Source organism: Gracilinanus agilis, chromosome 1, assembly GCF_016433145.1.
Source record: "Gracilinanus agilis isolate LMUSP501 chromosome 1, AgileGrace, whole genome shotgun sequence".
NCBI lineage: Eukaryota > Metazoa > Chordata > Mammalia > Didelphimorphia > Didelphidae > Gracilinanus > Gracilinanus agilis.
Window position 1 is genome coordinate 93672517 of NC_058130.1, and position 72089 is coordinate 93744605.

Genomic DNA, 72089 nt, shown 5'->3' on the forward strand with positions numbered 1-72089 from the left:
GTTTCTTAGCTACCTTACCTACACAATAATGCTGATAAATTATTATTTATAACAAATGTGCATACCTCATCTTTAAAATACTATCAGAAATGCTTAGTAAGTTGTTTTTAATACTTTCTTCACTGCAACTTTTTGTTGGTTTGCTGGTCTAGCTATGCAGTCTGTAAATTTTAAGATACTAGTTTTTTTAATTTCCCTTTTAAAATTGTTTGTTAAATATCGAGACAAAAGAATCCTTCTCTTCCACCTTTGGAGAACTATAGTGCAGAAAAGGAAGCTGTAATACATTGGAGCTTTCTATTTGGAGTCAGAGGGCCAAGGTTCAGATAATTAATACATGTATGGCCTTGAGCAGCCACTCTTCCTTTCTGGGCCTTAGTTATCTGTAAAGTGAAGTTAGTGGGATGGGTAATCTCTAAAGTCAGTTCCAGTGATAAATTTTGACTTATTAAAGTGAAGGGCCTGAGCTAGATGATTTCAAAGTTCATTTCCTGATTTAAATCTGATAATCTTTAAAATGAAGTGGCTGAATTTCTGTCACTTACAGCTTTAAATCTTAGTATCTTTTAATATGAAAGTGCAGTTGGTCTTCTTTAGGATATTCTTAATTCGATCTTCTACTAATGATAACCATCTCTTATACTGTAAAGTTCTACATTTTCGCCGGTAAATGCTAGAAGGGGAATTCATGTAGCCAAGGCAACAGAGAGTAACACTAAAAATAACTTATATAGCACTTCAACAAAGAGTAGGATGCTTTTTCTTACATGAAACAAAAATATGAAAGAATGAATGTTAGTTTTATGGAGATCACCAAATGTGACACACGTGTTCCTTCTTAGATGGGCCCTTGTCATTAGAAAATTAAATTGTTATGGAACATTAGTAGACATCTTAAACTCAATACATCCCTAACTGAACATATCTTTTTCCCAAACCCTCCCCTCTTCCTACCTTCCCTATTACTATAGAGTACAACTCCATCCTCCTAGTCCCTCAGGTTCATAACCTGGGAGTTATCCTGGATTTCTCACTATCTCTCAGGCCTTATAGCTAACTTGTTTCACCTTTGCAACATCTCTCTTCTCTCCTCTGACACTGCCACCACTCTGGTGCAGACCCTTATCACCTCACACTTGGACTATTGCAATAGTCTGATGGTGGGTCTGTCTAGCCTCAAGTTTCTCCTCACTCCAATTCATGTTTTATTTAAATAATGAAGATGCGATCATGTCACTGTCATCCTCAATGAACTCTGATAGCTCCCCATTTCTTCTAGGATGAAATACAAGATATTCTGTTTTACATTCAAAGCCCTTCTTAACCTAGCTCCATCTTACCTTTACAGTCTTCTTACACCTTGATCTCTAACAGATACTCCTCAATTCTGTGATACTGACCTCCTGGCAGTTCCATGACCAAGATATTCCCTTCAGGCATTTTCTCCAGCTGTTCTCCATGTCTGGAAAACATTTTTCTTCTCTACTCTGACTTCTGACCTTTCTAGTTTCTTTTAAGTCCCAACCAGAATGCCTTCCTCAGCCTCTCTTAATTCCAGAGTTTTCCCTCTGGTAATTATTTCCTACTTTTCTTTTTTATTGCTTGCTTTATACATTTTGCATATTGTCTTCTATTAGAGCATACAATCCATGAGAGTAGGGATGGTATTTTGTCTTTTTGTATCTCAGGTGCTTAGCAAACAGCCTGCAGCTTAGTACTTAATTCATGCTTAAATATTGACTGATTTTAGAGGGCATCTAGACTAAAACCCTCATCCCCCTACATTTTCAAGCCAACATTTATTAAGTACCTAAGGTGTACTGAAGGAAGCAGCTGGGTAGCTCAATGGATAGCACATTGGGCCTACAAATCTTCTCTCATTCATTGACTAGCCCCGTAACCCTGGGCAAGTCACTAAACCCGTTTGCCCTAATCCACTGGAGAAAGATTTCCAGTAATCTTTGCCAAGAAAAGCTGGTGGACAATATGGTCTGTGGGGTCATGCAGAGTCAGACAGATCTGAACGACTGAACAACACTGTGCATGGAGCACTGGGAGATAAGATATAATCCCTATATAACTGGATGACACCAACAGAATCCGAACACACGTTAAAAGCAGTGAACAGATAGAAACCAAAACTTTCTGAAGTCCTGGAGGAAGATTGGTATTGATTGGGAGGGGGCAGCATTGGTAGATGGGAAAGAAGGGACCAGACAGAATGAATAAAAAACACTTATTAAGCAGTTACGATTTTGTGGCTGTGGGGGTGGGGTGGGGTGATGATGACACTTTATCACACCAGGAGCTCTCTCCCCTTCCTCTACTCCCATGGTCTCGCTTCTACGGTCTCGTTTCGCTATCCCTGCCCCAGAAGCGGAAGTGTTCTACTGCGCAGACTTCGCCTCAGACTCAGTACCACGGAGAAAAGCCGTGGAAGGAAGGAGGTGGGGTCCGAGGTCCAGAGGTGGGAGGGGCAAAAGGGAAGCGAAGATATACGCTTGCGCAGAACGCTCTACTTTTATCACCGACCCCCTCCTTTGGTTCTCAAGATCTTTAGGGCCAGCTCCAGCGCAGGCCTTCTCCCCGCCCTCTCCCCTCCCCCCGATTCTCGTTCTTCCGTTATTCCCCCTTCCTAGCCGTCCGGCTCTCGCGGCCTTTGGCAGCGATCTCGCGTTATTTGGCGACGCCGAAAGGCAAGGGGAGGGGAAGGGGGGGTAGAAGGCGTTGAAGGGGTGGGGGCTGCTGAGGAGGGAGGCTGGGCCCAGCTGGGTGGGAGGGGTGGGGAAAGCGTCGGTTAATGGTGTCGGGCTGCAGCAGTAGTGACCTCTCTTTCTTTCCGGCCACTTGAGGAGCTGCCAGGTGAGGATCACCTTATCTTGACCCGGGTTCCTTCCCAGGCTGCGCGGGTCTGTGGGCACGCTAGGCGCCGGTCGGGGTCGCCGGCAGAGCGCGGAGACATCCCCCTCCGGCCTCGCGCGCGCGCGCGTTCCCGGGAGCTCCGCCCTTCTCCCCGCCCTCCCCCTCCCCTGCCGGTGCCTGGGCCCCGCCGTCTCTGACCAGCCTCCTCTCCTCCCTTGTCCCAGGGCCAGCTGTCGCTGTCGCCGCTTCTGTCGCGATGGGGGCGCAGGACCGGCCGCAGTGCCACTTCGACATCGAGATCAACCGTGAGCCGGGTGAGCGATCAGGGAAGGAGGGTGGGTAGACTCACAGGGTTCGGACCTGCCGCCGCGCACACACCCCCTTCCTTCTTTCCTTCCTTCCTCCCTCCCTTCTTCTCTCTCTCCCTCCCCTCTTTTTGCTCCTCCTGGAGAAGAGACGCTGCCCGATCCTCTCTTTGTTCCCTGCTTCTCGGCCTCGGGAGTCGAGATGGCTTCTGGTGCCCTCCGTCTGTTGTTAGACCTTTGATCGAAGCCTCAGTTTCCCTAGCTGCGAATTGTGGGCGTTTGGCTCCAATTTCCATATCTGCTAAAGATGCTTACAAAGTCTTTTCCCCACCGATGAAGGGAGTATATTTAGTATTATTCCCTTTGACAGCTGAGCCTATGTAATCCTGAGAGTTAAAATGACTTACACAGGGTCATACAGCAGGAAGTAGCGGACCTGGAGTTCCCACCTAGCCCGGGAGGTTAAGTCAGCTTATCTCCAGCCCGAGGCTCCGAACCTGGCCAGGGTCACACATCTAGGAAGTGTCAGATTTCAGATTTGAATTCTGGTAGTCTGATTCCAAGTCTGTGCTGGTTCCTTGGGGCAAGCCTAAGTTCCCTACAACTTTACTATTTAATGAATGATTCTGTCAAGTTGTTTATTTGAAGTTTAACATTTTCTTCGGTTAATAGACTGGGCTTAATGAAGTCTTCCTCAAAATTGCAACCCCAACCACTGGAAAAAGGAATCTAATAGGAACATTTTCTTTAGAGTTGGAAAAGGACCTAAAAGGTTGCTTAGTTTAAATCCCTGTCCTGCAAATGAGTCGACAGATCTAGTGACTTTAAAGGACCAAAGTCACAAAGTAAGTAGCAGAGCTAGGTTTTGAACTAAGCACCCCTGACTCTAAAATCACTGTTCTTCTCCACATAGCAGACTGCTATTTAACTTTAGTTCACTTGATTGGGAGCTGATATTCCTAATATAGGTCAATTTAGTCCAGCAAGTGCACAAGATATTAGATGCTGAAGAAACTCATAGTCCAGGAATTTTATAAGCTTGAGGGTAGGGACTGGCTCCCTTTTGTATTTCTATGTCTTGCTTGATAGGTGTTTAGTAAATGATAGTGATTGATTACCCTGATGAAAAGCTCTGTTTAGGCAGGCTACTGACTGAAATAATGCTATAAATAAATGAGGTCCATGCTTTTGCCTAACACATTATATAATTAAATCCTACTATTGATGCTCCTTTGGTTGACTGTTTATAACCTAGTTCTATAGGAACTAGAATCATAGAATCACAGGATGTTACAGAATGAAAAGATTATCTCATATCTTTAAAATGAGAAGGGGAAGTGATTCCCCAAGGTTACACAGTTACTGAGTGACAGAGTTGGAACTCACTTAGGTCTTGTTCTTTTAGGTTCAGTGCTCTTTCACTGTGCCCTTGGCAAATAACCTCCTGCCTGTCTGGCAGCTGTTGATCTAGCTCATCACTTTATTCCTTGGGGTGACTGGGGTTAGGGAGTGTTACCCCTCTCCCTTTCCAGTAGTTAGCTCATTCCTCAGACTCTTTATTTCCCTTCAACTTAGCTCCATATAGCTAACTGACCCTCTTCCCAGTGCCAGTGAATTATTATTTTCACATTTCCACCACCCTGATTTTATGTTGAACCAAACGCATTTCTGATGTTTCCTTGTTCAAACACTCATTCTGGACTTCAGACTGCATATTCTAAAAGAATCTATATAATTTGGGGGGCTCACCTCCAAATCTGTGAAAATTAATCTACCAAATTTTATATATAAAGCTAGAGCCAATTAGTAACAAATTTCTGCATGATAATCACAGTAATTTAACCATATGATATTATAAAACAATCTATTACCATAATATGACACTTATATATAGGTATATAAAATATTTAAAATGATTCATGCTACCAAATAACTAGGGTTGCCAAAAACAAAATACCTGAGTGTGTAAATGTTATTAGAACATAATCCTTTCCAAGCTGTAACAGAATTCTATGCTATATAGAAAAAAATCATTAGTTGGCTCTAGTAAGTAACTTCTTCCAAAAGCTTTTCAAAGTATTTTTTAATTACTTTGCTGCATTATGTAAGGTTTATTTTATCTTTCTTTAGCATGAGTTGAAAGTTGGCAGAATCTGACCTTTTATTATGTCAAGTAGAGCATTTTAAGGAAACTGTAAGCCCCAATCCCTGAAAATGCAAGTAAAATTTTCTGCAGTTTTCTCTTATGTAAAATAGAGATAATAATCACATCCAGTAATAGCAGGGGTTTGTTGTGAAGATCAAATGAGATCATTTTTAAAAGTGTTTTGCAAGCTTTAGTGTGCTATTATTATTGTTATTATTATTACCTTATTTATGGTACAGATCTAATCACGACTACAAATAATCGTGACAACAAAAGTCTTGCATAGGTATGCCCTGCTTAATGCTATTCTGACCTATCTCTTTTTGCAATTCAACAAAATGTTAATAAATATTTATTAAATTATTACTATGTTCCAAGTAATGTTCCTTGAACTTAATGATTCTAACTAAATCTTGTCTGTTGTGACTTTCTATTACAGGGTCACTTTGTTGAAGTGATTGGTTGATAATATAGTTTCTATCAATTTCCATATACCTTACCAGTAATATGAAGGTAACCCCAAGTTTTTGAAGGTTATGCCAGTAGAGCACAAACTTTAGTTAGCACGGCCTATCAAGTTGGAAAGACTTTGATTAACACTCTGTATTCTAGCTTTATTCTCAAAGGCTCATCACTGGGGGCTTAGCCTTCAGGTAATGAATTATTTCAGACATAGCAGAAAGGACTGTCCATAAGATGCAAAGGGACTGATTTTCTTTGTTGATGGGGAAAACTGTGCTAATGAAATCAAGGTCCCTTGAAATACTTATTCTAAAACAACTTTATCACATTAAAAGAAATAGGATTCATATGCTTGGTGAGTTGTTTTTTATTATAAACGACATCCTAAGTAAAAGTTGGTTGTACAAACAAACCAACATTCCATGAAATATTATTGCTTTCATTAGACACCTATTAAAATCCAGACTTTAATGAGAATATTGTCAGTCTTCCCCAATTAACAAAAAAATCACATTCTCCAAAGTATGAACTTAGTACTGTTTTGTTTAACTTGTCACTTAAAGTTCTAATCATCAGGCCAGTAATTGTGCATTGAAATTTAAAGTAAAACCTTTTGGAGAAAAAATGCATAATTTTAATAAAATTGTCTTTGGGTCACTCAAAAATATGCATATTAATATTGTATATTTAAAATATGTTATTGGCATTTATTTGATTTCCACATAGCTTTTCAGAAAGATATCTGTTGAATAAAGTGAACTTTATCTGGAACAAGTGCCTAGTTCCTAATAGAATTTTACCAGTGCTTATTCAAGTAATATATTCTACTTTATGTGTGTTTAGGATTTACTTTATCTAAGAACAACAGAATCTCATTGGTAGGAGATTGTTGATAGATAGTAGTGACTCTTGGCCCAGATTAGCAAGAGAATAAGAGGTTATGATAAAAATGAGGTCTTTGCACTTTAAAAAATGCTATATCCCTTTATTATCAATGAGTCTTCCAATGTAAGTTATCAATTCAATGCATCTTTCAGTTTTAATCAGTTTATAAGCACTTATTACCAGGAAGCTAAGTGGCTTAGTGGATTGAGAGTAGGCCTACAGATGTCAGATCTAGCCTTAGACATTTCTTAGCTGTGTGGCCCTGGGCAAGTCACTTAACCATCTTGCCTAGTCTTTACTGCATTTCTGTCTTGGTACCAATGCATAGTATTTGTTCTAAGACAGAAAATTTTAAAAAAATGTTATTTATTAAGCACTTCCCTACTAGCACTGTGTAAGGTAAATAAGTACTAGGGAAAAATACAACAAAAGCAAGATTGTCATTGCCATCAAGGAATATAGTCTACTAGGAAAATAATTGTGTTCACAGATAAGAAAATATGGAATATATATGAAATAAATATACAGTTATATATAATATAAGTAATACTTTTGACAGTAAAAGCAATAAAATGATTAAAAGAACATAGAGAGCTGGCCTTGTTATCAGGGTTCAAATCCTTCTTTGGTCACCTTCTTGACTGACCCTGGGCAAATCCCTGAGATAGAATTGCTTAGAAGGTGCTAATGGTCTTGAGTTCAAATCCTATCTCTGCCACTTACCATAGTTACCTTAGACAAGTCACTTAACCTTCCTATGCTTCAATTTCCTTAACTGTAAAATGAGGAGGTGGGACTAGACATATGTTGGTAAAGGAAGATACTACTTCTAGGAATACTAATACCAGTGGAATTATAGGTCCAGTTAAAACAAAAAGGCCATAGTAGACGTAGAAGAACAAGGAATATTGGAGTGTTATATAGGAGCTAAATCTACTTCTTCTCCCTCCTTTACTGCTACCTCCTTCTCTATCAGTTGGCAGGTCTTGTTAAGATTCTGTCCCTATGACATTTCTTTACTGCTATGCTCTTCTCAATAGCTCTCATCATGGTTCAGGATATCAGCCCTTGCTTGGACCATTACAACAGGCCCTTAATTTACCTTTATGCTCTCTTTTACATTTCATCCTTCACAGGTGCCAAAATAACCTAAGAGTTAGGTCTGACTGTCACTTGCCATGACACCCTCAGGGGTTCACTGTTGATTCTAAAATAAAATTAAAACTTATCTCTGGTATTTAAAGCTCCTCCTCACTTTCTGGTTCCTACCTACCTTTGCCATCCTTATTTCACATTATTCACTTTCATACACTTTTGAATTCTAGTTAAACTAGACAATTGCTCTCCACATTCAACATGACTCAATTTGTCTAGAATGTACCATCTCCTCTCAGAAAGCTTATCGTGGAGCTCTTCTTGCTCAGCTGCCACCTCCTTACTTTCACTGCTCTTTCTCTTCCTCCCCTAGAATTTGTATTTTGTAGGATATAAGCTTACTGAGGACAGAGACGGTTTTGTTTTTTCCCCTTTGTATTCTCAGTGCCTTGCACATAGTAGGTGCTTAAATAAATGTTTGTTGTGTTGGTTATGAAAGTCCTGAGGATTGAGAACTTTTCTTGGGTACTTAGAATTCACTAGGACTGTTTCTTACAGGTTTTTTATGCCTTTTGTTTTTATATCACGTTTATTTCTGAAAATAGTCTACCTCCTCCCATACCTCCTTTGTAACAGGTTAAAAAAAAAAGACAAAAACCCCACAATTTGGTAAAATTAGCCAACACTTCCACTGAATGAGGTGGTTGTACTTGGTAGCCTCTGATATTCCTTCCATCTCTATATCAGTGATCTGACATTATATGCAATAATATTCCACTCTCTTAGTCCCGAAGTCTTGGTCATTTTAATTTGTAGTTTCTTTTTGTGGATTTTAAAGAAGCTAATTGGTGGGGAGGGGGGTTGACTGTCAGCTTAGTTGTTGTACATTGATTTTCAGTGTAAAATCATCACTTTTCCTTGTAAGTTTTGATTTATGAAAAGTGATTACAGACTTCATTACTAGGGCTTGGAAAATACCACTGCTGTTTTATCTTTATCAAATTTTTGGCAAACTGCCTTTCCTTTGGTCTGAAATCCGTTCCTCCAAATCTATTTATGTTAATAAAGGAACCTGTGGGGATAACTGTTGAGTAGGAGCTTTTTTCTTCTTACATTGCTCCCACAGGATGTTGCCTTACAATAACATCACCTGTGATCTTTTTCTTTCTCTCTTAGTAAAAATTTGTAGGGTACTTAGAAAGAAAAGGTCTGAAAGTATTAGGAAAATGTAGTTAAGATACCATGGACCGAAGATTTCCTGGCAACTAATTTTCTCCAGTTTTGAATTTTAAATAAAGCAGGAAGGGATTCTTTTCTGCTTTGTTTTTCTGAGAGTATTCTTGGTTTTGGAATTTCCTTTTCTATCCCTACTCTCACAAAATTGGAATGATTAGCTCCTATTCTCCCCTAGTGACCCTACTACAGCACTTTACTACCTTTGTTAGTTATATTCAGTCATCACATTCATTATATTGGGAGTTACTGGAGTGCAGAGACCAAATCTTATTTGTTTTTATAACCCTATGGTTATTGTTCAGTTGTGTCTGACTCTTCTTGACCACTTTTGGGATTTTCTTGGCAAGATACAGGAGTAGTTTGCCTTTTTTTTCTTCCAACTCATTTTCAACATGAGGAAACCAAGGCAAACATTAAGTGATTTGCCCAGGGTCACACACCTAGTAAGTGTCTGAGACCGCATTTGAATTTAGGTCTTTCTGCCTTCAGGTTGGGCATCCTACAGTAGTAGATATTCAATAAATATATTTTGGATGATTCAGACCTGAATTATGCAAATAAAATTGGAGTGGGAGCTTTGCCTATCTGGTGTTCTGTTAATATAGAATTAGTAAATCATGTGCCCAGTAAACTTGAAGCACATTTAAGAAATTACTCATAAATATATTAAAAATATTCTAATGCATAGAACTGAATTAAGTACAGGCTCTGGGGATTTTTATGTCTAGATTTGACAATACTTCTTTTTTAAAGGAATTTATAATCTGAAAGTAAGACAACAGACAGAAGCAAATTAATGTATACATGATCACTTCAATTCGAAAAAGGGTATCCACTTGATTGGTACCACACTTGGTGGTCTTCAGGTCCTCTGCTGCCTCATCCCAGATTTAAGAAGGATTAGACAGGTCCTACAAAGTCAGTTACAGATTCTACTTTTTTCTGAGAGCCATCCTAGCTACGGGTCAAGAACCTTTGGCAATAGAAGATTGATTGCCAGGTAAGAAAAATGTTTTGGCCACAGCAACAGTTATTTTAAAAAATTTTTTTATTTAATTTATTAATTTATAACATTTCTCCATGGTTATAGGATTCATGTTCTATTTCTCCCCTCCTCCCACCCCCTCCCATAGCCCACACACAATTCCACATGTGTCATTGATCAAGACCAATTTCTATATTATTGATATTTGCATTAGGGAGTTCACTTTGAGTCGATATCCCTAATTATATCCCCATCCACCTGTGTGATCAGGCAGTTATTTTTCTTTTGTGTTTCTACTTCCACAGTTCTTCCTCTGATTGTGAATAGCATTCTTTCTCATAATTCCCTCAGAGTTGTCCTGGATCATTGCATTGTTCTCAGCAACAGTATTAAGACATGTGATGAGTGTGGTAGGAGAGCCTACCCACATAGCACAGACCTAGAGCATCTTGTCTCCATTATACCTTTCCCATTATCACATTCTGTCTTATGCTATGTCGTAATCTTTTTAGAGTATAAAGTCCTTAAGGGAAGAGACTCATTTTCATCTTTGTATCCCTAGTTCTGAGTATATCGGTATATTTAAATGCTGACTTTAACTAAATTTGTTGAATGGAATGGAAATTTGAGATACTAAAGTATGCAGAGAGGTAAAAAGCAATACAGTATATAGAATATTTGCTTTTGAATTTAAGAAACATTTCTGTGAAAGCACATGTGTAAAGCAAATCCATAGGAAATTAGATTTTTTTTTTTGTTCTCTCTTTGAAATTCTAGTCAATAAAAGACTTACCATTAAAGCTCCTGAAACCATGGAGGCAGGGGAGGGAAGGGAACAGAGGGTACATACTAAGTGCTTTAGAAACCTAATCTCATTTGATCCTTACACCAACCCTATTTGGCAAGTGCAATAATTATTATGTTCATTTTACAGTTGAGAAAGCTCAGGCAAAGAGGTTAAGTGACTTGCCCAGGGTCACACAACTAGTTCGTGCCCATGGTCAAATTTTGAACTCAAATCTTGACCCTAGGCCAAGTGTCATATCCAGGCACACTCTATATGCTGTTATTTATAAATAAAATTATCTAATCATAAATATTAGTTATAAGTCTTCTCATGCATGCTCATATCACTAGTAAATGTTACTAATGTGCCACTGAAAAGAAATTTTCATCTCTAGTCTTAATCTTATCATTTTATAGTTGAGTAAGTTGAGACCCAGATAAGTAAAACCAGCTCATTCCTCTCTTACCTGTGACCCTGGTGTGAAGTTTCTGCCATGTCCTGCCTGTAGCTTTCATATGCATATGTACAGATTGGGCTTAGGTATGTTCAGGCACTCCTTAATATCTCCATTTTAAGACTGTATTTAGTTTTTAATTTTTAATTAATAAGCATTTTCTCCTATCTCCCTCTCACTACTTAAAAAAAGAAAGAAAAATCCAACCCTTATAAGAAATATGCGTCATTAAGTAAAACAAATTCTCTCATTGGCCATGTAAAAGTATATGTTAATACAAATTATTTTGAAAGAATTGGGAACTTTGATCAATACAGAGATCAGTCATAATTCCAGAGCACTCATGATGAAACATGTTGCCTATATCCTGGAAATGGAGAGAACTCAGAACACAGATTGAGACATTTTTTGGTCACAGTGCACTAATTTGTTGTGTTTGTCTATATGTGTTTCTAGCAACAATTTTGTTTTTCTTGCATTCTCAATGTGGGAGAAGAGAGGTATGAAGGAGAAAAGGCCTATCTTTATTTGAAAATAAAATAACATTTAATTTTTTAAAAATGTATGTCATCATTCTATATCTTGAATCCATCACCACTATTAAAAGGATTTTTCATCAAAAGTCTTCTGGAATCATGATCACTTTGCTTCATTTCATACTAGTCCTCTCATATCCCTTTCATCATTTTTCATGTCACAGTAATGTCCCATTACATTCCTATACCTATAATATAATGCCTTGTTGGTGAACCTGTGGCATGTGTGCTAAGCATGCCAGAGGGGGCTCCTCCTCTTTTCACAGCGCCTGAGGACATTTCTCACATGACCCTCCCCTCTGCCCAGCAGCCCAATGAGATTGCTTCCTTTCTCCCCTGTGGGGGTGGTGGGGTAAGGGAGGTTTGGGGGTGCTTCGGTTCATGTGGAGTGAGGGTTACAGTTTGGGTACTTGGAAATATGTTTGACTATTACCCAATTGATGCCCTCCCCCTTTAGTTTCTAATTATTTGCCTTTATAAAAAGAACTTCTATGAATATTTTTATGCATATGGATCCTTTTTAAAAAAATCTCTTTGGGGTATACGCCTAGTAGTGGTACAGTTGGGCAAAATGACACTCACAATTTAATAACTTTTAGGACTTACTTCTAAATTGCTTTCCAGAATGGCTAGACCAATTCATAGCACTACCAGTCTTGCATTAACATAGCTGTTTTCCAGCAGCCCATCCAGCATTTGTCATTTTCCTTTTGTCGATGTGGAATCTAGAGACCCCAAACTTGTGGCCTAGTGAGATCTGATGAACCCCAAGTTTTAGGAATAGCTTGTAAGATTGGAGACCCCCAAAGCTTGTGCTAGTTCCCTGTTCCCTGTTCCCATGTGATTCTTTTGCCTTAGAAGCTTCTCCCATTGTACCACATCCTTCTTTCAGGGATCACACTCAGGACCTTCGGCTTACAAGACTGACTTGCTGCCTACTTCGCCAAAGAGTCACTTAGCTTTTACCTTAGGGTCCATTATTCAGTCTGAAACTGCTAGCCTGAGATTCCCTTCAGGGTGGATTCTCTTGGGAACAGGGAAATGAGACCCTTATGGGAGAAACTTGCTATGCTTCTCCCCCTCCCCCCCATTTTCCTGGTTCCTTTCTAATCTTATCAATATTCAGCCTCCTCTTGTAAAAATGATTTTTTCAATTGAGTATTTCCTCCCTCTTATTCCCTTTCATTCCAATTGAAAAAAAATGAGAGAGAAGCAAAACCCTTTAAAAAATATGCATAGAGGAGTTAAAAAAAAAAAAAGGGGGAGTTGATCACTTTCCAACTCCTTTATTAAGACGAGAGTGATAAAAGCAGTGTGCTCAGCACCAGTTCTCTGACTTTGATTTAGTCTGCTTCTGCCCTCTCTTCCTCTTTCTCTTGCCCATAGATGGGCCTGTCACAGGTTCTTTCCTTTTAAACCTATATTAAACTTTGTTTAGTTCTGGGTTCTGTAGTCCATGGTTTGTTTTGTATAAGACAGTTCCCTTCCTTAATCTCCTTGTTCCTCCTTCCCTCTTTCCTGTTTCCCAGTTGAGTGAAATATATTTCTGTATATATTCTTTACCGCTTTGATCAGTTCAGCTGATATAGTCTTAAACTTTTTTTTTTTTTAACCCATATCTTCTGTCTTAGAATCAATAATAGTATATTGGTTTCAAGGCAAAAGAGTGGTGAGGGCTAGTCAGTGGAGATTAAGTGACTTGCCCAGAGTCACTCAGGTAGGAAATGTCTGGGATCAAATTTGAAGCCAGGACCTTTCATCTCTAGGCTGACACATAGCTTTTAATGAAAGCTTGTTTTCTTCCTTATATTTCATCAAATTATGTAAGATAAATTGCCTATCCTTTTTCTCCCTTTCTTTCCTCTTCCAGTATATTTCTTTTCCACTCTTTTTCTTTTCCGATTATTAAAACATTTTAAAAAACGTTTCAGGCCTTTTTATCATTATTATTATACCTAACATTTACATAATGCTTTTTTCCAGGCTCTGTGTTAAACATTTTGCATTTATTATCTCATTTGATCATCACAACAACCATGGGAGGTAGGTTCTGTCATCCCCATTTTACATATGAGGAGACTGAGGCAAACAGAAGTTAAAGTCTTGCCCAGAGTCACACAGCTAGTAAATGTTAATATTTGAACTCAGGTCTTCCTTACTCCAGGCTAGATATTCTGTTTACTGGGCCACTTAGGTGCCTCTCCAGAGCTTTGTTTTATTAGACTCCCTCTATGACTCTTGATGAAGGCTCTGAGGGAATAAATACATGGTTCTCTCTTTGTTTTAGAATGTAAGTCGTGGCCATTATATTGATCAGAGCTCTGAAATCTTTCAGTGTCGTTTTTCCATTACTTTGTTATGATCATATAAATTGTTCTAGTTCTGATTACTTTGTGTGCTACAATTTGTGTTCCTACAATTTTTCCAAGTTTTCCAGAATTCTTTAATATTCATAATTTCTAATGATGACATTCATTCATGTACCAAAGTTTATTTAGCTGTTGCTCAACTGATGGATGCCCACTTCATTTCCAGTTCTTTTCAATTACTGAAAGTGCTGCCTTAAAATATTTTTGTATGTATGGAGCCTTTTCTTTTTATCTTTGACCTCCTCGGGGTATGGGGTATTGGTAGGTCAGAAGACATCAAACTTGGTTCTGACTGAAGTGCTCTTTGTACTATACCATAATGATAAGAATGTCCATTGGCTGTAGTTTAGTCTCTTTATCTAGAAAACTTTAGCACTGTTATGAAGAGCATATGATTTATTTTGAAACTAAAAAATTCATATTTTAAGTAAGGTTTTGTTTCTTCTATTTAAGTATAAGTATTGATAGTGCAGTGACTTTGGGAGGTAGGGACAGGGAGGAAGCCTCTGTGATCTTGAGCAAATCATTCAACTTCTCTGCACCTCAGTTTTTTTTTCTGTAAATTAAAGGCATTGGATTTGATGGCTTTTGAGGTCTCTTTCAATTCTGAATCTATTATCTTATTTCTATAATGTTATGGTTATGGTAGTATAATTTTTTATATTTTTATTTAAAAATTTAACATACAGAATAATTTTATGCATGAATTAAATAATTTTAATTTTTATTACTTTGATTTTTAAAATCAAACCAGTTTTCCTTTTTTATACCTTATTTTTAGCCTCCTTTATCAGCTTAAACATACAAAGCTAGAATTGGAGAAATAGTTTGAATTGATATTGTATAGAATTCAGAATTTAGCTTTTGCAGTGTTTCTTTAGTTTTTGCATATTGTTTGTTATTTTTTTCATAATTTCTCCATCTACTTCATTGGGGTATATTTTCCTCTTTGATATTTAAGTTAAAAAGGTTATCTTCACCTTTTAGATTGTAGCATCATACTCTTTAGAGAGAAAACCTTTATTGTTTCTTCATTAACAGTTAAGAAATTAAAGATAGTTTTGCCCTTCAACCTTGGTAAAATTAAGGATTCCAATAGTATAATAGCCACTAGTTTCTGCTTTAAGAAAATGAGGTTGTTTAGGTAGTGTTTTTTACATGCTTTAATATACATGCCCTTTTATATCAAGTCAATTAACAGTTTACTAAGCACCTACTATGTGTTTGGTACTGTGCTAAGTGTTATGGATATTAAACAGAAGCTAACTACAGTCTCTTCCCCTCAGAAGAGCTCACAATCTAAGGGAGACAAGATGCAAATGAATATATTTACAGGATACTTAGGAAATAAAAGAGGAAAAGCACTAGGATTTAGAGGGATTAGGGAAGGCTTCCTATAGAAGGTAGGACTTTAGTTGGGATTTATGGGAATCTATGGAGGAGGGAGAAGGGTCCAGGCATGGGGGACAACCAAAGGAAATGCTGGGAACCAAGTGATGTCTTGTTCCTGGAATAGCCTGGAGGCCAGCGGCCCTGGATCAAAGAGTTGTTGGGGGTGGGGGGGAGGAGAAAGGTGTAAGAAGACTGGAAAGGTAGAAGGGGGCTGGGTTTTGAAGAGTTTTGAATGCCAAAAAAAGCATTTTGTATTTCAACCTGGAGGCAATAGGGGGACCACTGGAGTTCATTGTGTAGGGCGGTGGTAAGATTGGACCTGCACTTTACAAAAATTACATTAGTGTTTGAATGGAAGATAGATTAGAGTGGGTAGAGACTTGAGGCAGGCAGATGTACCAGTAGTCCATTGCAGTAATCTAGGCATAAGATAAGGGCCTGTACTAGAGTGGTGGTGGTCTTAAAGAAGAGAAGGGGGCATGTTTTGAAAGATTGTTAAAAAGGTGAAATTGGCAGATGTTGGCAACAGCTTAAAAGTGGGGTGGAGGTAGTTAGAGATAGTGAAGAATCAGAATGACTCCTAGGTTGAGAGCTTGAGATTGAGGAGGCGAGGTTTAGGGAGAAAGATGAGTTCTTTTTAGGACATAATTGAGTTTCACATGTCTATTGGACATCCATTTGAGATGTCTGAAAGGCAGTTGGAGATGTGAGATTTGGAGGTCAGCAGAGAGATTGGGACAGAGAAGTAATTTTGAGAATCATCAGCAGTTAGCTATAACCAGTTATGTTTTTAAAAGTAAGAATAAGTAATAGTGGCAAATGAAAGCAAAAATTGATCTTGAAAAAGATATTTATCACTGATAAACTTTTTTTCAGACTCATTACCACTAGATGGCTCCCTTTGATTTCTAATAAATAATTTGTGAAGGACAGTAAAATAAGATAGTTTGAAATTTTCAAAAATCAGATGTTCTAGGTTTTACAAAAAATTATCACATATACATCAAAAGAAGTCTCAAAAATGGCCAGAGGTAGGCAGTCAGGATAGTGGAAATCCTTGAAATTATGCCGTTATAATCATATGATCAGTTAAAGAGATTGGAGATGTTTAGCCTGGAAAAGAGAATACTCTTCTTGAACCAGGTGTGATAACTTTTCAAATACCTAAAAGGCTATGGAGTAGATTCCTTCAGCTTGGCCCCAAAGGACAAAATTTTAAGTGGCTAGAAATTGTGAAAAGGCAGATTAGATTTGATGTAAAGAAAAACTTCCCAACTACTAAGCTATCCCCAAAGTATAATGGGCTACTTTAGGAAGTACAGTAGTGGGCTCTCCTTTCACTGGAAACCTTAAAAGCAAAGGCTTGATGACCATTTTATCAAGTATGTAGTATGTAGTAGTTTTTGATCAGATATGGATTAACTAGATATCCTTACCAGTCCTTGCCAGTTCATAAGGTTACATGACTGAGTTTTATTCTAAGTACACGTTTTTGGCCGCAAATTCCAGGAATGAGGATATGCTTCACTCTTCACTAGCTTTCAAATGGATAATTGTGCAAATTGTCAAAAATACTATATTGACAGATAGATGGCGCCGGGGATAGAAAACTAGCCTGGAGTCAGGAAGACCTGAGTTCAAATGAGGTTTCCCAAGCTTGCTAAATGTGTGACCTTGGGTATGTCACTTACCCTTTCTTTTCTCCAGTTTCTGCATCTTTAAAATGAGAATGATAATAATAGCACCTACCTCCAGGGCTTTTGAGGATCAAATGAGATAACAACTGTAAAGCACTTATTAGCACTGTGCCTGGAAAGTAGTGCTACATAAATGTTAATTATTGTTTTTATTCCCTATCTGCTTTCTTGGTGGTCTCATTAGCTCCATGAGTTCCATTATTATTTTTAAACAGATAAATCCCAAATCTCAGTCCATTGAAGATCTCTCTTCTGAACTCTAGTCCCACTTGGCCAAACTACTTTTTGGATAGTTCTAACTGGACATCTCAGATTCAGCATGGACAAAACAATTCTTTATTCACCCTTTTGCTGTTGAAGGTACCTACTTTCATCCATTTTCCTAAGATTATTTTCTCTTGAGTCATTCTTGACTCTTGACTATTCTCTTTCACCCCACTTTTTCAGTTATCAAATCTTCATTCTGTTGATTTATTGTTCTTAAGAACATCTCACATCCATCCCCTGCTCTCTCCACTCTTGTGGCCACCACTTTAATTAGTCCCTTAATACTTCTTAACTGACCTATTTCAGTAGCTTCCTGACTGACTTCTTTCTTTTCTTTCTTAATCCAGTCTCCATATAGCTGCCAAAATGATACTCCTAAAGCATGAATCTGATCATGTTGCTCCCTGACTCCCAATTTCCTCTAGTATAAAATGTGAGCTCTTCTTTTTCACATTTAAAACCCTTTATAAAGTAGTATAGCCTAGCTTTCTTTCCAGGTATATTACCCCTTCCTTTTCTCTTCCTGCATGCCACATACCAGCCAAACTGACTTTCTTGTTCATCCTCCTACATAGTATTCCATCACATCTTTGTGCCTTTTCATAGGCTGCCCCCCTTTTCCTCTTCCCAAACCTTGAATGTACTTCTTTCTCCCTAGACAGCTTAGTGGTTCCTGGATAGAGTGGATAGGCCTGGAGTCAGGAGGACCCGAGTTCAAATTTGACCTTAGACACTTACTAGCTGACTTTGGGTAAGTCTCCTCAACTATAAAAAAGATATCATAATTTCACCATCTCAGGGTTGTTATGGAGGTCAAAATGAGGTTATATATATATATTTACTAGAAGCATTTACTAGTGACCTCCTTTGAATATAACACTGTCCTGTCCTGATCTCTCTTATCATTTCCTCCTTCAAAGCTCAGCTCAAGTACCACAGTTTACATGAGACATTTCCTGATTTCTTCCCAACTCTAGTGTCCTCCTCCATATTTTGTATCTATTTACAATTTCCATGGTATTTTTTGCCCCTGTGATAGAATGTCAGCTGCTTGAGGGCAGGGAATGTTTCATTGTGGTCTTTGTATCCTCAGTGCCTAGCTTGGGCTTATAGTAGATGCTTAAATGCTTATTGATTGATTATGGTACTGTATGGAGTCCAGAGAGGAAGATTTCATGTATTAATGCATTAATTCCTAAAACAGTATGTAATACCCTCTGTGGGCATTAGTGGGTTGGATCCTCCATATGGTGACAGCTTTCAGGTTCCAGGTATAACCATGTGGGTCAGCACTAATAATAGCATTTATATAGCACTTTAGGATTTTACAAAGTGCTTTGCAAATATCTCATTTGATCCTTACAACCGCCATATGAGGTAGGTACAATTGTTATTCTCATTTTACAGATAAGGAAACTTGAGGCAAACAGAAATAAGTGACTTGGCTAGTGTCTGCATGGCTAGTGTTAGCAACTAGATTTGAACTCAGGTTTTTTTTACTCCAAGCTTAAGAATAGTAGCTTTAAAACATTCTCCCTAAACCTGGGGCTTATACACCCACAAATACGTGTGGCATCTATGGGGAGAGTTGACTCAGAAGGAGTATTCTGGAATATTTAGATTACCCAAGCTCCTCCTGACTTTTTTTGCTTCCTTTACTGGGCTCTCTTTTTGTGATTTTATATTTGATTATCCCTCTAGTGTGAGGGTGTGCCAGGGTAGGATATGTGATGGGATACTGTCAGGCAGGCCAAGGAATATAACCTGCTTCTAGACCCATTTCTACAAAGTTAAAGAATTGAAACATAAAATTAGATCTAGCTCTCTTTCTTCACAAAGCTCTCATTTTCTATATTTTGTCACAGCAGATGTGGTTGAGATCCATTTAATATAATTCCTTTTTTGGTTTGTTTTTAATGTTCAGCTGTGTTGGGGAAGTTGAAAGAAATAGTTAAAATGAAATTTTTGAGTTATTTGTGGATTTTAGTTATCTATTTGAACCTTCCCTTCTATTGCAACAAGTATCATTGGATATATTCAAAGTATCTTAAATTTATTTGACAATAATTTATTTTTCCATGTGTTTTCTTTTTAGTTGGTCGCATTATGTTTCAGCTCTTCTCGGACATATGTCCAAAGACATGCAAAAATTTCCTTTGCTTATGCTCAGGTAAGTGAAGTATTAAATATTTTCTCTGGAAAAGTTATCTTCTTACAATAAAACTGGGAGACCATTATTTTGGGAATAAAAAAATAAAGCTATAAGACTGCTACCCTCTTAGATGATAAAAAAAAATTTCCTTTATACATAAAGCAATTTAAAAAAATATGCTCCAAAAATAGAATTCACTTACTGTAGTTTAAGTAAACCATTTCTAGTCTCTGACTAAATTCAGCTTTCCAAATGTCATAAAATCTAGAATTATTCATCTAGTTATTGCTCTTCATTATCATGACCTGCCTGCCTCTTTTTCACTCTTTATGTGTGTATATGCATATGGTAAAATATATATTGCATGTAGACAAAAAAACTAATAAATATTTTTCTGTTTCTCTCTCAACTTCTATAAACCACAAGCTAATATTACTAATTTCTATAAAAATCTTGAATTAGTCATGTTGCTAATACAGGTCCCCAGTCACATTTTTCCTATATTATAATGGAATTCAGATTGTTTTTTCTCTGATTTCCTCTTTCTAGTCTGTCCTGCATAACATTGCCAAAATAATCTTCCTAAAATATTCTTTTGGTCATATCTTTGTCCTGTTTGAGAATCTACAGTACAGTGGCTCATCACCTTTTTGAGTATAAACTCCTATCTAGTTTTCAGTACTTTTAGGATTTGCTTTCCAATTTATACATCTATCCTTATTTCCATACTTTTCTCTTGATTCCTTTGTATTAACCAGAAAGGTACATTCATTCACTATTTCTTGAGTATATTATACATGTACTCCTTCCTATCTTTGTGCATTCTATAACCTCTTTTCATCTTCAGTAATAATAATAAAAATAACTCCTATTTCTCCAGCCATGAAGATTTATAAGGGAAGAAATGCAGATATCACACCTTACAGATGAAGAAACTGAGGTTTAGAAATATTAGATAACTCGCTTCTAATTAAGCTAAGAAGTGACACAGCTAGAAATCAACCTGTCTAATGATGCAAAACATAGTGATGTACCTGTCTTGTAAAAACCAACTCATATCTCAGTATTCTATCTTAATCCACCTTTTATCATGTCCTTCTTTGAATCTCTGTATTTGTTATCTTTTCTTTAAATACAGATTAATATTTAAATATACTTAATTCTTTAGTTTTTTTCCTGTGTACTTTTATCTCTCTAAAAAGAATGTTAGCTTACTGAGGGCTAGGGCTGGACTTTTGCTTGGATCTCCCCACTGTGCTCTCAATCTAGTCCTGGGAATGTAGAGCCCTCCGCAGTAAATAATTGATCCCTTAAAATTACATATACATGTATATGTATGTTTGTGTTTGTATATATTTGTAGCAATAACCTTTTTTTCAGGTGAAAAAGGCCTTGGGAAAACAACTGGAAAGAAGTTATGTTACAAAGGGTCTACATTCCATCGTGTGGTTAAAAACTTTATGATTCAGGGTGGGGACTTCAGTGAAGGTAAAGCTGAAAATTATGCTTGTCACACTCCATCTGTTTAGATTCTAGAATATTTCATCGTTTATTTTCCTTACCCAGATTTTTAGACTAATGCTAGACATATAGTACTCAATAAATGCTCATTGAATGCCTTTTTTAATTTTTAGACATTGATGTGTAAAAAAAGAAAATCCTAACTTGTTTTCATGAAATTGATTTATAGTTAATATAATTATTTCATAGTGTCATCTACTTAGAGATGGAAGAGACCTCAAATTTCATCTAGACCATTGGTTCCCAACTTTTTTGTTCCACAAATCCTTTAATACAATACTCATAATATTCATAAGCAATTATTTACTTCGTGAGGTGCCAGTGAAGCATTTGTAGCACAAACTCCTTGAATAACCAGTGTCATGAACTTCCAAGGGTTTTGTGAAGCCATTGTTTAGTCTAGCCCCCTCATTTTACAGAGGAGAACACTAAGTCTTGAAGAGAGTAAGTGACTTGCTCAGGGCCACATAGGTAGAGAAGAGCAGGATTGGGATTCAAATTTAGGTCTTTTTACTTCAAATGCAATGATTTTTTAACTCTGAAGGTACTGTCTTAAGTTCTTATGCTTTCTGCTATTTTAATGGGTTGACTACTTTTTGAAATGTTGGACAGCTTTTCTTGAAATATAATATTTGTTATGACAGGATTATTTTGAGATTAGGATTAATTAAAAGAATCTTGCTTTGTGGAGTTAAGTTGAAAAGATTTTGGAGCAGAATGGTTTTCATAATGTTATAGACGTTTTTGGAAATGCCTTCCATCAATAAAGGAACTATAAGACTGACTCCTTGAAAAGAATTGCATAGATTAAATTTAACAACAATTTTCAGGATTACTTAATATAATCCATATTTTACAGGTAATGGAAAAGGAGGAGAGTCAATTTATGGTGGCTATTTTAAAGGTAAGACCTAATATTTTATGGTTTTTGTTTTAATTCTGGGATAAAGCAAGTTTGATTCCTAGACTTTAAATGAGAAGTTTAATAGTTCATCTTTTGCATGAAACTAACTTTGCATGAAAATACTTTTATCTGCATGAATTTTGGGGTAAACTTACTGTAATATTTAACTTTTAATTGACAAGATTAATTAAGGCTAACTTTATTGGTTAAACATGACTTTCAGCATGGAGGTTAGGCAACTTTATTCATGAAAACTCCTATCTTCCTGCCTAAAACTGTCAACATATTCTTTTGTTTATAGAGAATGTGGTCTTTTGCAAAATGAAAAGGTAAGAGAACGAAGCTCAGTAACACAAATTCAAACTTTTTTCCTTTGCACCCTTCCTAATAAATTTATGGACAGCCTGGGGCAGTTGATGGCTGGATTTCTAGATTGCTTGAAGGTGTGGAGAATTCTGTATATATGATTTCATACCTACATTTGTCTGGATTTCTTTTCTTTTCATGGTTGTCAATTACATGTAAGAAAAAAAAAAGCCTAGTGACTTTTTTCAATACATGCAACAAATTTGTTTTAAAATGTGCTATTCCTTTCATTTCCAAAGGTTTGTATGTTTTATTTTGTGTTACTAAAAATATGTGATGAATTGTATAGCTATTTAGTGTTAGTATAAAGCTGTTAAAAATGTAACTTTACATTTTGCCTTTTTCCAAAAATGCCTTAGAAAAGAAATTTGCAAGAATTAGTAGTGGGGGTCTAGTTTCAGGTCTCAAAACTATGAGAGTTACAGTGTTATTATAATAGCCTTGTATATTTCTTTTGAAAAATTGGATTATTACTCTTTTCAGAAGCCTGTTCATAAGGTAATTATTTTTAAAGTACTCTATGTTTCTGTTGAATGAATTTTTATGACCAAATGTTTATTTTGAAGAAGGATGCTTGTATGAATGTTTTAAGGAGGCATGAAGAAATGTGCAGAATAGTTGTCTTTAATTAGAATACCTATACAAGTGCTTCTTACCAGATTCTTTCTCAGTGCCCTTTAAGATTGCAGTAGGTGATTTATTTATATGGTTCCATTTGGCTATGACAGTAAATTTCTCTCCATGGCAAATGCTTTTGTCTCTTAAAGTTGATCCTATTTCTGTTTAAGTATATCTTTTCACTTTTGTCATCTTGGTTTTATTGGCAACTTTTGTAGACCTGTTGAGTAGAGGGAACCCCTATTTTCACCCATAATTTAGATGTGTCCCTGCCACTTAATTTATTTCATCTTTCACAATATTAATTTGAATTCATTTATGTAGTGTAATACATATCTAGGAGTTCAGTAAATAAATGTGTAAATATGTATATTCAACTATAACCCATTTAGGTATGTTAAGCAAGAGTATTTGGCACTGTTAAGAAAAAAAAGAATTTTGCAATAGAATAGCTTCATAGCCTTTGTTTATTGGCTTTCCTTAACAGTTGATAGGTATATCTTCCTGTGAGCAGGTTCTAAGTAAAAAAGATTTCTTTAAAGTGTTAAATATATGTCTTTTTTTTCCCCTCAAGGCTTTAATTAATACATTTTGGGGACCTATTTTTTGTTGTTTGAACTTTTGCTATTTCATTAGACTTAATTTTCTTTTTTTAAGTATTCAGTCGAGTATCTATACTGACAAGAAGAAGAATTTCATCCTTAACTTTCCATATATTACTATGAAAATTACACTTTAAAGTTGACTTATAACTAGAGACTGACTAACCTGTTCTTTCTTCAAACAGATGAAAACTTTGTTCTCAAACATGACAGAGCGTTCCTTTTGTCAATGGCAAATCGAGGGAAACATACCAATGGTTCCCAGTTTTTCATGTGAGTAGGCATATTTCAGAGCCGAGCTTTTCTAAAACAGAGAAGCGCTGTTCATGAGAAAGATGGTATTGCTAAACCAATTTTGTTAGAATTTTATCAGTTTAGTTTTTATGAAATCTTTTACCTGCCTACCCATTTTGAATGTTACAGTAATTGTAATGTCTAGCTGGAATGGTCTCAGCATTCAGCATTTATCCTGGATTTGAAGAATGGAGCTTATAAAGATATAATTTGAAGCTTATTGTTTCTTCAAAACATTTTAAAGTCATTTTACAAAAGAAATTGGCTTTGACTTTTAGGTACTCTAATGTCTAAGTAAATTGCGGGGCTCAGTTTACAGCCACCAAATTAAAATACACACAAAATGTATACCAGATTATTTATTGCCCAGTGTTTTGAAATTGCTCATGGAAGAGGACCAAATGTGCCACGAGGCAAAGCATGCAGTAAGTTTGAGTAAATTGTTGTGTATTTTTGTTTTGAAATGTGATTTTTTTTTGTTTTATTGAAGCTCTTTGAGTCGGTCTCAGAGGTGCCATTATTTTCTATTTCTTGCATAAATATAACTGATTGCTTAAAAAGCACTTAAAAATATTCAAACAGGGTGTTACATTTGCATAATTATTTGAATTGATCCAGTACAGCTGGTATTTCCTTTTTAACACTTGCCCCAGTTTATAACCATCTACCCTCACTGTAGTATTCAGGAAACTTCATATCACTGGAACAAAAACCAAACCTAACAAAAGCTTTTACACACAAAAAAGAACTCATTCCTGCAGCATTCATTTTAGTTGTTTGGTTGTCTACAACATTTCCTATTCCATTTCTACTTTTAAAAAAGTTCCCAAACTTTTTTTGGTCACTTTTATAGTGTGAATGTAAAAGGAAGTTATATAACCTGAAGTTTGGTGCTTTACATTGGCAGTAAACCTCACTATTGGGAAATACATAGACTAGAGAAATGTATTCCCAGTGGTTTAGACAAAAAAGTTTTCTTTGCCATCTTTTTTGAATGGATGAGAATGAATGGCGCTTCCCTGTCACAAAAGATTAAATTACTCATTAAAAATTTTACATTTTATCTTTGCCTGAAAAAAAGACTTCCTGCATAATTTTTTAAAAGTTCAGATAAGAGACATTTTTAGGTGTATACCTAAATAATGTAAAAAATGGAAAGCTAATAAAACACAAAATGGAAGTAATTTTAGTTTTGTATCAATAGTTGGAAGGTCAATTTAGAAAGATACTCTAAAAAATCCTGGCTTGTATATTATGTATTTTGGGAATACATCAAATAGTTTCTTTTGACTCTATTTGAGGGTCCAAAGTAAATTAATTGAAAATAATTTAGACGAAAAACTAATCCTAGTTATTTGGAATCAATTTATTTTAATAACTGCTTTTGATTGAGGTTAAGATTTCCATTTTTAAGCTTATCTGAACTCTGAACATGATAAACTAATTATTCATCGGTCAAGAAACTACCATCTGAGGGCTCTAAAGTTTCTTTTAGATTTCCCTTTTCACAGATTAGTAAATTTCAAACTTTAAAAACAGCAAGCCACTTATCTTTATACTTTGATGAGGTTGTTTTTAAAAACTCAAAAAATTTAAATTTATTAATTCCAACATAAAATTAATGATATAGCAAGAGACTCTTTTTAAAAAATTCTACTTGTTGATTATAATATATCTAATGTTTATGTCCTTTTGAAGAACATTTAGGTAGAAAAGTAACTGAAATGAAAAATATTCCATTTTTTCACCCAGCTTAATTTCCTTTGAGATGTTGGATATGGACAACAAATAAAAATCAGGTGTATGTGTATAAATCTATAGATTCAGGAAGATATATTCATATATATTGCCCAATAGTTTATAATCCTCATATCTTGACAAATTAGGATTAAGAAGAAATTTTAAAGTTCAGAGACAACCTGACTTTTATTTGATCTTACTTAATAACAAACCAATAACATTCCAAAGCTACTGATATATAGGCATATGTAGAATTGTGTTCATATATGTGTGTATGTGTAATATATGCATATGTAGAGAGATATAGAAATCTATATTCACATACTTAGTAGATAACTCAAGGTATGTGTTTGTGTACACTAAAGTGTGTGTGTATGTATGTGTATGTGTTTAATGATTAACCACACAGGTGGCACTTAAATGACCTAAATCAAAAGTTTAAATTTTGAGGATAAAAAAAGTAGCTATTCTATTTTGGGTTTATTATTTTTGTTCTGAAAAGATGACTAGAGTCAAAGGGAGTCATAAAAGTCATTGAGCCAGATTGCATAACAATTTTCTCCACCATATTCTTAAACTGGTATGTCTGTCTGCTATTTTCATATGAACTGAAACCATTCTCTTTGGTTGAAAAGATACAATAAAAGCAATGTTCACAATTCCTAAATTGAAATATTTTCCCTTAATGCTGGAAAATGTTTCACCAATGAAAAATCTGAATGGGTAGATACAAATGGAAAATAGTGCCTATAAAAGGAGAGTGTATATTGAACATTTTGAATCTGTGATTAGTCTGTTGAACCCTAAACTCTATCAAAAAGTTGGTAGTTTTCAGGTTTTTTAAAAAGAATAATATCCTCTTTTTAGGAAGGATAGATATGCTATAGTTAATAAATTTGGAATTATTTCATCCAGCTCTGCCCTAGTCTTTGTTAGTGATAACTCTTCCCAGAGATTCTGGAAGTTGAGAGAAAAAAGAGCTGCTAACCACTTTTTTGACCAAAACGAATAAGATGAAATTGAATTGGGGACAAAAGAAAAGTCAGACAAATAGGTTCAAATAGGGGAGCCTAGCTAACTAGAAGTTCTTTTGAAAAATGATTTAGGAGTTTTGGTGTCAGCAAGTCAACTAGCATTTATTTAAATGTTTACTATGTGCCAGGAACTGTGCTAAGCACTAATAATGCAAATACAAGTAGAATGTCCCTGCCATTAAAGAGATTACATTATAGTGGGGGAAGACATATAAGGAAGCTGAAAAGTATAGGATAGGGTGGAGATAAAGGTATCTATCAGAGGTGTATGAATGAGAAAGACCAGAAGAGTTAGGAATGATGATATGGTTGGGCTGAGTTGAATGTCCTGCTTAAAAATGGGGAGTGTGAGAGAGACAAGCCAATCAGTAAGGGCTACAGAGAGTTTGCAGAATGAAGAAGTTTTAGGGAATTATAGAGGAATGTGTGCTGTGGACTCATATTACTCAGTAATGTGATATGCCAGGCAGAAAAGCTTATTTAAATTAGGCCACATTTTGAGAGATACAGTGTCCAGGACTAGGGAGGTATGATAGTCTTAACTGGGAAATGCCCTGGTTAAATCACATTTGGAGTCTTTTATATAATATATTCAATTCGGCTACTGTGTCTTAGTCAGGATGCTAGATTGTTAAAATGGAGAGCGTCCACTAGAAGATCACCAGGATGGAGCAGGGCTTCAAGATTATGCTTACATTAGGATTGGTTGAAGGCACTGGGGACATCATAGGAGACATTTTTAGTTGTATTCACACCTGTAATGGGAAAGAGCGATTAATCTTGCTTTGCTTAGCCCCAGACGCAGAATTAGGAGCCATGAGTAGAAGTTTCAGATGGGCAAATTCTAGTTGAGCATAAAGAAAAACTTCCTAAATAGCCAAAAGCAAATTGGTGGCCTGGGAGTTGTGGTTCCTCCTTAGTAGAAAGACATCTTTCAAAAAGACTTGAGTACTTGTGAGATGTTTTATAAGAGGGATGAAGGTAATTCTAGATGACTGTGACCTTGGAGCTCCAGCCCTGAGATTCCATGATCTATTTTGTAAGGCTTCCAATGGGACCTTAAGATGATTTTGCAAGGGTAGTGTCTTATTGTGTATGGTAGCCCTTTTACATTGGGGTCCTCTCAGGGAGCTTGGAAGTGTGTAAAGAGTAATGTGACATTATAAACAGGTATATAAACAGGTGTAGAAGCTGAAAATCTCCAGGTAGATTCTTTTATACATTTTCATTATTTTCTTCCCTCTTTTCTCAATATACATTAAATCTTAGTGAGAAATTCATGGAATATTATACCCCCTGAAATTAGGCTCCTTAAAATAACTGTAGTTATTTTCTGAAATTTTTGTTCCTATTTGTGAAAATTTTGTTGCTGAGAAACCTATAGCAAGACACTGATAAAATATTATTGCCTGAGGAAATAGTGATTCTTAGCAAAGCATTACAGTTAAGGAGTTTTTATATAAATGGTGTTTTTAATGTATTAATGGTTAGAATCCTAATTATAACTTGGGAAATTGGTATATTTCAAGGCATCTGCTGCAATTCAGTGACTTACTAGGTTGGATGAAAGAGTTAACTACTTTTTTTGCCTTTTTTCTTTTTTTTTAGTGAATGATCTAAATGAAACCATAATAAATAGTAATCATAGAATCTTAGAATTGTTATTGCTAGAAGTGACATTAGAGGTTATCTAGTGGATCCCTTTATTTTATAGAGGAAAAAAGATATAAGGACCTAAAAATAGCTGGAGAAAAACAGGTCATTTATGGGAAATTTTACTCTGGAAAATATTGATAGGCAAGAGTCCAAATGTTCCATATGTAACAAACTGGACTTTTATTATCTATTTACTGTACCAGTGAACCTATTTTAATTAGTTGGAAGACCTTAAGGGAGCAAAGGAAAATGGAAGAGATGCTAGGGAGAAATACTTGTTACTTATTTAAAAAAATTTTTTTTCAAGACCCTTCATTTTGGCTTCCAGATATTCATTATCTTTTTTGTAAAATGGTCTATTCATCTGAAGCTGAGAGAAGGAGGTTTGTTTATGATGATATCTTAAATGAAAGACAGTGGGGTAGAACAGCTAGGTGGCTCAATGAATTGAGAATCAGACTTAGAAATAGGAGGTCCTGGGTTCAAATATGGCTTCAACACTTCCTAGCTGTGTGAACCTGGGTAAGTCACTTAACCTCCATTGCCTAGCCCTTGCCACATTACTGATTCTAAGACAGAAGGTAAGGGTTTTTAAAAATCATACTAATAAAAAAGTAAAAGATAGACAGTAGTATTGTGTATATAATTTTGTACAAGTTAATTGTGTTCTAAGTTCTTCAACTCATGGGAGTCTGTGCAGTCTAGGGAGAAAACCAGGAGATGTTCTCTCGTTTTCTCTATGTCTCTCCTCTCTCTGTCTTTCTCTCTAGTCCTTGGGGTTAGTTCTCCCCTAATCCTCACCAGGGATTATGCCTAGGTCACTTGACTTTTCTGGCTGATTTCTGGAACCTCTGTCCCTGCTTTCCTCACCGGGTCAGTACAAAGATCAATGAGGTCAAAATTCTTCTGTTGACTTTGAAGACTTGAAGTTCTTAGGAGGAAAAGTTCTTCCCTGAGGAACTGTTAGACATTGTGGCCTTTGACAGAAAATGACACACCTTGATAACAGTAATGCAAACACTATTGTATAGATAAGTATGCAGGACCATTTTTAACATTAACTTCAGTTTTTTTGATTTCCATAGATTTGATAATACTTTTCTTTTGCAATATTATTGCAGAGGGACTTTGGACTCTATAAATGAAGATCATTAGTAATTGCTTCCTTAAATAACTTATAAAAGTATTTTTTAGAGTAGTACCTATTTGTATTGCAAATTTCCTCCTGAGACCTTAATATATTGCAATTTAAAAAAAAAAAGGAATGGCAGAAAGCAGTTACTTGGATAGGATTTTTGAAAAGTTTGTTATAGGACAGTAACATAAGAAAATATGAGGGAAAGCATTGCTTTTTCAGGGCAAATGGAAACATTTGAATCTGAGAGGGAAGTTTGATGTATCTTTAAAAACTCAGTAATATGATTATTAAAAAAATTGAAAACACTAAAATAGAGGTTCTAGAATGTGTTTTAGATAATTTTAAAATTGAATTTTGCTTGTTCATTTTTCCTGGCTGAGTAGTTATTGTTAAGTAGACTGATAAAAAGGGCTCACTCTGGGTTTGGATGAGCAAATGGAAAGATGAGGCAGCAATGTTTTGTTGTAGGTCTTCACCAGCCTCTAACAATATTTTTAATATCAAAACAGTTAAGAATTGGCTTTTTTTCTAATTCCTGAATTTGTGAAAAGATAAGAGTAACCTTTTAAAATAGCAACTGAAGTTCTAGCATTTATTTCTAACAAATACATTCTAATGCCACTTATTAGGATTGGCATTTATTTCCATAAACCAAAATTATGAACCATTTATTTGTTAGTTGTAATATCAATTGGCCACTGACCTTCAGTCTTAATGTTGCTTAAGAGTTTCTGTAGCCTTATGTTAGCCAAGTGCTTTTTCAGTGGCTCATTGGAAAAACTTTGTTCCCTAATGATAGTTTGATATGCATTATTTTAAAACTAGAAACAAAGTTAGAGAAAGCTTTTCTACTTTTGAGGCTTTTAAAAAAAATTAACTACCCAGTTACATTCGGTAATTCTTAAGAGTGATTTTAAGTGATCTTTTGCACAAGCATTATTGTTTTAAAACTATTTGGGACCTCTGACATTAGCTTACTGTGGCTTTAGAGGGGATATGGAACAATGGAAAATATAGCACTTTTAAAGGTAAGTTTAGACTGGCTTAAAGTATTTCTTTAATTGTGTTACTCTATTACTTTCTGAGAAACCTAGAATCAGAAAATCTTGTGTTCCTGATGAGTATAGATTTTTCATTGTTCAGACTTTTTTTGCCATTTCTATATAAAAACATGTCCATTTATTTTGAGAGTTCTAATGTGCTTTGTTGGCAGGCACTAATTTATGTATAAATGCCTTTGTAAGTAAATTAGAAACAGTTTATTAAATGGTTCAAGATCAGTGTTTGCCAAGTCCCCTGCCAGAGTTTTTCCACTGCTTTAATTTTTGAAGTAAATTCTTTTAAAATAAGACAGTTTGTTTGTTCACACGAACATGCAAAAATAGCTCTGTTTAGCTTTTCAATACTATGAAATTGGTCAGCTGGTTGGTACATTAAGTGTAGCTTGTTTTTCTACTGGCCAAAAGCAGTGCTGTGTGTTATATGCTTTTCAAGTGATTTGAAAATTACTTCCACCTTTGCTGGACTACTTAACTTTCATGCTGATAGGAGCCAGAAATAGGACCAGAAAATTAAATTGAGGTGCCAGAAGTTCCCCACCACTCTAGAATGTTTTTCATCTCTCCCACTCTTTTTATCCAGTGAGAGTAGATGGTCTTGAGCTCCAGATGGGGCTTTGATCAATTTATTTTCTGGATTAAACAACTGCACAGTCCTGCCTGTTTGTGGTGACATTCATTTTTTCATTGATTTCTGGTCATGGGCCAGTGTGATGTGGGACTTCAAAATTGCTGAGCTTTATAAGCATTGAACACTGCTTATTCAACAGATGAAGTGCATTAGTAAAAATTCCTTTTCAATCTGAATATTTCTTTAGAACAATCTAACCCAAATTTTCCATTGAAATTTTGGCTTTAGACTGCTAGAATGGTAGTAAACTGCTCTCTGGCTTTTGGATTTTACTTATTTATTTTTTTAGCATTGTATTGACAATATTGTACCCTTATAAAGAAAGATACCAATTGTCTCAGCCAATTTCTGGGATTTGGGAAAAGAAGTGTTTACAGAGTTTCATAAATAGGGTTTGTTGATACTGTTATCTTTGCAGTATTAAAGGCTCTGAGCAGACTCCCACTTCAATATAGTGCTTCAGAAAAACTTAATCTAGCTTTTACAGATAGCCTGTGTGTGAAAGAAAATTTAGAGCCCTCCATTTTAAAAGCTTTCTTGCTTTGCATAAACTTGAAAATAATTAATTTCAAATTTGTATTGATATTAAAACATAGATTCAGTCTTGTCTTAAAATGTATTACAATTTATTTCTTGCCATTTTTGTGTAAAATTTACAGAAACAGTGTTACACCGTGCGCTCCAAAGGTAATGTCTCATTACTCTAAGGCTCTCTCCTTTCTTTCTCTGTCTTTGCCTTTATCTTTTGATCATATTGTTATGTGCATTGAATCCTGTGTTAGTATGTTGAGTCTTTTTAATAATAAAAAAATCCTCTTGCTTGATCAGAAAATGAACTTTGGCCACAATACATGTCAGATAATCACTAGCTGGTTAATCCAATAAAATGAAATGTTGAATTTCAGTGGCTTATTTCCACTAAGCTCCTATGAATGAAAAAAATGACTATAATGAGTTTATTAAATCGCTTTAGTGCATAAATATATTTTACATAAAACCAATAACCCATGTTTAATGAACCTGAGAAATTGGGAATAATATGTATGGAGGTGTTTTGATCTTTGGTAAATGCTTTTTAAAAAATAATTGTTTTTCTGTATATGTGTTTGTGTGCATTTAGAATAGATATGAGTTCCATAATCAATTTGGACTTCCTAAAATTGTCAATTTTTTAAGCTTTGATTTTTGAAACATGAGTGTGGTTAGTTGATAAAAGTTCTTTGCCCATTTTAGTTTTGAACATACCTGATTTTTTTGTTTTAGTTGATTTGGCTTGTCTCCTCAGCCATTTATCCAGATTTTGTGCTAAAGCCCAAAGAGGAAATGTAGGAAATGTTGACTGGGCATTAAAAATATGTTTTACATTAGTTTTCTTGACTGTTGCTAGTTAGACTGAAGGTAAATTTCAGTATTCTTGTTAAATAATTTAACCCCCTTAAATACAAATTTGCATTTCTATGTTCTGAAGTATTAATGCAATTGAAATTTATCTGTGTCTACGCTTTGAAGGACAACTGAAGGAAGTTCTTTGAAAGATAGTTGATTTTGCTTTCTGAATAATGTTTTCCTCACCCTAACACTAGCTTACATTTCTATAGCACTTTAAGGTTTATCCTGTGAGGTAGGTAGTGCAGGTACCTCGTTGCTTTCCCCTTCTATCTCAATTAAATTACAGTTAAAACTTGAATGTGTCACAGCCATTCCATTTTCTAGTTGGAGCATAAGAATTTGATCACTAGAGTACTGGTGTGAGTTAGAAAGCTGTTATTTCAGCATTTCCTCCAAAAACTTTGCCGTGAACTTGTTTGCCATTATGTTTAAGAGTTGAGTGATATATAAAAGAATCAAGTTTACCTTACTTTAGAATACTCTCTAATTTTTGTCCAACATGAGATGGCTTATGAAAATTGTGGGAGGGGATTCTGAGATAGAGGGAGGGGAAGAGGAGAAAAGGGCATCTTAGCTACATCATCATCAGAATTCTCCATGGTAATAGTTTCTGTATCTATTGCCCTTTCCCCTTACGTAGTAGTCCCTAATATTCACCTAGTGTTTCTCTGAGTGTTCTTACATCTATCTCATGATATAACAGTAGTTTTCCCTAGAAATTATTTTTCCCATTTTGAGTATGTTTTGGTGATTTGTAATAATAGAAACATTCTTATGCTCAAAAGTGTTTATTGTCCAAAGTAGTATCCTGTTGTTAGTTGATGATCTTAGCATTTTATTGTGAATCACTAGTTCTCTGCATCTCTGCTGCGTGTATTTTAAATTTATTTTTTAACCACATTGGCTTGAGTTTCTAGTTCCCAGAGATCCAAGCATAATTTTGGTTTTGGAATGTAAAAAGAGGTTCTTCTTGATCTTTTTTTAAATTTTTTTTGTCGTTGTTCTGAGAATTTTTCCTTAGCTGTCATTTTAATTTTGACTAAATAACATCTTCTGGATGGCTGGATTTATTTGACTGTGAGCATGATCATGACAATTTTTTTTTTTAAATTAGGGGTCTAATGGAGAAGACAGCACTTAGAAATAATGATTTGTTGCTGCTATAGAAGTTATGGGTTTTTCTTTCTTTAATTTATAAACCTTACAATTTCAGAAAAGTGATTAAGAAAATTCACTTGGGAAAAGCTAAAAAGATTACAACTTTTGTGCAGCATGGTATCTCTTCCAAGTAACTATTGAAAGGTTCATGAAGTGTAATTTTGAATTTTTAATCTCCTGTTGTTTTACAGAATCTTGTTTTTAGCATCACTTATACGATGCAAAGTTTTGTGTAGTACAACAGGGTAAATAGATTATCTTTAAATTTTCATGACCATAATGACTTGTATAGCATGAGCCTGAGATACTGCAAGGAGTATTCGGTTTTTCTTCCATGACCCAGAAGTGTGTCATATGTGATGGGCCATGCGCTGTCTAGGTGTGATTTTTTTTTTTAACTCCCTGACAGCTTCCCCCACATTATTTTCATAAGATACTAAACTCTACAGAGTTTCACCTTTGCTGCTAATAATGTGAATGCCAAGCAAAGAAGAGAGCTGAAAAGTTCTTTGAACAGTGCTGTCAAAATCTCCCTGAGGCTGGCTTAGTATGGATGGATTTCACTGTTTAATTTTTTTTTAAACCACAGATTTGGCATGGAAAAATAGTCTGCATAGAGGAGGAATCACTTAAATTCATTGGAGAAATATTGATAGTGCTTTTAACCCTTTGTAGGGCAAATGCTAAACTCTTTATTTTTAATTATCCTCATTGTCTTAAGTAGTTTTTCACACACGTGTTTGTGGACATGAGTCTAAATCAAATGTGTATTATACATGTATTTTTTTCCTAAAAACATTTCTTTTGGTAATTTGAATCTATAATTCAATATAATGTTAAATCTCAAGTTTTGAATTTTATCAGTTAAATGGATGCTGTAACAGTTTTTAGGGCTTTTTTTTTTGTCAAATGAATAATTGGTTTTTTTTCTTTTCTCTTTATCTTCACTTCTTTTGTTTTCTACACCATTCGCTTTAAATCATTCCACACTGTTCATCTGAATGCCTGGGTTTTGCCATCTTCTCCATGTTGATGTTTACTTAAACAGAACCACAAAGCCTGCACCACACTTGGATGGGTAAGAGTTACTCATTTCATTGGCATTGTAATGTTGGAGTAGGTGAATGAAACTGAGGTGCCTTGATTAGTGAGCTCTTATTAAAATAGTGGGATAGATCCCAGTTTGTACATGGAGGACTCTCTAGTTTATGTTCTTGTTTTTTGGTCTCCAAAGAATCATAGAGTGTTATAACTGGAAAAGTCATGTAGTCAGTGAATTGGCTTTTAAAGATGGTTTAAATGACTTGGCCAAGGGCAGTTAGCTACTAGTAAATTGCAAAGCTGGGGCTTGAATGTGAGTTTCTTAACACCCTGTTCAGAAATTTCTTCAGCACTGCATATTGGACCTCCTCATTAGTTACATTAGTGAATATTTTGCTTTGTAAAACTCGGAGCACTTCATATCTATTATAACGTTTGACTTTGATAACATATATTGTACATATATGCATATATATAATACTAATTTAGAAGACTAATACAGATTCTAGATTTAGATTTAGATTCTATTTACCAGTTAAATGTAAGATCAGATTGTCATATTAAGTAGGTATCTAGTAGCAAGACTTTTAAAGTTATTAGCATTGTTACCTAACTAATGCTTTTTTGAACTTTATATTTACAGTGTACATGTTGTCTTTGGATTGGTTATTTCTGGTTTTGAAGTAATTGAACAAATTGAAAACCTGAAAACTGATGCAGCAAGCCGGCCTTATGCAGATGTTCGTGTTATTGATTGTGGGGTACTTGTTACAAAATCAGCAAAAGATAGTAAGAGATTTTCTACTGTCTTTCATCCCCTTTATGGTCCCCTAAAATAAGTTGCTGAAGTAAATATTAATGTTTTCCATTGATCTTGAGGTAGAGGGTATGTGACGGTAGAATAAAGAACTATGAACAGATGCACTGAAAAAGCTTATTTTGGGATTTGTTTTTGTTTTGCTAAGATTTAAATTCTTAATAGCCAAAAGGATTCAATGAAACATATTTTTCCCAGTCATAAAAACAAAATTTACCTTAAGATAAGGTTATATGCTTGGTGTTCTAAACTGTCAGAGCTTTTGGAACACCTGTATTTACTTGGTTGGCAAATTAACTTAGTGTCCTTTTGATGAGGGAACATCATTCCAAATCTGTAAGCAAAAAAGCACATTTCACCTAAACAATGCCAAGAACAGGTTCCATGGGGTCCTTAGGGTGTTTTGTTATTCATGAGAGTTCTGTGAGAAATTATTTCTGCTACCATTAGTTTTTCTCTAAAGTGGTAAATATGAAATTATCAACATTTGGACAGTAACTTTTCAGCATAGAAATATATTCAATCTCTTCCATTTTGTGTCAGTGTTTTCTAAACTTTGCCCTTACTCTCCCTTTCTCTGTTGCTGCCACATGTGTTTGTGTATATGTATGTAAGTATATATGTATATTTATACACATATACATGCATGTATAAACACAGATACCTTTCATGCCACAGTTGTTGGGGAAGTGTCATTATTTCTCAAGCCCCAATGTTTTGGGAAACACTGAGATAGAAAACTGTTAGATACTTTGAATCAATACTCCCCCTGCTTCTCCTTCTTCCAAAGCAAATTAGGGGCTGTGTTTTAAGATGTGAATTGTTTGGATTCACTTTTAATGCAGAAGTTTAGATTGTCTTGGTAGTGTATGCGCTCTGCATGAATTCTTGCCTTTGAGAGATAACAATAGCAGGTTGGATGAAGCTTGATTACTCCTCTATTTTCACTAGTTGTATTCATCCTTTTATTCCCTTTTCTTCTATATTCAAGAACTTAAAAGAATACAAACCAGCTAATTTATCACTTCATGCACAGATACACATACTCTTATCCATACTTATTTCTAAGTCTGTTTGGGAATTGAAAGAACAAGACAAGGGTATGAATAGCTTTGAACTTTAGTTTACTCAGCCATAGAAGATCTATTTATTATTGTGTCTGTAGTTTTAGTTTTTTTACTTTAATTATACAATTTTCTAATCACATTTTTCACTCGGCGTTCTAACTCTGTCATCATTTTGTTAATGTTTCTTAAAAGCTTTGGAGAAAAAACGGAAGCTATCAACTCATTCAGAAGACTCAGATTCTTCCTCCAATTCATCCTCCTCTTCAGAATCATCCTCTGACAGTGAAGCTGAAAATGAGAGAAGCAGAAGAAGAAAACACAAGAGGAGAATCAAAGTAAAACATTCTAAAAAGAGACGAAAGGAGGAGAGTAATAAACAAGAGGAACCGAGACTTAAACAGTCATCAAACCAGAGAGGGTAAGTGATAATCAAAGATTGCTGAGAAATGTGATGGGCAGGGACATAAAATCCAGGTATCTGAAGTATTATCCAGATAAGTGTAGGTCAGAAAATTTGAGTCATTTCATACATTGATGAATTGTAGTATTTTTGTGATCGTTAATCTGTCTGAGAAATGATCCCAGACACATTTTATCAAGATTCATGTGTTCGAAGATGGAAAAAAGTCTTCAGAACCCTGAAGAGAGAGAGAGAGAGAGAGAGAGTGTGTCTGTGTCTAGAGATCACTTTTTATTTCCATGTACATGTTTCTTTTATCTTGCCTGGGTTGATTTGGTTGTTTTAGGAAAGGGAAAATATATTAATTTTGGCACTTGAAGGATATACATAACTTAGCTCTTTAAGAGAGCTATTGTCAAATTTTGTGATTTGTAGTTGCTTATATTATTATACAGTAGTTGGGCATTATTTTAACATATGACACTTCATATGAATTTTTCTTATAAAATGTAATTTTTATGCATTTTAATTGAAGATGGTTTTATTTGCTTTATTTAAGTCACTCTGAGAGGAGTGATACAAGTGAAAAAAGATTAGTGGATTTAAATACCAAAAGGGAAAAGCCAGTAGTTCGTCCAGAAGAGATCCCTCCAGTACCTGAAAATCGATTCTTATTAAGAAGAGATATGCCAGTTGTCACTGTGGAACCTGAACCGTAAGTAGAGTAGTTTTTAATCTGGTCTTTTTCTGTTGTGTGAAGCCCTTTAACTCATGTATAGTTTCTTCTACTTCTCCTTAGAGGGGTGAGGGTTTAAGATTTTCTTTATACAGATAATTGGTGTAGGTAGGTATCTTACTCTTATCACTATCATTGTTTCTCCTTAGGAATATTCCATAACACTTGTTTGAAAAGAATCATCCCCAAAGAGACAAGGAAGATTAATGACTAAAAAGCTTTAATTTGTTTTAGCTTTGAATCATATTTAATAGTTGAAAACAACTTAGAATTTTAATAAAATGTAAAATTGGTAAAAATCATGGCTAAAAGTAATTTGGTGCCACAGATTTCTTTGTCTTGCCAGCCATTTTGCCAGTCTGTTATTTTTTTTAAAAAGTTATAGCTAATTCATTTCTCTTAGGGCCCTATTTGCCTTCATTGGACAGTTGTGTTTCTTCACTTTTTTTTTTTTGTTTTGTTTTGTTTTGTTTTGTTTTAAACCCTTGTACTTCTGTGTATTGTCTCATAGGTGGAAGATTGGTAAGAGTGGGCTATGGGGGTCAAGTGACTTGCCCAGGGTCACACAGCTGGGAAGTGGCTGAGGCCGGGTTTGAACCTAGGACCTCCTGTCTCTAGGCCGACAGTTGTGTTTCTTAAGGCTACCTGTGCAATGTGTTGCATAGTCCCAGATTCCACAGCAACAACCCTAGTTCAGGACCTCATCTTTTATAAGAAATTAGACTAAGACTAGCCTCCTATTTGGTCTTCCTATTTCTTATTTATCTCTCTTATAGTCCCTTGATCCCTTCCCAAAGCCACCTAGTAATCTTTTTTTTTTTTTTTTTTGGTACTTTTTAAATTGTTCCTTTGCTCAGAAATCTAAAATAACTTCCTGTTGTCTTACCATAAAACTATAAACCCTTGGGCTCTGATCAATTTTTTTCTGTCATATCCTATCATAAAAGATTTATTAAGCACTTTACTATATGCCCAACATGGAAGATAAAAGTAAAAAATGAGATGGCCTCTGTTGTATTTAAGTTGCTTACATTATACTAGGAAATTAAACAAGAATTACGGAGCAGTGACTAGAAAGGGACCTTTAGGTTAGGCAAGGTTAGAGTATTTCAGCAGAGCCATAAGGTAGTATAGTAGTGCCTTTAAAAAAAACTTAAAACTTTATCTTCTGTGTTAGAATTAATACTAAGCTATCTGTTCCAAGGCAGAAGAGCAGTAAGGGCTAGACAAAAGTCACACAAAAGTGACTTACCCAGGGTCATACAGGTAGAAAGTGTCTGAGACCAGACTTGAACCCAGGACCTCTCAGTTTCTAGGCCTGACTCTCTATCCATTGAGCCACCTAGCTGTCCCTTATCATACTCTTTTAAATAGTAATGATAATGATAATCATTGATTTCATTATTGTTCATTGAACAAGGAGTGGGAAGTGAGATCTTGGTGGGACTGGCAGGCTTTTGACAGAAGGGCAGACAGCAAGATGATATCCATTCTGGCTAGACCCTGGTGAGATGAAGCACAATTTGGAGTGGGCTAGATCCAGAAGATTGAGAGGAAGGCTCAGATCTCTGACCCAGAAAAAAACCCTAATCAGAGAGGATTAATTTCTATCTGTGTATGTAGGGGTGTGAGTAGGGAGTTACCGGTAGTGCCAATTGGCAGAGTCTACAAGAAAGCCAACTCTAGAAGGTTGCTGTGATTGCCTGGGATAAAGCAAGACAGACTTGAGGTGAGGATTGCTTCCCCCAATTCAGAGCAACTCATGCTCCCTCTCGTCATGTATTCTGTACCTTAGCCCCACTAGACTACTTGCTATTATTCTTCTGCCTTCTCCCAATACTTCTTCCTCTAACTACAGAACGAAAGTAATGCTTTCCTCAGATTTTTCTTTCCTTTGTAGTTTTCCAACTTTCATTTGTGTCATAGTTATTTTTGTCCAAGTTTCTCTGCCCTTCTTCCCTTGCTGTTTATATTATAAGGCCTTTGAGGAAGGAAACAAACATTTGTTTATTAAGTAACTTCTATATGCCATGCCCTGTGCTTCAGACTGATTTGTATCTTATCCATAATGATACTCTACTGTCTAACACATGCTGGTTCATGTTTTATATTTAGTAAATGCTGGTTTAATTAAATTGTATTGGGAGCGCCATAAGAAATGACAAACAAGATAAGTTCAGAAAAACCTGGAAAGACTTATATGAACTGATGTAAAGTAAAGTGAGCAGAATCAGAATAGTACATACAGTAATAGAAATATTTTACAATGATGAGATGTGAAGGAGTCAACTATTATCAGCAAAGCAAGTTCTGAGATATCCACAAGGGATTTATGATGAAAAATCCTATCTACAGCTTAAGGAGAAACTGTTAGAGTATGATTGCAGATCAAAGCATGCCATCTTCCACTTTTATTTCCTTCATGAGATTTTTATTGTATGTGCGATCTGTGTCTTCTGTCATGGCATGAACAATATGGAAATATATATTGCAATATATATTGCATGAAAACACTGGTATAACCTATAATAGACTAGTTACTCAGGGGCTTCGTGGGGAGCAGGGATCTGATTCTTAAAATGTCACAAAACAGTTGTCAAAAATTATTTCTATGTGTAACTTAAAATTTTAAATAAATTTTTAAAAATTTGAATTGGGGATAGAATAACTGAATATCTTTGCTAACAACCACAAAAGCAAATCTGGAAGAGAATGGCATTGTCACAAAGCCCATACTGCATTTTCTTCTGCAAAAGAGGGTGGAACCATTCTTGGGTATATTAATTTAAAATTGTTTGTAAAAGCAATATGAAGTATCAGTTCTAAGAAAGAAAAATGGGAAGGGCTAGGCAATTATGTTTAGGTGACTTGCCCTGGGTCACACAGCTAGGAAGTATCTGAGGTTAGATTTGAACCCAGGACCTACCATTTCTAGGCTTGATTCTCAAACCCCTGAGCTTCCCCAAAACATATAACTATGAAGTAGCTGCTCTGATTTGGGACACCTTATCATAGAGGTAGATAATTCACATTTAAATTTGCCTTTGAGATATGAAATCAATTATTCTTATCCTTATTTTTCAGATGAAGAAACTGAGGTATAAAGGATAATAAATATAGAGCTATTAGGGATATTTAGAGGCTCTTTTTAATCCCTTCATTTTACAGATGAGGTAATAAGGCCCAGAGAAATTAATTTGTTTTGTAATCTAAATTAATTTACTAATGATTTGTTCAAGATTACACATATAGTAAGTAGCAGGCCTGGGATTTGAATTTGAGTCTTTTGACTCCAAATCTATTGTTCTTTCTGTTATGCTTAGTTGCTTTCAGAGAAGTAAAGAAATCTTGCCCAGGTAAATGGCAAAGTCAGGATTTTAACCAAGTTCCTTCTGATTCCAAGCAAAACCCAAAGCTCTTCCGAATATAGCATAATGCCTATTCATGTACTTTATTAGTCCTAAAGGCATCAGAGTATTACATTCAAAACAGTACAATAATGGATGACCATTGCAAGGAGTCTGAATTAGGAAGAGATGACATTGGTGTATACTTTAAGAGGTCTGAGAAGTATGTAATCCATTTTAAAAAGATTGCCATCAAAAATGTTTTAAATAATTTTGGTACTCAAAGGGATACTACACAACTATCTGACAAATTCCAGACTTACTGGTTATAATGTGTTACAGGCCCTGCTATGTCTTAAAGTGCAATATTTGAAGAAGGAAAGTCTTAGTTTTCATTTCTTCATTTTTGTTACTTTTTTTCTCCTTTGCTCTAGGAAACTTCCTGATGTCGCACCCATTTTAAGTGATCAAAAGCCATCTGTATCAAAGTCAGGACGGAAAATTAAAGGACGAGGCACAATAGTATGTATTTCTGACTTTTTACAAGTTAACTTGTACAGATGACAAAAGATCTATTTTAATTCTATAGCTTTAAAAAATATTTATAAAATGCCCTTTATTTTCAAAGCATCCAAGCAGCCCTTGTTAGGTGCACTTAGGTATTAGGTGTACTTAACTCTTCTCTGAAAGAGGTCATGAACTGGGCTTTAGAATTAGATAGTATCACAGTTCTAGGGATAGAGAACAGCAGGACCACAGGTATATGATGATGGGATAGTACAAGATCTATAAAGGAATCAACAAGTTGTCCCTTTTGCCTGAAGTATAGCCAATATGGAGGGGAGTAGCATGAGATAAGGCCAGAAAGGGTAGCACCAGATTTTAGAGAGCAAGACTAGAAGATTTGAACTTTATTCAATAGGGAGCTATTAAAGGGTTTTGTGCAACAGTGTGGCCTGGTTAGATTTATGCATAAGGCAGATAAACCTTGCAATAATATAAAATGTGCAGGAGAGATGGAGGAGAGTTAATGTCTAGAAGACCAATTAGTCTGTTACACAAGTGGATGGTGACTACTGTGGGAAGAGTCATAAAATGGTAACTACAGTGGGAAAAGAGAGGAGATGAATAGCTTTAGGAAGTAGTATGAAGACAGAATTGGTAGTATTTGATAAGTAATTGTATGTGGAGAGTGAGAAAGCAAAAGTTGCGATTTTTAACAGGGATTCCTGGATGAATGGCACCATCAGTGACCAAAATAAATGGAGTTGGAAAGAGGAACCATGTTGGGGGAAAGATAATTTCAGTTTTGAGACAAGGTGGAGTTTGAAATGCTGGTGGGACCTCCTAAGTGAGGACGTGCTCTAGGGAATATGAGATGCAAGGCTGAGATGAGAAAGAAAAATTGAAGTTAGTGATCCAGGTTTGGGAATTGTGTCTAAATCAAGTAATATTCCGTATCAAGTTCTACTCAAAAGCAGATAGTATTGGGGCAGCTGGGTAGCTCAGTGGATTGAGAGCCAGGCCTAGAGACGGGAGGTCCTAGGTTCAAATCTGGCCTCAGACACTTCCCAGTTGTGTGACCCTGGGCAAGTCACTTGACCCCCATTGCCTACCCTTACCACTCTTCCACCTATAAGTCAATACACAGAAGTTAAGGGTTTAAAATTTAAAAAAAAAAAAAGCAGATAGTAAGATAGTATTATAAGGAGGAATTTACTTAGACTTGAAATCTTTATCATTATTCTTTAAGCGGTATCATACACCACCCCGATCAAGGTCTTGTTCCGAGTCAGATGATGATGAAAGCAGTGAAACACCTCCTCACTGGAAGGAAGAAATGCAGAGGTTAAGAGCATACAGACCACCTAGTGGAGAAAAATGGAGCAAAGGAGATAAGTAAGGACTTTTATTCTGAATAGAATAACCTCAGTACTTTATAGGAATGAATTTGGTATCTTCTGTATGATAGATTTTAGGAAGATTGAAGAATTCAAGATAGATATTTTCATGAGGAGTCACAATTTAAATTAGACTAATGTAATATGAGGTAATTATAGGAATATATTTAAGGGTAAAATAAATGAAAGTGAATTAGGTAACTAGAGTGTTAAGTAACTTGAGGTTCTCTGAAAATCAAAACACAAGAAAAATACTTTTTATTCAGTGTTAGTAATGACAAAATTTGTTTTTGAAAAAAATCATAGAAGATTGTTCCCTGGGCATGTTTCTCAAGTGCTGACAACTTTTTGGAGCAAGTGAGGCATCATGATACAGTGGAAAGGGTCCTGGACCAGTCACTGAGAACTTAAGAGGATTGATTTCCTACCCTGCCACTGATTTTGGGAAAGTCACTTTCCCTCTCTGGGTCTCAGTTTTTTTCCTCTGGGAAATGAGAGAATTGGACTAGATAATCTCTAAAATCATTTCTAGCTTCATCAACCTCTGGATCAGATTCCTTGCTATAATGTAGATAATATTAAGATCATAATATTTAGACCTACAGGGACCTTAGAGGCCCCTTTCCTGAGAATATTGTTAATGCTCTATACACTGAAAATGCTTCTATTTCTGGAATCAGGAAGACTTGAATTCAAATCCAGTCTCAGACAACTTATTAGCAGGGTGACTGGGCAAGTAACTTAACCTCTGTCTGCCCTAGTTCCTCATCTGTAAATGGGGATAATATTAGCATCTACCTTTGCTAATAATAGTATCTACCTATATGTACCTATAATAATAGTATACCTATGCCTGTTATATCACTTGATCCTTACAACTCTACCTATGAGAGTTGTTGTGAGGATTAAGTGATAATAGTATTTATAAAGCATTTTGTAAACCTTAAAGTGCTATATAAATTCTGTTTCTTCTGTATTGTATCTATATATGTATCTGTGCTCATGTTGTCTTCTCCAAGTATAATGTAAACTTCTTGAGGTCAGAGACTGTTTTATTTTATCATTGACTGAGGCAAAATAGGCACTCACTAAGGTAAATTCTTGAATCAAATATTATCTAGTTCAGCCCACTCGTTTTCTAGGTAGGGAGATTAGAGACCAAAGGAGGTATATAACTTGCCCAAGATGACATAGGTAATAAGTAGCAGAGCCAGGTTTTGATTGCACATCCTCTGACTTCAAATCCAGCTCTCATTACGCCATGCACAGTATTATGCTGTTTTTAAATCTTGGTCCTTTATAGCCCTTGCCTTCTCATATATTTAGAGAATGAATCCTTTTTTAGTAGAACAGTTGTTCAACATATGCATTCTTAAAACCCTAAAGCATCTGGTAAAATCTCATAAGATAATGTTGAGGGAAGTATGCTTATTGAATTATCTCAGGTACTAGGTAAAGTTCTGCTTGGGGGTGATCCCATGAATTGGTATTATACAACTGATCATGGCATTTAGAACTGGAAAATATTTTTGAGATTCTCTAGGCCAGGTCTCTTTGTTTTACATATGAGGAAATAGGCCCAGAGAAGTTCATGATTTACTCTGGGTCACATAGAGTAGTAGAGCCAAACCCCAAGTCTTTTGAGGTCACATCCTGGTGCTCTTTTCATTTATATTGTTATCTCAGTGGCATTACTTTGTAGGAAAACCTAAAGTTCTTTTCATTGCTTTATTTTCTCTATGGCTCTACAGAATCTATGTAGTTCTTCAATCTGTTGAAAGGGTTTCTTATGGTACTCTGCATGCGTTTGGTAGTGTTTTTAATGATGGCAACCTAGAAATTTTTAAAAAACATTTTTATTGTGTTTAACCCTGAGACATTTAAAAAAAAAACATCTAGTGAATGAGGTGCATTGACTCTGTGTTCTTGTTCATAGGTTAAGTGACCCATGTTCAAGCCGGTGGGATGAAAGAAGCTTGTCTCAAAGATCAAGATCATGGTCATATAATGGCTATTATTCTGATCTTAGTACAGTAAGACATTCTGACAGTCATCACAAAAAACACAGAAAGGAGAAAAAAGTAAAACATAAAAAGAAAGCTAAAAAGCAGAAACATTGCAAGAGACACAAACCAACCAAGAAAAAGAAAATTTCTCAACTTTCAAATGTTGAATCCTCTAGATCTTCAGTCCGGCAAATGAAATCTCCTTGTGATCGAGAAAGGAGATCTCATTCATCTTCATCATCTCAGCATTCATCAAAGAGGGGCTGGTCTAAGTCTGACAAGGATGAGCAAAGCTCTTCAACTCAGTACAGCAGAGAGTCTCATTCATACTACAGATCAAAATCCCAATCCCGTTCGTACTCCAAAGGAAGCTCTAGGTCAAGGACAGCATCAAAATCCTCATCACCTTCTCAAAGTAGATCAAAGTCCAGATCCAATTCCAAGTCTAGATGTCAGAGGACAGCATCTAAATCCCCAAGAAGTACAACCTCTCGATTAAATGAAAATAAGTCAGTCAAAACTGAAGCTGTAAGAGCAGCAGTGCCACCAAATGAAAAGGTTGTTGTGCAGCCAATAGTAACTGAAAGTATTCCTGTAATACCTTTAAGTGATAGTCCTCCACCTTCACGATGGAAACCTGGACAGAAGCCCTGGAAACCTTCTTATGAACGAATTCAAGAAATGAAAGCTAAAACAACTCATTTACTTCCTCCCCCAAATACATACAGTTTAACGAATGTAAAAGAGCCTAGTATTTCATCTTCTTATCGTAAGCGGGAAAAGAGTTCAGATAGTGATTGGAGTGGTTATTCAAAATATCATAGTGACAGAAGTTCAGAGAGCTCACCAAGATCAAGAAGCAGATCTTCCAGAAGTAGGTCTTATTCAAGATCATATACAAGATCAAGGAGTCTAGCTAGCTCACATTCAAGGTCTCAGTCACTATCAACTCTGAGATCCCATTCACGAGGTAAGTACAGTGATAGGTCCAGATATAGTAGGTCATCTTCATATACTGTTAGCAGTGATGATGGGAGACAAACTAAAAGAAAATCTAGAGCCAATGAGAAGAATATTAATGATTCAAAGAAAAGGCAAGTCTCTAGCTCTGAAAGAACACTTAATAAGTATTGCAAAGGTGGAGATGAGTCCTTACGTAAGAGAAAAGACAGTGAAAGCAAGTCATCTTTAGACTATTCTTCAGATAGCGAACAGTCATTTGTGAAAGTTACACAGACAACCCTAGAAAGAGATAAACATGGCCAAGAGGAAGGCATCAATAATAAAAAACAGGAAAAAAATGCATCTTCTAATAGAGACGAAGAGAAATCAAAGTGTGAATGGGATAGTGATCATTCTAAAAGGAAGATGTTGAATGAGAGTTCCTTTGACCATCTTCTCAATGGAGAAAAGTCCAAAAGGAAGAATTATGCTGGCAGTAGATGGGATTCTGAGTCCAATTCAGAGCGAGAACTAAACAAAAGCAAGGAAGATTCTAGGCCAGTTTCTGATAAAGAGGAAGGAGAGGCTACATCAGAATCTGATGTAGAGATCATTGAGACTGTTATCAAGGCCAAACCCATGCCAAAATCTTCAGAAAACATCCTTGTGTCTGATAATGAGAGTGCTTGGAAGTCAAGCAGGCAACACCCATCTTCTTCCAATTCAGAGAGTTCCCATTCTACTTCTGAAAACAATCAAGGAAAGTCAAAGAAACACAAACATAGATCAGAGAAGAGTGTTAAAAAAGAACATACTAAAAAGATGAAAGAGAAATCCAAGGGGAAAAAAGAGAAAAAACACAAGGTTCAGAAACGAAAGGAAACCTTTCATTGGCAGCCTCCATTAGAATTTGGTGAAGAAGAAGAAGAAGAGACTAATGACAACCAAGTTACCAAAGATATAAAGAGTAAAAAACAAGATTTTGAAAGCAGTGAAATTATTAAAGATAAGACAATGAAAACTGAGAAACTCTGTGGTGAAAGCAGCCACTCGGGCAAACATAATGCAATTAATACTTCAGCAGATTCTAATCCTGCCTCTAAAGACAATGGTAAACCCAGTACCTCCACTAGCATTTTAAATGCAGAAAAAAATGTACCTACTTCTCAGAAAAGTAATCAGCATGTTGATGAAACCATTCAGAGTGGAACAGAAGACATGGTGCAGACAGATGATAACATGGAGATTTGTACTCCAGAACGCAGCTCACCTGTAAAGTTAGATATTTCCCCTCCAAGCAATCTGAGTTTTGGCACTCCAGATATAAACGTCATCCTAAACCAAGATTTGGTGAATGAAAATCTAGAAACTGTGGTTATTAATCAAGAAAGCAATGTGACTGAGAGTAAGATGGTGGTTGAAGTAGGAAAGCAGGATGGTAATACTCTGGGATTTTCTGGTACTGTTGAAAATGCTATCAAGTCAGACATGACTGAAAGAAGCCAGAGCAACATAGTTGATAATAAATGGAAGCCTTTACAAGGAGTGGGTAATCTGTCAGCAACTACAACTTCTACTGCTATGGAAATTAAGACTTTACCTTCTATACCTGACACGAAACCACAAGGCCTGCGAATAGAAATCAAAAGCAAAAACAAAGTCCGTCCTGGCTCTCTCTTTGATGAAGTAAGAAAAACTGCACGCTTAAACAGGAGACCAAGAAATCAAGAGAGCTCCAGTGATGAACAAACTCCCAGTCGAGATGAAAATAGCCAATCCAGGAGCCCAAGTAGATCCCGAAGTAAATCTGAAACCAAATCAAGACACAGAACAAGGTCTGTCTCCTATAGTCACTCAAGAAGTCGATCTCGAAGTTCTACTTATTCTTATCGGTGAGCAATTTTCTGGTTTGTTTTCTCTTCCTCTAATGCCCCGCCAGAACTCTACTTTCATAGAATGTCAGAGATGGGGACACCTCTGAACAAAAATCGTTAGAACTAGAGAGACATTATGATCACCCAGTCTTAACTCCTTTTATAGATGAGGAAGTTTCCTTCCATAGAAGCTGTGACTTGCCTAAGATCGTATAGATTTATTTAGGAGGAAAAAATCAAAACAAATCCTCTTTAAGATAAGTCTTCAGATAATAAAAAGTCAGTTTAAAAAGTGTGCACATTTCCAAAATAAAGATACTAGTAATGAGCAAGAAATTTTCCAAAAATGTATTCAGCATAATCTGGATGGTGAAGAGAATGAAGTGAAAAATATTTAAGGTTAGAGGGAATATTAGTAGAAGGTTACTGACTTTTCTTGTTCTTTGCAAAAAATTCCCTTCTCAGTTCAATAATAAAATATTATATCTCATTAATAATCCCTACTACTATAATTCAGCACTTAGATGAATCTGTTATCTCATCAGGGTGGTTACTTGCTCTAGCCATGCATCTTTTGTTTTATATCTTCAATTATCAAGCATTTGTTTTCTTTCCTACCTACCTCTGCCCAAGCCCTTTGAAAAAGTAATAGAAACAAAACCCTTGTAAGAAATTGCATAGTAAAGAAAAATAAATTCCTTCTTCGACCATATAATCACATCTATCCCATTCTGCATCTTGATTCCATTATTTCTCTGTCAGGAAGTGTAGGTAGTAGTCACCATTATGGGTTTTCTCCAGCAGTGCATCTTATAACTTCTACTTAACTTGGGCCTCTTTGACTGTACTCTTATAAATCTTCACAAGTTTTCTTCTGGGTCTTTTCACCTTATCTTTTGGTAGATAACTACTCACCACCACTTTTTCTAGTCATACATTTAGTTGATACCTGTTATACCACTTCTGCTCAAATCGTCATTATCCATATGTCACAACTTCAGCAGGGATACCATATGTCACCATTGCTTGTCTGGTTGCCTGTAATTTTAATCATTTTAAGATTGTGATGGTCCATAATTTTCAGCATTATAGTATTAGAAGGATCTTTGTGTTTAAAAGGATGGAGTCTTGTGTTTAGCAGAAGAATAATTAAAAGTTCTGTGCAGTTTCTCAACTGCAACCTATTTCTTCCCCCTGTTTGATTTCTGACCCAGCTCATTCTTTATCCTTTTACAGGGTCTTGTCATAATGTGGAGTGATGGACTGCTAGCTTAGTGGGCTATCCATTTAACTGAATGTTATAGTCTGGACAGTTAGTATTCTTTATTCATGTTGATATTTTTCTTTGTGGGTTGTTTGAAGTCTTAACTATTCATGTGTAGCACTTAGGAGGCTCATTAGTATGTCAAGGCATAACATAGTGTCATCCACAAACAGGAGCATCTAGAAAATTTATTTTATTTTTTTTTATTTTTTAAAAACCCTTATGTTCTGTCTTGGAACCGTATTGGTTCCAAGGCAGAAGAGTGGTAAAGGCTAGGCAATTGGGGTTTAGTGACTTGCCCAGGGTCACACAGCTGGGAAGTGTCTGAGGCCAGATTTGAACGTAGGACCTCCTGTCTCTAGGCCTGGCTCTCAATCCACTGAGCTACCCAGCTGCCCCCTAGAAACCTTATTTTAGCAGAGTCTGCGAGACATAGCCTTCATGATGGTGGCATATACCTTCAACAAACATTTCTCCTTGTTGGTATTGTCTTTCTTGATAGTGATAATCAAAAATCATTTCTCATTGCATTTATCAAAGAATATTTTGTGGTCTTAGCATGTGCATGGAAAACATCTCACTGGAAGAGAAACTTTAAAGCTACTTCTTATGCTATTAAATTAAATACTTTTTTTAATTAAAAAAATCAAACTGCATTGAATTCTTGTATTCCTTGTATCTTTTAGTCAGTTGTGTGATTGTGAAAAATATCTTTTGTAAGATATTATTTGTGAAAAGCTATTCTCTCATTAGGTTTTCATCTAGGATAGCCTAAAATATGTGTAAATCATCATTAAAATTTTTATAAAGATTAAAATGTAGGTACATGGGTCACTGTATACTTTCAGGTAGAAAGTGCCTTTTCTGTCTTTGTTTTTTTCAATACCATTTCCCCTTATTCATTTTGCTCATCAGAGATTAGAATTCAAGTGTGATGGTTTCATTGTCACAGTCACAGAATTTTAGGGTTGGAAGAGACCAAAGAGGTTACTTGTTTAACCTGTCTCTGAACAGGAAACCCACTTATAATATCCTAGATAAAGTTACTCAGACTTCCAATAATGGGAAACATTGCTTTCAGGGTAGCAGTACCACATTTCAAACTATATTACAAAGCAATAATTGTCTAAATGATTTAGCACTGGTTGAAAAATAGAGAAGTTGGAACAACCAGATGATACAGTGGATAGAGCACCAAACTTAGAGTTGGGAGGACTGTGGTTCAAATCTGGCCTCAGACAATTCCCAAGTGTGTGACCCTGAGCAAGTCACATAACCCCAATTGCTTAGCCAGTGCCACTCTTTCTGAGAATTGATAACAAGACAAAAGTTAAAGAGTTTTTTCTAAATGTTTTAATTAAAAATAAAAAAGAAATAGAGAAGTTGATCAGTGGAACAAATTAGTTTCACAACACTCAGAAGCATTTGAACTTTTAGTAGCCTAATATTTGATTAAATTCAAAGACCCAAACTTTAAGAGCAGAAACTGCTGAGAGAACTGCAAAGCAGTCTGGCAGAAACTAGATAACAGATAATACATCACACCATCTACCAAAACAACCTCCAAATGGATGCTTGACTTTTAGACCTTAAGGGTGACATCACAAATCAGAGAAGCAGAGAAGAATGTAATAATATTGTGTTGTAAAATAAATGATCTGTCTTGGAGTCAATACTGTGTATTGGCTCCAAGGCAGAAGAATGGTAAGGGCTAGGCAATAAGGGTCAAGTGACTCGTCCAGGGTCACACAGCTGGGAAGTGTCTGAGGCCGGATCTGAACCCAGGACCTTCCTTCTTTAGGCCTGACTCTCAATCCACTGAGCTACCCAGCTGCCCCTCCCACCCATCTTTTAAAATATTTTTATGTGTCTTTGGGTCCTACCTATAGCTGCCTGACAGACTTTGAGCTGCAGGCAAGAACTGTGTTTGATCTAAACTGTATCTTCCCAAAACTTTGCACATGGCTTTCTGTGTACAGCCAGAGGACAATATTTACTAAGTGAACAAATGAAGAAACATATAGCTTGCTTTTAATTTTTGTGTTTTGAAGTTGCATTTTTCACCCACATAAAAAAGTGAAGCGATGCTTTATGTTCACTGATTTAGTTGCATATGTTCATACCTCTTGTATTATTTCTAATTTGTAGTTCAAGAAGTTATTCTAGAAGTCGAAGCAGAGGCTGGTACAGTAGAGATCGATCACGAAGTCGCAGTAGTTCTTACCACAGTTATAAAAGCCACAGGTAAGTTTACCTCAAATGGAAAGCTTTATTCTGTGGCATTGATATTTTTGAGATGATATCATTTGATGTTGTACATAGTTGGATCTTAATAAATGTTGTTGACTTTGATTTGTCCCATCATTCTGTGGACACTGTTCTTGTCTCTTCCCAATACTTAAAAAAGACATAAAGAGATAGAAGTCATTGAGCAGAAAATAGTAATTAGTGAACACTAGTCAGAGGATGACTGAGCTGAGATAAAATATGGAAGGAGAAAATTACAATTTGTGTGCCTGTCCCCAGGCCTTAAAGGTTCTTGTATTGGGGAGGGGAAATAGCAGAAATGTTCTACCTACAGGGCAAAGAAAGGCATCTAAGGAGAAGGACCATGGATTTCTGTATATTCTTGCAAAAGTCTGTCTTTATCCAGTTGCATGTACTACTTGATCACTTCTTGACACACCAGGTGTATGTACGCATGTCTATGCACACATTTTTAGCCACCAGTTTTCTCCAGGAGAACTTGGTATTCTCAACATGGAGCTTCCCAGTTTTTAGGTGTTCCCTAGCCTAGTTTCAAAGCCACAGCATTACCACACAGTTCACTTTAAGTAAGGGTTTTTCATTTGATTTGGTGCATTCAGAGCCTATCTCTCACCACTTTAAAATATGTTTAGATAATAATGATGTGTGTGTGTGTAAATGTGTTTGAGGTTTTTTTTATACCTTCTTGAAATTATGCTATTTTCCCCAGTTTCTTATACTATCAAAACAGTAAGAAATGAGAACACTACAACTGTAGTTATCACAATTTTTAAATAAAGCATACCACGAAGCAAAAAAAAAAAAAAAAAAGTGCTTCTCACTCTTTAACACTCCAGACCCATGGCAGGCTATCAGTTCTGTATCTCATGTGGTCTGTATTTCCATTCTATCCACTCTCTTCAATTCACCATCCCAACCCAAAATATAGCAATCTTAGTGTAGTGTTTTATTTAGTACCTGTGTTTCAAAAATATCTAAACAAAGAGTTAGTAAACAATATCAGGTCTTTCTTGTACAATACCATTGAATTTTTTTTTTATTTTAAACATTTATTAATATTTATATTTTAGAAAAGTTAACATGGTTACATAATTTATGCTCTTACTTTCCCCTTCACCCCCCCCCCGACCTCCCCCTTCCCCTGGCCGATATGCCTTTCCACTGGTTTTAACATGTGTCATTGATCAAGACCTATTTCCAAATTGTTGATAGTTGCATTGGTGTGGTAGTTTCGATCCCCAATCATGTCCTCATCAAGCCATGTATTCAAGCAGTTGATTTTCTTCTGTGTTTCCTCTCTTGCTGTTCTTCCTCTGAATGTGGGTTATCATTCTTTTCCATAAATCCCTCAGAATTCTCCTGGGTCATTGCATTGCTGCTAGTACAGACGTCCATTACATACTATTTTACCACAGTGTATCAGTCTCTGTGTACAATGTTCTTCTGGCTCTGCTTCTTTCACTCTGCATCAATTCCTGGAGGTCTTTTCAATTCACATGGAAATACCATTGAATTTTAAAGACTAAAATAGGATTTGTGGTATGGCTGCATACTCTAGAAGTTTGTCATTAAGTTTTCATTACTATTGATTGATAAATATATGGATTTCTTTAATTTTGCAGAAGCCCATTTTAATTAATATAGACATATTTTTCTTGCAAATATTTGATAGTAGGACATACAGCAGAAGTCGATCTAGGAGCAGCTCTTATGATCATCACAGTCGATCCAGGTTTGAACTGAACTTTCATATAATAATGATTTAGCTGACATTATTTTAAAGGTTTACTCTCCCTTTAAAAATTATTTTGTATTACTTGGCATATATGCTATATTCCCTTGCTTGTATACATGTATTCCCCTTCAGGGCAGGAACTGTTTATTTTTGTCTTTTATCTCTCAATATATAGCAAAGAACTTTGCAAATAATAGATGTTTTCTAAATATTGACTTAAATTTGTGGAATGCTTTTCTCATAATAACTCCATGAATTTAGGTAGTCCTAGCATTATTCTTCCTAATCAGTCAGTGAAAGTAGAGGCTCTGAGAATAAAGAATAAAGTCCAGGATTACTGAGCTGATAAAATGGAATCTGGACCAGAGTTCTTTCCACTACACCACACACTTTCTACATGGAGGCTGATATTATTTATGTTTATAATCCATTAATTTTAAAATGTGTTTTATCAACTCCTCCCAATCAAAATAAATTCCATGGGTTTAAATTGTTTCTAAAACTAAAGATCTTTCTGACAATTTATGTCTCAGTCTATTATGAATGAATGAAAGACAAAAGTATGTTTTTAACACATTATCCTTCAGGCCCCTGCAAATACAAAAGAGACAGTCCCTGCTCTGGAGGAATTTATATTCCACTGGCACAGACTACAGTTCAGTACCAGGGAGTTGAGAGTATCAAAAAAGTAACAATTGAACATTGTAATGCTTGGTATTTTGGGAACATAATTGCCTAATAAGATCTACCAACCTCAGTAAATATAGCTCACTTATAATTTTGTAGTACCTTTTAGGAAAAAGAGGTTAATATTTTTCTGTTCAATATAACGAATCTGACATTTCCATTAATGATAAATTTTTTTGCAACATATCTATTACTATGTTTTCACAATATGATATATTCTATATAGTGCTTCTTTTTTTTAAGATAGAGCCCTATGCATATATAATTCCTTAAAGTAGTATATATGAATGATTACTTTTTAAATGCTTTAAATATTTGTGTTACTGGTTAAATAGGTCCTACACTTATGACAGCTATTACAGCAGAAGTCGCAGTCGCAGTAGAAGTAAAAGGAGTGACAGTTACCGACGATCTCGGAGTTATAATAGGCGGTCTAGGTGGGTGTTGATAATTTGGACTCTTGCAAGTTCCTATATTCTTTACAAAGTTATTTATAATTAAGAAATGCCATCCTTGTTGTGTTAAAGAGAAGGAATAAGTCTCCGAGTACAGAAATAGTATGTTTCAAATCTTGAATTTTAAAAATATTATATATCAGGCTAGATTAAAGAGTTAACTTTTTATTAGTTTTCATTCAAGTTAGTTTCCAAAATGGATTTTTAAATATTCATGCTTCTAGACAAATAATCATTTTGGAAGGAATGCAACAAAAACTATGGCCTGCTTTCTGCACCAAGGCCATTTCCCAGAAATAATCAAGGCTGACAAAGTCAACTGCTTTTTGAAGAGAAAATTGGAACCTAAAAATGAAGTTATTTCCTTTGATCAAAAGATCAGTTGCTTGAACCAGTTATTCAGTAATAACTTTTATATTTAAAAGAACATCATAGTAACATGTATGATTCTTTTTAGTGTGCCTATTCTGTAAAATAGTGTTTGGTGGATAAAGAATAGTAGTGAGCTCCTGTCTTAACTAATATCTGCCATTTTTGCATATTTCCTGAATTTGAAGTTACTGGCGCATGGCTGCCATTTAACTCTCTGGTTCATTTATTTCTCTTTTCATTTAACTATCTTTTCTCAAGTTATTTTGAAAATAAAAAACAAAAGCTAATGTCTCTTTTGGATTGTGAATGATTTTGTTAAATCAGCCTTCTACTGGCTTCTCCCATGGTTTGCAAAGGATTCACAGACATGTGACCTTCCTTCACTTATTCATTATATTTTAAGCCTGGTGTCACTCTCTTAAATCTTGAAAATCCCTGAGAGTCCCATGGTAGGCCATCCACCCTTACTTCCAGTTTTTCTCCCTATCTCCTTTAACTTTCTTTTTCTTTTACTCTTAATCTTAAGAATTTCTTATTGTCTGTATTGTCATTTTTTTTTTGTCCAGGAGTTGTAGATCTTATGGCTCTGACAGTGAAAGTGACCGAAGTTATTCTAATCACCGAAGCCCCAGTGAAAGCAGCAGATATAGCTGAAAAGTTCCCTTGGTGGTGCTGATTATGTTTTTATTTGAAAAGTATCAAATATGTGAAAAATGTAATGGCAGTCAGTCCATTGTTCTATTCTTCAGTGTCAAATGAAAATTGAGGGAGACCGGATCCCACTTAATCAGACTTGAGTTCTTTCACTGGTGAACTGAAGATTTAAAAGTACACAAATCTGTCACCTAAGAGATTTTAATTTTTGCCACATTTCACAGTAGCCAACTATGGAAACCAATTTTATTTTCTCAAATCAAGTTTTCCCATCTACTATATTTTATCTCTGTGTAAATTTCATGATAACTTACAAACTATTGTTCTCTTTCCCAAAGTATTTCTCATAGAACTTTAGGCTTTTTGGTCTTTTGTTCACATTTTAGTTTCTCAGATGTTTAGAAGAGTAGAACTGTGAAGGAGAACTGTCAAAGGCTGCCATTTCTCTTTTATTAAACTGATTGAAGTTTTAAAACTGTTTACACACCAATTCAGTGGTGTCTTGTACATACATATTCTTGGAAATAAAACCACATAGATATGATGCCAGTAGTAGCCAGGGAATACAAAGTAATGCCTCCAAGGTTCTTGATTCATTCCTCTCTTCTTTGCTGTCTCAAAGGTATGAGAAAATTGATGATCTTAAAACATCATGTTGTCATAATTACTGTGAGCCAGGGAGTGAGTTTGAGAATAGCAACTAGCCTTAACTGTAAATATATCTGGATGCACCATCCCTGAGAACTTAATGTTTTGTCTACTTTTAGAAAAAGACTATTGTTAAAAGAGTTTAACCTATTAAGAAAAAAGTTGCATTTCAGTCCATGCTCTGGTGCTTGGGTGCCCCTTGGTACCTCCTTAAAACGTTGGCCTTATACACTGTACATTCTAGTTGCAGTAAAGAGGGAGATGAAATGTCTTAGCAACACAGTGGCATCCTGGGATGTGTTTCCTTTAAGATTCTTCCAAATTTTGCTGTGTTCCATATGCCCCCTGGCAATGCCATTGTGCAGGTCAGTCTGACTGCCTAGACCTACAGAATAAAACTGGTATGTATACCTGCTGAAAGCATTCACAGAAGTAGGGCTTTTCCAGTCAGTGCTTTAAAAAAGGAAATGCATCACCAAAGTGAGTCAGCCAGTCTAGAAATACATCTCTGAACAGAACTTCTGTGCCAAGGAGTGAATTTCTATTACTTCAAAAACAAAACCCTCTCATTTATGAGGTGGCAGTGATAAGCAGTATTGCAACAATGTGGGTTTTTTCAAGGCCATCATAACTTTGAAAGCAGAAAACATTGATGTTTTGAGGAAGCCCCTGTACAATTTTTTCCTGCAAACAGTAAAATTGGTGTAATTAATTTGGTCTTTGACTAGATTTTTTTTCTGGTTGTACTTACTGCCAGTTCAAACTGAATTGTAAAAGATGAACAACAGGGCATCTTTGGTACCCTTGGCAATTTAACAGAAACTTATTGTTAAGTTAGAAAAGTCAGAGGTTTTTGAAAACTATTGGTTACCTATTATGGAAAATTGTCTAATTGATTCCCAAGCTAGTAGATAAAATTTTACTAGGAAAAAAGATTTAATTCAGACTACCATGACCCTCTAGACTTTTCATATTAAGTGCAAAATAATGCTTGTGTCATACCAAAAGTCTTCAGAAAGTTTACTGTGAAGGAGGAGACAAAACTTAAGTACAGCTCAGTGAAATAACACATTCAGAACCTCATATAGAAACTGCCACATCTAATTAGGTAAAAGTAAAAGTTACCCTTGGGCTGGGACTTCCTTGTATCTCTCAGCTGGGAGTGGATTTTTATCCTGAACCGAAGCACTACTTGTTTTCCTCCCTCATAAGGGACAACTCTTAGCTGCAGCGTTCAGCTCACATGTTTACTGGAATGAATGACAAGAAATAGCTTTTCTTCTTAAGGGACTTGTTCTGTATTTTGGAATTATTTTTGAATAAAATTCAATTATGTTGTGTGTTGTAATACTTACTAGAAAGTGTATCACCGGGGTGTTTTTGTAATGTCACCATTACTAGAAAAATATTTGGACACTGATAGTGTTCAGAAATGTAGAAGATACTTTTGTACATATTGACAACAACTGATTTGTATACATTTCAATTACATTTCCCCTACTCCTTGAAGGGGATCTTGTAGAAATTAAAAATATACTTAACCTCTGTCTCTCAGGATGTCTCATCTTTCCTTCTTCCTCTCCAAGTCTTTTAATTATTATTTCCTGAAATGGAAAAAGCACATTCCATCATGGTTAGCAAGTATTCACATTTTCATGGTTTATGGTTTTTATTTTCATAGTTGAGTAAGTAGAACAAATGAACAGAATTAAAGGCATTTCAGGTACAAAATTTAACCTATGAAGAGTATGGTCTACAAACTGTTTAATGGCGGCTTTACTCCATGTTACATAAGACATGTTTCCCCAAATTATCTGGCATGACTAACATCAGTTGAAGACTTTTAGACCTGTTTTCAGGTATTCAGATTTTATTGGGATTTATCCAAATAGATGGCATTAGTTGTCATTTAGGGCCAACTATTCAATTATCTATTATATACCTACACTATATCAAATACAGGACTGGGTTCTAGAAATCCGAAGACAAAAATAAAATGGGTTTAGCTGTCAAGGAGCCTACATCCTACTTTTACAGGGTTGTTGTGAAGCTCAAATGAGATTTGGAGGAAGTGCTTTACAAACACCATAAATTATTAGAGCACAGAAATTATCTAATCCAACCTGTTTCATATATGAGCCTTAAATCACAGACTCTAAAGCTGGAAACTTAATAAAGAGGTCATAATGGGAGGTCCAGGGTAAAGTTTGCAGGTGTCCTGATTCTTAGTTTAATGTTCTTTACCGTACAATATTGTCTCATTTGGCAAAGTATGACTCCTTTTATTAGTCTGGTCCTTGCTAGCAAAGTCCAGCCATTCTTCAGCTTGAGTCACTGACCAAACTTGCTGGAGAACATTTCTCTCTCCATTCTGCATTACATTATTCTCTTTGGATTTTCCTAGCTTCTGTTATTAGTCATTAATATATGTAATAGATCTAAGCCTTAGCACGTTCAGTTGTTTCCATTCCGTTCCACCACATCTGTGGAAGAGAATAATGTCCTGATTTTATAAAGAGGAAGGTCTCAAGTTTATCAGAGGAATGCAATTAAGAAACAACAGTATTACACTATCAGAATTTCTCTAACTGGTTTCATAGTGATGACACTGTGGAGTGAGTCATTGGTTCAAATCCCAGCTCGGCTATTACTTGGGTAAGTCACAGTCTTCTCTGGACATTTTTCCTTGTCTAAAAAAGGAGGAATTGGCTCTTCAGGGCTTTGAAGCCTGTAACCCTATCCATTCCCTAACTATTTTCAGACTATTCAAATTAACTGGTCAACTGAACTGAACAAATCAACAGTTTTCTTGGAAATCTTTTAAGAAAAGTTAGTTATACTTAGAGCACAACAACAACTCAAACCTTGGTACCAAGAAGACAAAAATTAATTATGCTTGCCCTGAAAATCATACTTTCAGAAACTAACAATATCTTCACAATCTCTTTTCTTGGAAGGAATGAAGCCCATCTCTAGTAGGGTAAGAAGGGAAGTGACTGGGATATACAGAGGGTTAACTATGCTCTCTTCGGGCAGTAACATTATTAGATAACTGAAGTAAGAGATGTTACTTCCTTGGAAAATATGCCTGCCTACACACCAAGGAGAAGATGGCAAGAATGGATTTTAGCAATAGGGGCAATATGCTTTCTCCTTATGTCTCCTTTCAGCAAATCCATTTAGACCCTACTGAACCCTCATGCTATTATTCTCCCTTTCAAAAGCTGTCTACCCTGCTTCTACTTCCTCTGCTCACTCACATCTCAACTCTGCAATCCAGCTTGAGACTACATTATTCATCCCAAATTCATCTCCAAAGTTGTCAACCTTTCTCCAGCCTCCACCTCTCCCCACTCCCTCATTCTGGACTCTGAATACTCACCTTCTGTTGCCCAGACTCCTCCACATTATTCTAGGGCACATGTGCTTGCTTCCCATCCTTTTCCCACTAGCTCTTGGCACAGTTATTGCATCAATGAATTGCAATCTGCATTAAAGATTCTTTGTAATCTTTTACCAAAGCCCCTCTTTTGACAGTCTTCCTTCTGGTCCCAACCTTGGTGTCATCCTTACTTCCTTACACTCCCCATATCTAATCAGTTCACCAAATGTCATTTTTATCTCTGCATCATCTCATCTGTCCCTTTCTACTTCGCTAGTTTAGGCTGTTCTCTCATCTGGACCATCGTAGTTCTCCTAGTCGGTCTTATTGCTTCCAGTGACTTCCTTCCCACCCCAACTTCAGTCTAATCCCCAGCTCCAGCCCATTGCTGACTTAACTTACCAAAAGTATGTCTGCCCATATCACTCCCTACTCAATAAACCCCTGAGGGCACTGTTTTTTTTAAATTAAGAATATTTTTCCATGGTTACAAGATTCATGTTCCTTCCCTCCCTTCTTCCCACCCCCATCCTGTAGTCAATGAGCAGTTCCACTGGGTTTTACATATGTCATTGATCAAGACCTATTTCCATATTACTGATATTTGCATTAGGATGATCATTTAGAGTCTACATCCCCAATCATATCCCCATCAACCCGTGTAATCAAGCAGTTGTTTTTCTTCTGTGTCTACTCCCACAGTTCTTTCTCTGGATGTGGATAGTGTTCTTTCTCATAAGTCCCTCAGAACTGTCCTGGATCATTGCATTGCTGCTAGTATAGAAGTCCATTATATTCGATTGGGGGGGGACTGTTAATAACCCTTAAAATCAAATGTTTTCTTCATTTTTTCTGTTTAGGCATAATAATCATCATATATCTTATTGCCAAAGTGGTGTGTGGGTCTCACTTTGATAGGCATTGGAGAGTGCAGGTCCAAGATGTTTGTTAATGACAGAAGTGCACAAATAGAAATGTTTGGAGATAACTTGTAGGCAAAAGTCATTTCTTTAGGCCTGTTTCCTGTATAAAATGAAGGGGTTGGATTAGATAATCTCCAAGATTTCTTCCAGCTTTAATTCCCATGAAACCCTATGAAATTCCTCCAGCGGAAAACGGTTTAGAAGAGATAGATAATATAAAAATAACTATTACCTAAATTGGTCTACTTCAATGCTGTACCAATCATTCTCCCAGAATATAGAGCTAGGAACAAAATTTCCATGGAGGAACAAAGGTCAAGAATCTCAAGGGTAATTTTAAAAAGTGGGGGAGGTGAGGTTGAAAGTGGGAGGGAAGGAAAGTGGTTATTATTATCAGATCTCAAACTATGCTATAACAATAATCATTAAAACTTTGATACTGGGGAAGAGGGTGGGGTGGAGCTAGGTGGCTCAGTGGATAGAGAATCAGGCCTAGAGAAGGGAGGTCCTTGATTCAAATCTGGCCTCTAGATACTTCCTAGCTGGGTGGTGACGGGCAAGTCACTTAAAACTCATTGCCTAGCCCTCACTACTCTTCTGTCTTGGACCTAATACACACTACTGAGTCTAAGATGGAAGGTAAGGGTTTAAAAAAAAAAAAAAGCACAAAACTTTGATACTGGTTTAAAAAAAAAAAAAAGGTCAATCAGATTAGGTATACAACATAAAGAAGCAACTGCATAGTATTTGATAAACCTGGAATTTCCAATAACTTAGGGAGGGACTATTTGTCAAAAACTGCTAGAGAAACTGAGCTGTAGGCTGGAAATTAAGCTTACTTAAATCATTTATTATGTGTCTACAATATGCCAGGCACTGTTGCTAAGTACAGGAGCTACAAAGGACAAAAATTAGTCCCTGTTCTTGGGGAGCTCATAGTTTGATGGAGAAAACATGCAAACTAGAAACAAACAAGATATAGACAGGGAAAACTGGAGAATCTCAGAAGGAAAATGCTAAGATTAAGGACTGAGAAAGTCTGTAGAAGGTGGGACTTTAGTTAAAATTTGGAGGAAGCCACAAGATGGAAATTAGGAGGGAGAAAGCTCCAGGCATGGGGGATAACCAGTTAAAAGAGTAAAAAAGATGGAGTGGTAAGGGGAGGCAGGTAGGGGATGGGAAGCGAGGTGTAGAAAGATGAAAGGTGGAGGGCAGCAGGTTACAAAGGGTTTTAGAAGCCAAACACAGGATTTTGTATTTCATCCTGGAAGCAATAAGAAACCACTTGAATCAATTAACTAGGGGGATTGCCATAGTGATCACTTTGGCACCTGAGTGGAAGACGAATTGGAGTGGGGAAGAGAATTAGGGCAGGAAGATTAGCAGACAATTGTGATAGTCCAGTGGAAGATGATGAAAGCTGGCACCAGGGTAGTAACAGTGCCAGAGAAGACAAGGGGCATATGTGAGAGATGTCACAAAGACACAGTCAATAGAACTTGGTGACTGATTGGATTGAGAGGGTGTGATGGTGAGAAGTGAAGGATGACAGGTTGGGTGATGAGGAGAATGGGGTCCCTTTGATATTATTAGAGAATTTAGGAAAAGAGAAGGGTTTGGAGGACTGGTGAGTTCGGTTTTGGACGTTTTCGGTTAAGATGTCTACAGGATATCCAGTTGGAGACATCCAATTGGAAGCTAGAAATTTGAAAACAGAGGTCAGGAGAGAGGTTAGAATTAGACAAGTAGATCTGAGACTCAGCATAGAAAGAATCATTGAATCCATAGGAGCTGATGAGGTCACCAAGCTGAATAGTATAAAGGGAGAAAAGGACCCAGGATGGAATCCTGAGAGACATCCTGTGGCTAGCGGGCATTATTTGGACAAATATCCAACAAAGAGACTGAGGATAGTCAAGGTAGGAGGAGAAATGAGAGAAGGCACTGTCACAAAAACCTAGAGAGAAGAGAGTATCAGGAAGATGGTGATTGATAATGTCAAAGCTACAGAGAGGTCAAGAAGGCCGAGGACTGAAAGGCCATTAGATCTGATGACTAAGATCATTAGTAACTGAAGAAAGCAATTTCAGTGGAATGATGAGGACAGAAGCAGAAATTAAAAGAGTGAGTGGGGGGTGGGCAGCTGGGTGGCTCAGTGAATGGAAAGTCAGTCCTGGAGACGGGAGATCCTGGGTTCAAGTGTGACCTCAGACACTTCCTAGTGAGGTGATCCTGGACAAGTTGCTTAACCCCATTTGACTAGCTCTTAACCACTCTTCTGTCTCAGAACTCTTAAGACAGAAGGCACGGATTTTTTTTTTAAACCCTTACCTTCCATCTTGGAGTCAATACTGTGTATTGGCTCCAAGGCAGAAGAGTGGTAAGGGTAGGCAATGGGGGTTAAGTGACTTGCCCAGGGTCACACAGCTGGGAGGCATGGATTTTTTAAAAAGGAGTGAGAGGAGAGAAAGTGAAGGCACCAATCATAGATAGCTTTCTTTAGGCCTTTAGCTGAAAGGGAGGAGAGCAACCCTCATGCCATATAACAAGATAAGCTCCAAATGGATACATAACTTAGACATAAAATATCATAAACTCCCAGAGGAGCAAGAATAAATTACCTGTTGGATCTGTGGATAGAAGAAGTTGTGACTAAGCAAATGATAGGGAGGCCCACGTAAGATAAAAGTGGGCAATTTTGATTTTATAAAATATAAAAGGTTTTGCATAAACCTATCTAAAATAAAAATTAGAAGAGACCTATAACTGGGAAGAAATCTTTTCAACGGGTTTCTCTGATAAAGATCTCTTTTCCAAGATATATAAGAACCTGATTCGAATTTCTCCAACTAAGAGCCATTCTCTAGAGTAAATCCTCAAAGGATATGAGCAGTTTTCAAAGGAAGAAATCCAAGCTATCAACAACCATATGAAAAAATGTTCCATATCATTAAGCATTAGAGAAATGCAAACTAAGAAACTTTAATATTCTACTTCTTGCCTAGCAGACGGGCAAAGATAACAGAAGAAGAAGATGACAAATGTTGGAGGGACTGAGAAAACGGACTCTGGTACTCAGCTGATGGAGGTGGGAACTGGCTCAGGATCACTTTGTTTCACCATTCTGGACTGCACTAATTCTGTGATATTCTTGCCCTTGTCTAACTGACAGTCTACAAGGGGGATAAGCTACCAACAGAGATGATGATAATACAGAACGTTTTATGACAGTACATCGAAAAGTGTGAAAGGGTGTGAGAATGAATAGTTATTACCAACTACAAGGGGCAGCTGCTGGCACAGCGGATGGCATCCTGGATCTGGAAAGAGGAGAATCTGAGGTCAAACCTAGCCTCAGACTTATAGCTGTGTGACCCCTGAGCTAATCACTTAATCTGTTTGCCTCAGTTTCCTCAACTGTATCTATAATAATAATGCTATTATTATAAATAATGCTTTTGTGAGGATCCAATGAGAGAATATTTATAGATGTGCTTAGCATGGTATGTTATATAAATGCTTATTCCCTTTCCTATCAGTGTGACCTTGGCCTAGGTCCATCTCTGGATTTCAGTGTCTATAAAACAAGAAAGGATTGAACTAGGTGACCTCTCAGGTCCCTTCTAGCTAAAACATTCTGGGATTTGAAATTAGGTTTTGGCAAATATTTGGAGCACATTAGCTGGAGTGGCCCTTGAAAGGATGATGTGCCACAACCAGAGAGATGGGTAAGCAGATGGTTTTCATTTGATTCTTCTTAGCTTCCAAGTGCTGACTGCATTTTTCAAAAGGGCTTTTAAGAGAAAAGCTGGAGGGAAATGGTCTCTGGCCTTCTCCCAGTCCTCCCTGTTAGTCACTCTAAGAAACGTTGTCCATAACGGATTAACTGTGCCCTCTTGTCCTGATCTTCTTTCTCCTCTCCCTGGTCCCGAGCCCCACCAAATAGTAGGCTGAGGAAGATCACTATACTTGGAAACTTAAAAGAGACTCAATTTGGCATTCAAGGCCCTCCAAGGAGCCAGCTCCCCTCAAATGCATTCTTTTCTCTAGCAAGAAAGTCTCCTCACTGTCTCACATTTTGTACTTATTTCTGCCCTCCCCTGCCTTGGCAAAAGCTGTTCCTCCCACCTAGAGTGGCCTTGCTAAAAAGGCAAAAAATTCTGTCCTCTAGCTGAAGCCTTACCTTTCTTCTTAAAGCAAGCACCCTTTCCTCTTGCCATTCCTCTCTACTCCCCAAAGGTCAGAGATTTCTAGTGTTCCTTGAAATCATCCCCTTCCCTGATTCTGCCCATTTTCCTCCTCTTCCTTGGGTCGATAATCTCTCTCTCTTTTCCCACTAAAATAGAATTACAATGAAACCCTCCAGTGTTGGTAGAGAAAGGAGACAGAGGGAATTTCCTATCTCTTAGTGCCTAATTTGAGAGATGCTCATGTAGGCAAATATCCCTCCTCTTTTTTTTTTTTTTTTCTGGAGTGAGGGGAGGGGAACTTTAATGGAAGATTAGCCTCCTCCTGCTTGACTCCAGAATACAAGAGTAGGGCAGTCAATAAGTGGAAGTGGCAGAAAGATGGATTTAGACTTGCTTGATGAAGGGGGAAACGTCTAACAAGCGAAGCTGATCTAAAACAGAATGAGCATCTTGAGAGACGGAGAGCTGCCTGTCATTGTCAGGAGTAGCAGAGAAGAGATTCCCAGATCCCTTCCATCTCTAAGAGGCTGGATTTTCCTTTTCCTCTGACTTTTTTTTAATATTATCATTGAATGTCAGAACTGGGAAAGTCTTCAGAGATGATCTAGTCCAACCTCATAACAGGTACCCAAGAAAAATGCCCCAAATCACCACACGAGTAAGCCCTCGAGGCAGTGCTCAAATTCACACCAAAGGCTTCTAATTCCCAGTTCTATGTAGGGTCCACAATACCACACTGTCAGACCCTCCTTGTTGGCTTGCTAAAATAGCTGCTTTCCAATTATTATAGGGTCGACGATTTAAACTTTAAAAGGACCTTCGAGGTCATCTAGTCCAAAAGTCTTGTTCTATGAGGAAGTCAGTGGTTTGTCCAAGATCATCACACAGAGAGTCCATTGCAGAAGCAGGATTGAAGCGTAGGTCCTAAGGGTTCTCTTGCCACGTGGGGTGCATTAAATTTATCAGGCCCCCTCCCCCATCTCCCTTCACAAAATCACAGATTCTCCCAAGGGGAAGGGAGCTCAGAAGCCATTGGGTCCAACCTCTACACCAAAAGGAATCTCTCCTGTAACACCCCAACCAGGGATTGTCCAGGCTTTGCTTTGAGGAGGAACTCCCTGAGGCAGGGAAATTCACTTTTCTCATTTTTAATATGGTGACAAGATTGGCCATTATAATTCAGTTTTGGTATTTGGGTTTGTTTGTTTTGTCCCACTTATAATGTTGGAGACACTGTCGTAGGCAACTAGGTGATGAAGGGGACAGAGCACTGGGCTTGGGATCAGGAATCTTCATGAGTTCAAATCTGGCTGCAAGACATTTACTAGTTTTGTGACCCTGAGCGAGTCACTTAACCCTGTTTGCTTCAGTTTCCTCAGATGAGAAGGATATGTCAGACTACTTCAATATCTGCCCAGAAAACCCCTCACAGGGTCACAACGGAACAACAGTCATTGTATGTGCTGTTTTCTGGTCCTGCTTGCTTTATTCTACACCCGTTCCTTGTCTTCCCATGACTTTCTGAATTCTTCACATTCATCAATTCTTAACAGCTCAGTCATATTCCTTTGCCTTTGTGTTCTATGTTTGTTTAACCATTCTCCAGTTGATGGGCATCTACTTAATTTCCAGTTCTTTATTATAAAAAAAAAAACTACCGCTTTGGGGAGCAGCTGGGTGGCTCAGTGGATTGAGAGCCAGCCCTAGAGGCAGGAGGTCCTGGATTCAAATTTGACCTCAGACACTGCCTAGCTAGGTCTTGACTTCCTGGGCAAGTCACTTCACCCCCATTGCCTAGCCCTTACCACTCTTCTGCCTCGGAACCAATCCACAGTATTGATTGGAAGCTAAGAGTTAAAGAAAAAGTACTTTTTGCTTTGAGTATTTGATGCATTTGGGTCCTTTTTTTTTTTTTTTTTTTTTTTTTTTTTTTTTTTTTGGTCTTTGATGTTCTTAGGGTATATGCTGTATAGAATCTCTAAGTCAGAGGATAAAGACACTAAAGTGACTCTCTGAGCATAATTCTAACTAGCTTTCCAGGCCCGTCGGACTAGCACGCAGCTCCATCAGTGGCGTAGGAGTGTCTCGGTCTTTTCTTGGCCCCTCCAACACTGACCAGTCTCATCTTTTGTTATCCTCTTTCTTAAGGGAGCTCTTTTGGGATCCTCTCCACGTGTTAGTCAGCCTTCCTAATTATGGATCATCTGCAAATTGGATAAGCATGTCAGGTCATCATTCAGGTCAGCTGGATCTTGTTAGCACGGCGCCTCTGGCTGAGAGGAGGACCCAGGCATCCTCTCTGGCTTCTCGTCTGCCCCTGCTCAGCCACAGGAAAGGGGGTGTCCGGTGCTCGGCTGACACGCTTCAGGGATGGGCATTAACCTGCTCTCTGGCTACCTGAAGCTTGGTCAAGAGCTGGGAGCCCTGGATGAAGCCACATCCCATCCCATCATCCCAGTCTGTGAAATGAGAATCATGTGGAGATTGCAGGTGGGGCAGGGCTGGAGGACGTGCCCGGCCATTCCATTCCTTTGCTCAGGGGCTCCCTTGCCTCCTAGGCAAGGTTAAATTTCCTAAACCTAGTTTCCAGGGCCCTCCCCAATCTGGCCCCCCTCTGCCTTTCCAGCTGTGTTTCACATTAGCTTCTTCCACTTACCCTCCCACTCCACCGAACGGATCTAGTTCTCCCCTCGCCCTGTTCCAAATGCCTGCCAGTCTCCTCCTTCCCAGTCTTTGCTTGCCCATTGCCCTCTGCCTAATACCTAGATTCCCTTTTCCTTCTCTTTGTCAGCGAACATCCTATAGCCGCCCTTTTAAGTTCATCTCATATGTTATTCTCCCACCCCATCCCACAAACCCAGTCAGGAGTGACTCTCCTCTGACTTCACAGATCACTTTGTACCTTTCTGATACATTTAAAAATATTTTACCTCCTCCTCTACCTTCTCCTCCCTCAGCTCTTCACCCCATCCCATTTTCCTCTAATATATATATGTGTGTGTGTGTGTGTGTGTGTGTGTGTGTGAATATATATATATTTTTTTAAGGATTAAAAAAAAACCTCTTCGATAATACATGTACAACCTAGTGGAATTGTTTGTCAACTCCGGGAGGAGGGAGAGAAGAGGGAAGGGAGACAAGAAGAATCACGTAGCTTTGGAAAATTTATGTGGAAATTTGTTATTGGGATAAAAAAAAAGATAAAACTAAAAAAAAAAAATAAAAACCCTCTTAATTTCTGTCCTAGTAACAACTTTAAGACAGAAAGGCAAGAGCTAGCCAAATGGGGTTAAATGACTTACTCAGGGTCACACAACTAGAAGCATTTGAGGCCAGATTTAAATCTAGGTCTGGTATTCTATTCACTATGCCACCTAGCTGTCCTTTCTCTAATATACTTAAAAAATAAATCAACTTCTGATTTCATGGGTGTAGGGAATTCCTTCTATGCAGTTAGGTTGTGGAGAAGAGTGTTCTAGACCTGGGGTCAAGAAGACCATCAAGAAGACTCGGATGAGTCACTTAACCAATCTCAGCCTCAGTTTCCTCATCTGTAAAATAATAATAATAATACTACAATCGAATGTAATGGACTTCTCTACTAGCAGCAATGCAGTGATCCAGAACAATTCTGAGGGACTTTTGAGAAAGAAAACTAGCCACATTCAGAGGAAGAACTGTGGGAGCAGAAACGCAGAAGAAAAACAACTGCTTGATCCCATGGGTCAATGGAGATAAGATTTGGGATGTAGACTCTAAATGATCACCTCAGTGCAACTATCAATGATATGGAATTAGGTTTTGATCAATGTAACATGTAAAACCCAGTGGAATTGCGCTTTGGCTATGGGGAGGGTAGGAGGGGATTTGGGGGTGGGGGAGGGAGAGAACATGAATCATGTAACCATGGAAAAATAGTCTAATAAAATAAAAAAGAGAAATTAAAAAAATAATAATAGCACTTACTTCCCAGCATTGCTAGGAGAATCAGATGAGAACATATTTAAAACACTACATAAATACTAATGGGAATATTTATCAATACGGATCAGTAACTATTCTTTAATCGATAGCCTTAGAATATTGGGGTAGGGGTTGAGAAACTGTCCAGGGTCAAAGAGGCAGGATGTGTCAGAAGGTGAAACTGAACCAAGTCTTCCAGACTCAAAGGTCGGCTCTCTTTCCATCCTCCTTCATCCCTTGCCTCCTCGAATGCATTCATTGGGTAATATGGTACATGATCCACCACAAAGCCCTGTTCTGATGTCTCCTTGTGGCGTGGTGAATGTGGGTTCTCAAAGATGATGTCTTTGAGGTGTGAGCTCTGACAGGTTTAGTCCCAAGTGACAGACTGAAACTGCTGAGTAGCCCCCACCCAAAAAATAACATGGAGCAGCTCATCGACAGCAAGGGGACAAAGTGGTGGTACATTCTTTGTGTCCCCTTTTCTGCACCCACAGTTATGGTGCTGGAGTGGCAGAAAATGGGGCATAGAGAGAGAGGGGGGGGCTTCCTCCCTCTTTTTATACAATCTCCATATTAACCAAATTGTAGGGACTCTCAGTGTAAGATCATTGTCCAGTGATCCATGAATTACTGGGAGAACATGAACCCTAACAATATTAATATTCTTTGCTATCTACCTCCAGAGAAAGAACTGTTGGAGTCTGAATGCAGATCAGAGCATAAGATTTTTCAGTTCGGTTTATTGGTGTTTTTTTATTTGGGGTTTTAGTTTAATATGAATAATTATGATTAATAATTGGATTAATATGATTTGAATATTACAATGAACAATATGGAACTATGTTTTGCATGATAATACAGGTATAACCCAGATCAAATTGCTTACCATCTATAGGAAGGGGAGGGAAGGGAGGAAAGGAAACAATTTGGATCTTATAACTTCAGAAAACGTTTATGGAAAATTGTTATTTCATGTAATTGGGAAAATAAAGTATCTTTTACAAAATATTGATATTCTTGTGACAAAGGAGCCAAGGGAAGTCCCTGAGGGAAGGGCCAGTTTCTAGGTTCTTCTTGAAGGGGCTAATAAATGAGTTGATGGAATTAGTGTCATGAGATACCCAAAATGAAGTGAGAAAAATGATTTCATAGGATGCTTGGCCCATCTTGCCTCAAAGTCCTCAAGATGAGTATAAACAGAATGCCATAAACATCATTACACTGACATTTGTGGTGGAGAATGAGGCAGCAGAGAAATCCTAAAAGAACCTGATAAGACCTTGCAATCTAAGTCAATGTATATTGTGATTGTTAGGCACCATAGTGGTACAGTCACCATAGGGAAGGGTGATGAAGAAGGTGTTGGAAAATATGGCTCAGGTTTAAGATATTTTTAAAAGCTGAAGAAAATAACTCAGATGCTTTATACCTAAATGTCATTAATACCTTATTCCCAAAGGGAGTGGAAGACACCATATCAAAAAAATGAAATTGTTCTCATCTTAAATAATAGAGAATAATGGGTTACTGATGTGGAAATCATCTCTGAAAAGCTATCTAGTTGATTATATCAATAACAAAAATAATATGATTATATGAATGGATACAGAAAAAACTTATGACAAAATATAACACTCATTCCTATGAAAAATATTTGAAAGTGTAGGTATAAATAATTTTTTCTTCTTAAAATGAAGAAATTTACCTAAAAAAATCAGTGAGCATTATTTGTAATGAGGATAAGCAGCCTTCTTGATTAGATCAAAAATAAAACAATGATGTCCATTATCATCAATAATATTTATTATATTCAAAATACTGGTCATAGCAATAAGAGAAGAAAAAGAAATTGAAAAAGAATGGGCAACGAATAAGAGAAGAAAAAGAAATTGAAAAAGAATGGGCAACGAGGTAAAAAACCTATCTCTTTTTGTAGAGATATGATGGTATACTTGGAAGATCCTAGAGAATCATCTAAAAAGTAAGAGGAGATTCCCCATTTAAGATAACGATAGACAACATAAAATACTTTGCATTATTACTACCAAAACAAATCCAGGAAATGCATGAATATTGTTATAAAACACTTAATACAAATAAAATCAGAAATCTAAATAACTGGAGAAATATTAATTGCTCATGGGTAGGCAGAGCCAATATAATAAAAATGACAAATCTAATATACTAATTCATTACCAACCTAATTAAATTCCAATAAGAAGTTGTTTTACATGAACTCAACACCCATGAATTTAGGTATACATGATTGGAAATGGGAAAAAATAAAGGCAGAAATAGAAAATAAAAAATTTTAATTATGCAAATGCGCTATTTTATGAAAAAGTCTCACAGTAGTTTGCCTAATCATACTTATTTTCACTCTGTGTCATTACATTGTTTTGTACATTGTTTAGGTCCCTCAATAGTCTTTGTTCCAGAGTTCTCACTTGTTAACATATCACATACCTGCCAAAATAGTGCTTCTTTTTGTCTCATTAATGCTATTTAGTTATTCATAATAGCTCCAAAATACACGCCTACTGATGTTGGTAGCTCTGATGAGCTTAAGAAAGCTTATGAAATGTCTAGGTATGTCTCTAAGAAATACTTATTAAATAATAGGGTTTGCTATTAAAAGAGATTTTTTAACTTACACAAAGGGTATTGGAACAAATTGGTCATGTAAACCAAGGTCCTCCTATACCAAAAAATTATTTTAATGAGGTAGGAAAAATAATAACAAAATTCATTTGGGAGAACAAAAGGCCAAGAATATTGAAGGAATTAAAGTCTAGCAGTACTAGATCTTAAATTATATTATAAGGTAGTAATTATCATACTACCTTATACTATCTGATACTGGCTAAGAAATAGAAAGGCAAAGCAGTGGAACAAAGTAGATATACAACACAGAGAAGCAAGTGATTGTAGCTTTTGGGATAAGAATTTACTATTTGGTAAAAATTGTTGGTAAAACTGGAAAGCAATATGGCAGAAGCGAAGGATAGATGAGTATCTTATACCATTTGCCAAAATATGGTCAATGGATGCATGACTAGACATAAAGGAAGCTATCATAAAAGAACATAGAACATAACAGAGTTATGGATAGGAGAAGAATCCATGAATAAATGAGAGATAAACAAGAGCATTATGAGATATAAAATGGAGAATTTCAATTATATTAAATTTAAAAATTTTGTACAAATAAAACCAATAAATCCAAGATGATAAGGAAAGCAGAAATTGAGGGGAGAGTTGGATTTTATAGGCAATTTCTTAGATAAAGGTCCTAGATAAAAGACAATTTATTAGAGATAGACAAATTCTTAGATAGCCCAAATATATAGAGAACATTGTCAAATTTAAGAGAATGTGTGTCATTCCCCAATTGATAAATGGTCAAAGGATGTGAACAAGCAGTTTTTGGATGAAGAAATCAAAGCTATATATAATTATATGAAGAGATACTCTAAATTATTATTATTAGAGAAATGCAAATTAAAACAACTTTAAAATGTCTCATACATATTAGATTGGTTAAAATGATGGAAGGAGGAAATGACAGATATTGGAGGGGATGTGGAAAAATGAGGACACTAATATATTGTTGGTAGAATTCTGAACTGACCCAAACATTTTGGAGAGCAATCTGGGATTATGTCCAAAGAATTA

The 72089-nt window shown here is 36.4% G+C and overlaps 1 protein-coding gene across 3 annotated transcripts; it reads left to right on the forward strand.

Moving 5' to 3' along the window:
* The first annotated feature begins 3103 nt into the window (after window positions 1-3103).
* On the forward strand, window positions 3104-57301 carry NKTR (natural killer cell triggering receptor). Of its 3 annotated transcripts, none has more exons than XM_044680858.1 (16): window positions 3104-3176; window positions 19574-19648; window positions 21011-21118; window positions 22011-22055; window positions 23827-23914; window positions 34788-34817; window positions 35424-35569; window positions 36857-37082; window positions 37624-37779; window positions 41582-41669; window positions 42901-43046; window positions 44985-47888; window positions 51283-51378; window positions 53075-53134; window positions 54160-54261; window positions 55218-57301. In XM_044680858.1, exons 1-16 carry the CDS (start codon window positions 3119-3121, stop codon window positions 55303-55305), a joined length of 4416 nt encoding a protein of 1471 aa, XP_044536793.1. In that variant the 5' UTR covers window positions 3104-3118; the 3' UTR covers window positions 55306-57301. The 3 variants fall into 3 exon arrangements, with proteins under 3 accessions (XP_044536793.1, XP_044536715.1, XP_044536867.1); XM_044680780.1 differs by having other exon boundaries at window positions 3119-3176; window positions 53078-53134; XM_044680932.1 differs by lacking the exons at window positions 3104-3176; window positions 19574-19648; window positions 21011-21118; window positions 53075-53134 and having other exon boundaries at window positions 22037-22055.
* Window positions 57302-72089: the final 14788 nt, after the last annotated feature.

Excerpts from the sequence above, each read along its gene's own strand:
- NKTR (XM_044680858.1), top strand. The coding sequence starts at position 3,119 with ATGGGGGCGCAGGACCGGCCGCAGTGCCACTTCGACATCGAGATCAAC. Across the intron at positions 35,570-36,856 it reads TACAAAATCAGCAAAAGATA|CTTTGGAGAAAAAACGGAAG; the intron begins GTAAGAGATTTT and ends GTTTCTTAAAAG. Across the intron at positions 41,670-42,900 it reads TTAAAGGACGAGGCACAATA|CGGTATCATACACCACCCCG; the intron begins GTATGTATTTCT and ends TTATTCTTTAAG.